Source organism: Onychomys torridus, chromosome 6 (genome assembly GCF_903995425.1).
Source record: "Onychomys torridus chromosome 6, mOncTor1.1, whole genome shotgun sequence".
Taxonomy (NCBI): Eukaryota; Metazoa; Chordata; class Mammalia; order Rodentia; family Cricetidae; genus Onychomys; species Onychomys torridus.
Window position 1 is genome coordinate 69360998 of NC_050448.1, and position 70490 is coordinate 69431487.

General features: G+C 47.1%; 3 protein-coding genes across 11 annotated transcripts in view; 1 reads left to right on the top strand and 2 right to left on the bottom strand.

The window, feature by feature from the left end:
• Positions 1-2140: 2140 nt before the first annotated feature.
• On the bottom strand, positions 2141-14379 carry Riiad1 (regulatory subunit of type II PKA R-subunit domain containing 1). Its single transcript, XM_036191002.1, has 5 exons — positions 14274-14379; positions 13633-13709; positions 4784-4830; positions 3524-3650; positions 2141-3051 (listed from the first exon to the last, which is right to left on the bottom strand). The coding sequence occupies exons 1-4, from the start codon at positions 14355-14357 to the stop codon at positions 3580-3582; spliced, it is 279 nt and encodes a 92-aa protein (XP_036046895.1). The 5' UTR covers positions 14358-14379; the 3' UTR covers positions 2141-3051; positions 3524-3579.
• Positions 14380-20425: 6046 nt separating this feature from the next.
• Celf3 (CUGBP Elav-like family member 3) lies at positions 20426-35240 on the top strand. Of its 8 annotated transcripts, none has more exons than XM_036189668.1 (14): positions 20426-20499; positions 21267-21372; positions 22385-22467; positions 28092-28140; positions 28525-28653; positions 28744-28823; positions 29711-29854; positions 29967-30108; positions 30317-30466; positions 30986-31051; positions 31354-31485; positions 31728-31871; positions 32614-32750; positions 34213-35240. In XM_036189668.1, exons 4-13 carry the CDS (start codon positions 28092-28094, stop codon positions 32739-32741), a joined length of 1164 nt encoding a protein of 387 aa, XP_036045561.1. In that variant the 5' UTR covers positions 20426-20499; positions 21267-21372; positions 22385-22467; the 3' UTR covers positions 32742-32750; positions 34213-35240. The 8 variants fall into 8 exon arrangements, 6 of the variants coding, with proteins under 6 accessions (XP_036045561.1, XP_036045562.1, XP_036045558.1 ...); XM_036189669.1 differs by having other exon boundaries at positions 28528-28653; XM_036189665.1 differs by having other exon boundaries at positions 20447-20499; positions 21056-21372; positions 34213-35235.
• A 9491-nt stretch (positions 35241-44731) lies between these two features.
• The window catches only part of Snx27 (sorting nexin 27), an 80986-nt gene continuing 55227 nt past the window's right edge, over positions 44732-70490 (bottom strand). Inside the window, exons 6-12 of one of the 2 annotated variants that reach the window (XM_036190793.1) lie at positions 69697-69775; positions 68529-68692; positions 56161-56250; positions 48081-48230; positions 47535-47663; positions 46846-46905; positions 44732-46012 (exon numbers count right to left, since the gene is read on the bottom strand). In XM_036190793.1, coding sequence (XP_036046686.1) covers positions 45965-46012; positions 46846-46905; positions 47535-47663; positions 48081-48230; positions 56161-56250; positions 68529-68692; positions 69697-69775 — 720 coding nt within the window. In that variant the 3' untranslated portion in view covers positions 44732-45964. Of the gene's footprint in view, positions 46758-46845; positions 46906-47534; positions 47664-48080; positions 48231-56160; positions 56251-68528; positions 68693-69696; positions 69776-70490 lie in introns of both variants that reach the window. The other variant, XM_036190794.1, reaches the window with a different exon arrangement.

The following is a 70490-nucleotide window of genomic DNA, read 5'->3' on the forward strand; positions in this document are numbered from 1 at the left end:
CCTGTTCTTTCTCAGGCACTGCTGACAGCCAGGCCTGCTTCCCACCCTGCTGGAGTGTTCAAGCTGAAAAATGAGATGTTCAGCCAGACAGTAATGGTGCACACCCCAGTACTCTGGAGGCAGAGGCCAGTAGATCTCTGAGTTCGAGGCCAGCCTGGGCTACAGATCAAGTTCCAGGACAACCAGGGCTACAGAAAGAAACCCTGTCTCAAAAAACAAACGAAAAAGCTGTTCAGGTAAAGTTGTGGGGGAAAGAATATCATCTCCTGGGCTACAAGCAACCTTAGAGCAGGAGAGCCTCTTGTCCCAGGGACCTAGCGCAGTATCTCACACAGAGTTAACCACCAAGTGTTAAACTGTGCTTTTCTTGGGAAGGCTTTGAAATGTCTTTTAAGTGTATACATTCGCAGAGGTATGCAGGGAAAGGGCGCTGGAGGGCAACAGGAAGCAGGACAAAATACAGCGACGTACCGTGGTGGCTCTTCTTGGGTATCAGCTTGACTATACCTGGGATCAACTAAAACCAAACCCCTGTGAGGGGTTGTCCTTGGTTGGACTGTTTGAGGTGGGAAGACCCACCCTAAATCTGGGCACACCTTCTGCTGGTACCCACACCAAAGGACACAGGAGAAGGCAGTTTTGCTCTGTGCCTGCTTGTTCTCACTCTCCCTGTTGAGTTCATTCCCCCTGCTGCTGAGGCACACCTTTGGTAGTGTTGGAGCCGTCTCCAGGGTTGCAAAGGAGACAACAGCCATTGCTGCACTACCAGACCCACGTCCTGTACGTCACTGTAGTAAGTCTCCTTTGAATGTATACAGATGAGCTCCCCTCTCAGTTCTGTTCCTTTAGAGAACCCTGACTAACACATACATGTGTACAGATATCACAGTGAAACCTATTTCTTTACATGCCAACGTATCAATTCCCAGTATTCATATGGCAGCTCACAGTGATTGTAACTCCAGTTCCAGGGTATCTAACCCCTTCTTCTGGCCTACTTGAGCACCGGGCACACATGTGATACACAGACATACACACAGGCAAAACACTCATACACATAAAAATAAGTAAAACTTTAAAAATGTATTAAGTAAAAAAACAAAGGAAACATCTATTCATTTCTATCAGGGGCCCCCCCAAGAATGGGCCATTATATACTCCATCAGCATTATAGCAGGCATTCAAGCACCTCGAAAATCACCATGCTCCCCCATCTTTGCATATTCTTCTCACTGGAATGGGCCCAGGAGCATCTAATATGTATGTTTTCTGATCAAAGCTTGCTTTGTTTTTAAGATTTGCTATTATTATTTTAATTATGTGTTATGGGGAGGGGAGTATGTGCACATCAACGTAAGTGCCCACAGAGATTGTAGGTGTCAGATCCCCCTGGAGCTGGGGTTATAAGCAATTGTAAGCCACCTCAAATGGGTGCTGGGAATCAGACTCAGGTCCTCAGGAAGAGCAGTATGTGCTCTTAACCACTGAACCATCTCTCCAGCTTTGTTTGTTTGTTTGAAACAGGACCACATGCTATAGTCCGAGTTGGCCTGGAATTCATAGTAATTATCATGCCTCAGCTTTCTGAATGCTGGGGTTATAGCTGTGAGCCACCACACCAGACTTTATTCCTGTGTGTTTGTGTGTGTGCGCACCAACACACATGGAGGCCAGAGGACAGCCTCAGTGTTGTTCTTGAGGAACTGTCCATTTTTATTGATTTCACTTGCCTTCTGTTTTGAAACAGGGTCTTCCTTTGGCCTGGAACTCACCTACTAGGCCAGGCTCGCCCACCAGCAAGCCCCGGGAGTCCACCAGTCTCTGCTTCCCCAGTTCTGGGATTACAAGTACACATCACCACACCTGGGTTTTTTTAAATGTGGGTTCTGGGGCTTGAACTCAGGTCCTCCAGTTTACAAAGCAAGCATTTCACTATGCCCCCAGCCCCCTAAGCAAGGACAGCTCATTGTCCATGCCAGAGATGCTGAAGAAGAACACTGAAAGCACAGGACAAAACCCAGAGCCAGGTGCAGCAGCAAGCGGCAAACGCCCACAACTCCAGCACCTTCAAAGCCATGGCTGAGGCAGGAGGATCATGGCGAGTTCCAGGTCAGCCTGGGCTACAGAGTGAGACTCCATCTTAAAACAAAAAAACAAATCAACTTCCTGAGGGTTCCAGTTCATAACTTGCATGGTTTCTGAGTCTTCCTGCTCTGTTGTCCTTCTTACCACTACAAGTGAGGACAGCTAGGGGCAAGGGAGTACAAATGACACTCAGCCTGTTTCTGTTGCCATGGTGATGTTGACACGTGAACCACAGGAGAGGGTTCCTTTATACAGCGTAGCCAGGGGACTGCAGAGGCCAAAGACTGAGGCCACAAACCTGAAAAGTGTAACACACACACACACACACAGACAGAGAGAGAGAGAGAGAGAGAGAGAGAGAGAGAGAGAGAGAGACTCCTAAATGTGCAAAGGACATTTCATGCCGCTGCCTGAACCATCTTGCTGCCTCTTAGCCAGACATCAAATAGATGAGCAGCTTGCTCCTCAAGTCCTCAGGAACCAAGTCCTCCACCTCCCCAGGTGCCTGTCAGGTGTATATTTCACAATATCCAGGCCCCTCTTGAGATTTCGCTGTCTGTCCATCTCTCCTGATGTCCTTCCAGCCCAATTTCTCTGGCTATTGCTTCTATGGAAAGCAAAGGAAATCATCCCCTTGCACGTAGGCTGGTCATGGGACGTAAGATGTTGAAGTGTGGACTCACTTGTTCTTAACCCGCCACAGCTAACTGTGGCGGGATCCCCACCCTGTTCACAGTTTGATAAGTAGCTGGAGTGGGAACGATCCCTGCCTCTCCAAACCCCAGACCACCTCAAGGAGAAAAAGGCCCCCATGCACGGTGCCCTCCTCTGTCCAAATGAAAAGAAGAGAGGGCAGGCAGGGCTGGATTTAATGAGGATCTCTGAAAGCCTCTGTGAGAGGAAGAAGCCCACACAGCTTGGAAACCCGCAGTGATGGTAACAGGGCTCTCAGGCCTCCAGCTGACCCTGCAAAACACAAGTGTTTTCACTAGGTTAAGAGTGTGGCCTTCCCCACGTCGCATTAAGAAAAAGCAAATTACTAAAAAAACAAAACCAAACGAAAAACCCATTCAGCCTTCAAACTGGTCTCAGGAATCCTCCTGCGTGTGAGGCCTCCAGGGCACATCATGAGGTATTAGGCAATTGAAAGACAAAGGAGGGAGGCTGCTCCCTATCTGAGCGCTCCTCACCTCAAAGGCTGACTCCGCCCCCCCCCCCCATCCCCCTGACACCTCCCACACCCATCCTCTCCATCCTTACTAGGTCCTGTCACTGACAACAAGACACTCTAGGCCTCAGGTCCCAGCCTCTAATCCTGCATTGTCAGGAAGACGGCACACTTGTACCACATTGCTCTGTTGTTTCCTGGCTTACATTCTTTCACAGCCTGGACCCAAAAACCCGTGTTGCTTTTCACAAGAGTGAGGCTAACACCCACCCGAGGCTGGATTCCTTCTGGCTTCTCCGAGGAGCTGAGCGTTGTGGCTTTGCTAATTAGATTCCTTTCTTGTCTTTAATTAGCTGCATGTGAATCTTGTTGGGAAGTCTTGGATCCGTGAAATAGTCTGGGATGAAAATCAGAAGGAGATCATCTCTCCTGAAGGGAAAGCCTGAGCCACGACAGCTCACTCTACTAAAAAGTCGATGCTTTGCCCTGGGTGGTCCCCACTTGACAGTACAACCTCAGCGCTCACAGCGAGTCCCTGGCAGCTGCCCTCCTGAATGCCAGGAACCCATCCCAGGCAAGGCTCAAGCAGGATGCCCAGTTTGGGCTCTTGGTTCACTCGGGGCTCGGGGAGTCTGCGTGCTCTGATGCACGAACATCTTAGGACCCAAATAAACACCAGGTATTGTTCTGATCTCCACTCAGCTTGCCAGCTCCTGTCTCTGAAATGCAGACCTTTTCTGAGAACACCCTCTCCCGAGGAGAGCCAGGCTCACGGCATGGCGACAGGGAGGGTTTTTACACCAGGAAGAAAGTAAGCCACAGTCAGCATCTGCTGTGGCAGCGAAGGCCTGCTTGGAACGCTAAGGGCTCCCAGGGTTAACCGCACCCAAGACACCCGCCCAGCTCCCACTCACCACTGAAGACCCGAAGCCAAAGCCACCTCGGCAGCCCAGCCGAGTCCATTAAAAACCACCTGGGAGCCTTCAAAACCGTGGCTGCTGGCCCCGCCCCAGACTAATTAAATAAAAATCTCTAGAGGTAGGGCCTGAGCATTAGTATTTTTTAAACGCTCCCCCGGTGGTTCTAAAGTGCAGCCTGGGTCAGACACCACTTTAAGATCCCCAGCGGACTAGGGCTGCCCGGCTCTCCTTTGAAATCTCAAAGTCTTTTTTTTTTTCTTTCCTTTTATTTTGGTTTTTCGAGACAGGGTTTCTCTGTGAAACAGTCCTGGCTGTCCTAGAACTCACTGTGTAGACCAGGCTGACCTCAAACTCACAGAGATCTGCCTGCCTCTACCTCCCGATCAAAAATTCTTAATCCTCACCAAGGGAAATCCTGCCTCAGTTGCCACTCTGGCCTCATTTTGAGGAAAAGTCAGGGGAATGAAAAAAGCCTTCAAAAAACGCTCCTGTGGGGGACATCAAGCGAAGAAGAACCCAGGCCCACACGGTCCTCGGCTTGCCCAGCTCTCCATCCCCAACCCTGTTTCTTGCACAGGCACCTGAGACACCCCGCCACCACTGTACTCACGCGCAGCAAATTCCAGGATGTTCTCTGGTCTTTTCAGAAACATTTCTCTGGAAAACATTAAAAGATGTAAGGAAGGAGATAACCAGGGGCTCCAGGTCCTCAAGGGGCTCATGCCAAATGGGCAGAAATGTGACCCTGGAATGGTCTGAGGAAGTTTACCCATGATTTCCCAAGGGCAGGGGGACAATAAACAAAGTTAAAAGAAAATATTATTTAAGAACTTCAGATGGGCCATTATCTCCACTACACAGCAGACAGACAAGAAGATGATGCCACCAGGATGCTAGAAATGTCTGACATCTCAGAAAGTTCTAGGCTTCATAACCATTTACTAATACTATTTTGCTTTATAACGTCCCTGTGAAATGGCAATTACATCTCATTTTACATATAAAGAAAATAAACCTAAAAAAGGTTAATCATGTTCCCAAGTTCACACGGACAATAAATAAAAGGAGGAGACAGCCCAGCCTTTGCCCAAGGCTCTCTACGGTGTTTGCTTGGCCTCCGGCTGGGGTGGCCTGCTGACCACCTCCAGTTCCAGGTGCTCTTTTAGCCAAAGTCTCCCCTGCTGAGGAAGCCCAAGCTTCCATAATTTTGTTTCCCTCCTCCTTCAGTTCAATGAGACAATTATTGAGTATAAATTACATGTGAGTAACTACAGGATATAAGAATGATTTCAAAATAAGGGGGGGGGAAAGATAGGGGCTAGGGAGATGGACTAAACCTCTGAAACTGTAAGAACACTCACTGCCCAAGCATAAGGACCTGAATCCAGGTCCCCAGCATCCTTATCAAAAGCTGGGCCTTGACCCTAGCATTGAGGGGAGTGGAGGTCGGGATCACTGGGGCTCGCCAGTCACCAGCCTCTCTCCAGATTCAGTAAGACCCTGTGAATGAGGCATAGAGCATTCTAGCCTTCACATGCTTGTGCATGGGTACACACACACACACACACACACACACACACACACACACACAAGCAAAAAATATAGCCCTACCTCAAAGAACTTACAGACAAAAGGAAACAGGTAAGTTTCCCAAAGGGCCAAGGAACCTCAAGTCGCTGCTAAAGAAGACTGTTAAATAGTACTTTAGGAGAGAATAATAGTGTGCTGGTTTGAATAAAAATGGCCCCCATAGGCCCATAGGGAGTGGCACTATTAGGAGGTGTGGCCTGGTTGGAGTAGGTGTTGTCTTATTGGAGGAAATGTGTCACTGAGGTCTCAGAAGCTCAAGCCAGGCCTAGTGTGTCTCAGTCTCTTCTTGCTGCCTGCAGATCCAGATGTAGACCTCTCAGCTTCTTCTCTAGCACCATGTCTGCCTGCATGCCACCATGCTTCCCACCAAGATAATGGACTGAACCTCTGAAACTGTAAACCAGCCCCAATTAAATGTTTTCCTTTATAAGAGTTTCCATGGTCATGGTGTCTCTTCATAGCAATAGAAACCTTAAGATAAATGGTTACTGAAAGTGGGACCCCAAAACCCTTCACGAGTAATTGGATTGGAAGGGATCCTTGTGGTACAAATGGGATTTAATTAGGAAGAATGAAGGAGGAGAGACAAGAACATCCCTGGTCCAGGGAAACAGCAAGAACCAAGGCCCAGAAATGGAGACAGTCTGGTGTCCTGTGTGTGACTGCCTTGAGGTTAGCAGCTGGGTTGAGTCTACAATTGTATCCCCGAGAGCTCTACTGAGGTGTCTGCCTGGGCTTAGGGAATAACTAGAGAGCTTGGTCTGGTCAGCATACAGACGTGTGTAGTGAGGGAGATATGAAAGACTCGTATGGGGGTGGGCATGTGCTTAGCACGAGGCAGTGGGTAGCCTGGCACTATGAAAAAGAAAAAAGCCAGGCAGCAGTGGTGCATGCCTTTAATCCCAGCACTCGGGAGGCAGAGCCAGGCGGATCTCTGTGAGTTCAAGGCCAGCCTAGTCTATAGAGAGAGATCCAGGACAAGCACCAAAACTACACAGAGAAACCACGTCTTGAGAAAGGAAGAAAGGAAGGAAGGAAGGAAGGAAGGAAGGAAGGAAGGAAGGAAGAGAGAGAGAAAGGGACTGGCATGGCAATATGTGCTGGGTCACACAATGACAGAGTGGAGATAGGACTGAGTAGAAGGAGGCATGGCGGAGAGGCAGGGACTCAAGAGTGCCATGTATGTAGACACAAAAGGGCAATGGGTTTGTGCTGTTAGAAGTCCTTTGCATAATTCACACCACCACCTGGGAGACTGAGGCCAGCCTGGCATGTATCGTGAGACTTTGTGTGAAATGATAATAATAATGATGATGATAAGAAATGGGGTCGCTTGGGCTCTGAGGTGCTGGTAAAGCTCACTTTCTCCATCCAGAGTGTCAGATGCACAGGAAGGTTGATCCAATTTAAGATTTGTCACTTATCTGTATATTTCAACAGGTTGTTTAAAAACAAACAAAAAAGGCAATGTTGGAAGCCACTGAAGATTTTTCCAGACAGGGAATAACAGACCAGCATTGTGTGATATTTTGATTATGTTCTGACAAATAAAGCTTGCCTGGAGTCAGAGGGCAGAGCTAGCCACTAGCTGACCACAGAGGTTTGGAGGACTGTAGAGAGAGGAGACAGGAAGTGGTAAGGTGGGGCTGAGAGAGGATCTCATCCCTTTTGGTCAGAGGAACTGGAAGAAAGAGGTAGGAAGTGGCTATGGCTGCTCCCTGCTTCTCTGAACTTTCAGCTATCTGTCTCCACAGTAACTTTCCATTCACCTGCCCCACCCCCACTTCTCCTGTCTCGCCTTCTTTCTAATCTGATCTTGGCATTTATGGAGATGCTAAACAGATCACGCCTTGTGAACCTGGGGGATCCCATGGATGGGCCCACTGATCTCATTACTCTATGTCTCCTCAGCAGATCTGCCGCCCTGCTGCTCATTCAGGCTTGGGCCTAATCATATTAATTGAAATATTAAACATCCACAAGAACAAATTTCAATGAACCCCTCTGATTTTTTTATTGATAAAGATTAATTAGAGTAATGCTTCATCTGGCACCCAAGTCCTTAAAAAAGGAATAGAGTAATAAGAAAATATAATAAGCCATGTAAAGATGGGAAATACAGGGCTGGAGAGATGGCTCAGCAGTTAAGAGCACTGTCTGCTCTTCCAAAGAACCCAAGTTCAATTCCCAGCACCCACATGGCAGCTCACAGTACTCTGTAACTCCTGTTCCAGGGGATCCAATGCCCTCATACAGACATATATGCAGGCAAAACACTGATATACATAAAATAAAAATAAATATTTTTTTAAAAAAGATGGACAATACACAGAGAGTTGACACTGTATGTTGTTGTGTCTCTACATTTTTGACTACTAATGAACAAATGATAATTGCTAAAAGACATTGATTATGAAAGCTGCTAGATTAACCAACCTATATATTTAAAAACTATCTTGACTTCAAAATTGAAGTCAAAAGATAGGCTACTTTGGGAAAGAGGAAATGAGAGGCTCTGGATTCATTCTGGGTTAAGAAAAATCAGGATTGATTGAGGAAGACCCCCCTGAAAAATCTCTGATGGGAACAGATGGCTCAGATGATCCAACATTTCAAAATGCCTCTGTTGCAGTTTTCTCTGAGTTCTGCATCCAGAACATCTTCAAGGCTACTGGCTGAGATGATCCAGACTCACAGAATACTCCAATCAGAACTTAACCATAATCCTAAATTTTCTCAGCGTCACCCAAATGATATAGAAATGTATTATATAGATATATGATAAAAAGGTAGCATCTACTCTGAAAAAATATAGAAATGATAGGATAAAAGGATAGATTCTACTCTGAAAAGAAAAAAAGGGAGATATGGATATGATAAGGTAAAAAGGTAGATTATTGAATCTACTTTTTAAAAGCAACTACTAGTTTTAAATATCTTACATTTGATTGGATTTTTGTATATTGTATACAAATTATATATATTGATACAAATTTGAGGTTGATTTTGTTAGAAAATACTGTACATATGTTTCTAATCTTATTCAAAGTGTTGTACCTATACAGCTCATTTAACAATGTAATGCAAATTGCTAGTCCATGAAAGTTATTACCAACTAATTAAGATATAAAGAAATGCAAGTTAGTATTTAGTCACCTATTACAATTGAACTTGTAGTGATATTAGTTATGTTTTCAAGGTCAAACATATATTTTAGATAGACAGGTCATCTTCAAACACTTCAGAGATCTGCAGAATGTGGCATTTAAGATGTTTTAATAATATAGATTCCTTTTGTTTGTTTCTTTGTTTGTTTTTTGAGACAGGATTTCTCTGTAGCTTTGGAGCCTGTCCTGGACTAGCTCTGTAGACCAGGCTGGTCTTGAACTCGCAGAGATCCACCTGCCTCTGCCTCCCTTAGTGCTGGGATTACAGGTGTGCACCACCACTGCCTGGTAAGATTCTTTTTTTATTACTATGAGGTACTCTGCTCCTGGCAGCACCAATCTACTTCAGAGAAAATGATGGGTATTAAAGAAAACTCCAGCCAGGCAGTAGTGGCACACACCTTTAATCCCAGCACTCAGGAGGCAGAGGCAGGCAGATCTCTGTGAGTTCGAGGCCAGCCTGGTCTACAGAGCGAGTTCCAGGACAGGCACCAAAACTGCACAGAAACCCTGTCTTGAAAAAACTAAAACAACAACAACAAAAAACCAAACAAAAAACAAAAACAAAAACAAACCCTCCATATTGATTTTAATTTCTTTGTGACAAAAGTTAGCCACTGAGCAAGAAAGTGCCCTTGCCTCAACAGCTGACAGTATGCTGTCCAAAATGGACAAACAGGACACAAAAGAAAGGATTGCTGCACCTTGCCAAGACAAGGTAGGAAGGCCCTTCAGAAAATCCTTCTTCACAGAAAAGTCTGTCAGGTATGCTAAGCCTATAGACTGAAGATGGATGCTCCAATGTTGCAGAAGAACCTTGGGTGACTATGCAGGCAGCCAACTGTTTCTGTCATTTGTAATCTTTTTTGGAAGTCACTTGTTTGTGCTTCCTGCTTATTTAGGTCATGTTAACTCCTTCTCGGGCCTCTGAGGGAGGTGAAGACTAGATAATTATATAGTTTTCCTTGTTAACAAATTTAGAAAAGAAACCCACTACAGAGGTGTGAAGTGTATAAGATTGAAAGACATCAGAAGATAGTTTTGGATTGGAAATACAAGTTAGGATAGAAAGTGAATTAGGTATAACATTTTGAACTCACCAAAATAGGATAAATAATGAAGTATTTTCTCTGATCTGTCAAATGCTAGTGGTCTGGATATTGTTAATGTAATTCTTGACTGTATATATTATATATACTTATTGTACTTATTGTATATAGTTTTTCTTATATTAGTTACAACCTTTTATTATTTTAGACAAAAATGGGGAAATGTGGTGATATATTGTATTGTGTACCCTAATAAAATTTACCTGAAGATCAGAGAACAGAACAAGCCACTAGATTAACATAGAGGCTGGGCAGTGGTGGCACACACCTTTAATCCTAGCACTCGGGAGGCAGAGATCCATCTGGATCTCTGTGAGTTCAAAGCCACCCTGGACTACATGAGATTGACTCAGTCTAGGGGAGAAACAGAGCCAGTTAGTGGTGGCACACACCTGTAATCCCAGTACTGTGAAGCACACATGCCTTTAATCCTAGGAAGTGATGGCTGTGTGGAGAAAGGTATATAAGGCATGAGGAGACAGGAAGGAAAGACTTTTCGGCAGAAGCGTCCCCTTCAGCTAGAGGCTTTTTCGGCTGAAGCCTTTTCGGCCGAGGAAGCTTATGCGGCTAGAGGCCTATCGGCCAAGGCCTTTTCAGGCTGAGGAGTTAGTGAGGTAAGACATGGCAGTGACTTTTTCCTTTCTCTCTCTGATCTTTCAGCATTTACCCCAAATATCTGGCTCTGGGTTTTTTATTAAAAGACCTTTAGAAATTCATATAACACCCAAAGATTACCAGCACTCCCAATCAACAGGAAGTGCTCTAGAGAACTATGCTCGCATTCCCAAAAATAAATTATGAATGTTTGTCATCATTTAGGGGGGTTGGTTACAAGTTGTTATGGATTATGGATAATGGTCAGGGAAAAGGCTAAACAGAGGAGATCAGTCCTTCAGAAATCTCTGCTTCACAGGAAAGTCTGTCAGATATGCTAGGCCTGTAGGCCAGAGTTGGATGTCTCAACATTACAGAGGAACTTTGGGTGACTGTTCAGGCAGTGAGATGTCCCTGTCATTAGGTAACATTTCACTCTTCTGAAGTCTTTGATGGAGTTGAAGACTAAATAGTTACAATTATAGTTTTCCTTAGTTATGATAGAAAGTAAATTAGATACAAAACTTTAGACTCACCAAGATTAGATCATTATTTTCTCTAATTCTGCCAAATGCAAATAGAGTGGATAGTTACTGTAATTCTTACTTCATAGCTGTTTTTGTTGTAAATAGTTCTACTATGTGAAGGTTAAAAACCTTAATTTTAATGAGACAAAAAAAGGGGAAATGCTGTGGAACAATCCTTTTCTACACTATGACTGTGTATTACTCTCATTGGTTAATAAAAATCTGGCAGGCCAGTAGCTGGGGAAGAAGTTAGGCAGGAAAGACAAACTGAGAATGATGGGAAGAAGGAGGGCAGAGTCAGGAGAGAGGCTAGCAGTCACCCAGGAAGCAAGACACACTAGAGGACAAGTAAAGCCATGAGCCACATGGCAATAGGTAGATTAATAGACATGGGTTAATTTAAGTTATAAGAGCTAGTTTGTAACAAGCCTGAGCTATTGGCCAATCATTTATAATTAATATAGGCCTCTGTGGAAAGTGGCTGCTGGGTATTTGGGAACAGGTGGTCAGGACAGGTCCTTTTACAGACCAGAGCTGTAGTTTAGGAAGACTCCTCTGCCTATGTATGTGTGGACACTGCATCTCCAGTCCTAAGTCTGAAGTTTCTGGGTACCTAACCTAACTTTGGTCTCTATACTTCTAACTTCTCAGGTCCAGACTGAAGGTATTAAGAGTTCTGTGCACTGTATTTATGAGGCACGGGGGCTAAATGGCCACAAATCATGGAATCCAGAAAGACCAAGCAAAGGATAATCTTCCCAATGGAAGCAGTTCACAGCTTAGTAGGGCTTGGATACCAGGAGCAGAGACCCCAGGGGCAGAACCGGACAGGCAAGCTGTCTTCATCTAGTTCTTCCTCCTCCCTGCTTGTCACACAGGACTGGGTAAAGCTTCTAGAACAAAGCTCACTCTGGTACTGCTCAAGGAAATTAAGAGCAAGCAAACAAAAACTAGCCCTCATACTTCAAATGCTACCCCAGAGAGAAGCCTGACAGGAGCCAGGTGGAGTCTTCCCAGTTGACCTGCAGAGCATCAAAGGGTTGGCTGGGCTGTTCGGCCTTGGGAAGAAGAAAGGAAGATGAAGGCCTTCGGGGCTACAGGGTGTCACTATGTAGCCCTGGTTGGAACTCTCTATGTAGCCCAGGCTGGCCTCAGACTCACAGAGACCGACTTAACTCTGCCTCCCGTGTGCTGTAATTAAAGGTGTGTGCCATATCCATTGTCTTAAGTCCAACGCCTTCACCACTTGGCCATTCCGGGTTCTGAGATTTTGCTATGCCCATGGAGCGCACTGAAGAAACATGCCCTAGGACACACCAGAAAGTGGGAGTTTTATTTGTTTCTCTATTAATTTTTGGCTTTTTGAGAGAGGGCTTTACTCTACCATCAGATTGGCCTTGAATTCCTAAATCCTCCTGCCTCCGCCTCCCAAATGGTGGGACCATGAGATTACCATCAAATTTGGAAAACAGTATTCTTTTTTTTTTTTTTTTAAGATTTATTTATTTATTATGCCCAGAAGAGGGCACCAGATCTCATTACAGATGGTTGTGAGCTACCACGTGGGTGCTGGGAATTGAACTCAGGACCTCTGGAAGAGCAGTCAGTACTCCTAACCTCTGAGCCATCTCTCCAGCCCAGAAAACAGTATTCTTTTGCCTCAATATTTTTTTCTTTTTTCTTTCTTTCTGTTTTAGAAATAGGGTCTCTCCAATGCAGTCCAGGCTGGTCTTGAACTTGTGATCCTCTTGCCTCAGTCCCCAAAACCTCCTATGCCTTGGCTCCCTGTCATTTTTCTACAGTGTTCTCAGGTAGGCAAGGGCCAAGTGTCTCCACAATTGGAAAACTCTCTTCCTCTGAGTGGGAACAGTGTTCTACACTGAAGACTTCCTGCCATTTCCCAATGCCACATTCCCTCTCCCAGTGTCATGAGGTAAATATCCACATTTATCTTTACAGTTGAAGTGAATGAACATTAGTATTTTAAAGAACGTAAATAACTGAAGAAAATCCACAAGTGTCAGAGTTACAAAAGGTTGACTCTTAGGAATTTTCTAACTTTTTAGGGTCCAAACCAAGTTGAGCTGGTACATCTGTGTAGTTCCAACACCTGGGAAGGTGCAGGCAGGAGGACCGTCACAAGTTCAAGGCTAGTCTATGCTATATAACGAGCTTGAGTTCGAGACCACTCCTGGCTATATGAGACTCTGTCTTAAAAAGGGGGGTAGGGGGTGGGAACAGTTTTGCTGGGGTTTTTGTTGTTGTTGTTTTTTGTTTTTTGTTTTGTTTTGTTTTGTTTTTTTGAGTCTGAGTTTCACTGTGTAACTCAGGCTGGCCTCAAACTGAAGATTCCCCCTGAGTGCAGCTATTAGAGTGTCTAAAGAAAGAAGAGAGCACACACGAACCCGTTCACCTATTCCTGGCGAGATCTGGTAAAATTCTTACCTAAGGCCAGCCTGTCACACCACCTACCTGAAGAAGCCGCTAATGAGCAGCGACACCTCTTTGTGGGTCCTCAAGTACTTTTCATTTGCGATCCGAGTCTGGATCTGAGGAGCAACAACCAAGAGTCAAAGACCTGGGGGGACAGATCCATGGTTCAACCCTGGAAGGAGGTGTGAAGGGGGAGGGAGACAAGGCAGGTCTTTTCCTGGAGTGTTTGAAAGCTGAAGCGCAGTTTTCAGGTTTTCCTTTGAGGCAGCCCCATTTTTTATTTTATTTTTTCCCTCTAAAGGCAGAGTTTCATAGTGCCTGGGCTGTCCTGGAATTTGGTGAAGCTGGCCTTGAACTCCTGATCCTCTGGCCTCTACCTCGCAGTGCTGGTTTGTGCGGTGGGGGAGGTGGTGGTAGAGAGGATTGGAATCCAGCAGTCGGGGCATGCTAGGCCAGCGAGCTAGCTCCGCCAAGGGAACTACACCCCCTGTCATTTCTCTGGCCAGACCCCTACTTGATTCGCCTCGCACTTTCAAATGCCTGGCGGATTGGGCTCAGAGACCCTCCACCCAGCTCTCTAGCACTCGTCTCGGGGAACAGGCCCTCCCCTCTCCCGGGGTCCTCCTCCCTGTCCAAGGGACCTTTTCCCTGAGGAGCTTCACTTTGATCGACTCACGCACCTTGAAATCTCGCAACTGCTCCAGTAGCTCGGGGCTCAGGGCTCCCGGATCTGGCCCCACTATTCCTCCGGGTAACTGCTCCATCTCGCTGCAGTCGGTTGTCTAGGCGACGGGCCGCGGAGAAATGAAGCCCCGCCTCACCGTCAGCCCCGCCCTGGCCCCGCCCCCTCTATAAGTCCGATCCTTTCCTGGCAGGAAAGGCAGAATCCTACTGACTGAAGCAAGGTGGAGGCCTCTCTTCAGCTGAATGAACTTGGATTTGGGGGTCTCCAGGGAATCAGTTTTCCCAGACTTAACGACTGGCTTCTGAGCTGAATTGTGTATGAAATGAGACAGACTTTCTTCTTGACCCCACTCAACCTCAAATAGTGCATTTACTTAGCTAGAACAAATCACAAAAGAGATTCCTAGCCTACGATCTTTCAGAATCCAGCTCCCAGCTTGGGCAGACTCTGTGCTTGTGTAGAAAAATCTAGGCTTCTTCCCTTCCCATTGGCCCAGAAGCCAAGGATCTCGTCTGTTCTGTAGATAGACACTAGGTATTGGAGGCCCAGGGTCTTAAAATATGAAAGTACCCCCCAGAGCGTGGTGGGAGACAATCTCTGCAAAGAAAGAACATCCTCAAACTCAGAATGCTGGACCTGGCTAGCACTCTGGCAGAACTTCCCTCTTTGGAATGACTTTCTCAGGTAGATCAATTTTCTCTTCACCCTGGGCTCCTCATAAATTGTAAATTATTTCTCTCTCAACTGAATACTGAAAGAGAAAGGGAATGAACTGGCTGCAAGAGTTGTTCTTCTGCTGGGCAGTGGTGGCACACGCCTTTAATCCCAGCACTCGGGAGGCAAAGGCAGGCAGATCTCTGTGAGTTCGGGGCCAGCCTGGGCTACAGAGCGAGATCTAGGAAAGGTGCAAAGCTACATAGAGAAACCCTGTCTCAAAAACCAAAACCAAAAAACAAACAAACAAACAAAAGAGTTGTTCTTCTAGTATCTAATTAAGAAGGGTAAGTGAAATATAAAACCATAGTTCTCAAAATAGCTGCCTGGAAAGGGCAGAAGCCTGTGTCAACACACACACACACACACACACACACACACACGCACGCACGCACGCACGCACGCACGCACATGCACCACATGTGCACATCCTTGCTCACAGAGATGGTGCCCAATAGGGACCTTCTGAGAGGCAGGAGACAGAATCCCAAAAGAGTCTGGTACTTGTGAACAACTGCCCCCAGAGCAAAGACAGCGTGGGAAACAGGCTAAATGTTAGGCCACAGAGGGATGTCTCTGCGATCTGCAGGTCTCTACATTTCCGAGACAGAACAGCAGATGCCTGTGAGTCAGTTAGTGGCTATAAGCCTCTTCCCAGGAGTCCATCTGGGTTAGCAATCCTTTGGGTTGTTTATCTGTTTTTAAGAGAGAGAGTTAATGGTGATCGAGAGATAAGCTGCCATCTGTCAGAGTGGTGTTTTCCCAGCAAGAGCAGAGGTTACTGAATCGGTGAGAGCCTCTCTCAGCTAAGGCTGACTTCCTCTTACCCCAGCAGAGGGAGAGGCTACCACGCAGACTTGTAGGTAGTGTGGCTGCCACAGCCTTTCAGTTCTTCAATATTTGAGATGTGGCTGTGTCAGATATGTCAGAAATTTGAAATACACTCTGGATCTTGAAGACTTCATGGAAGAAAATAATGTAAACTATCTCAATAACTTTATGTGCACTGCATGTTGAAATAGTATTTTGAATAAGGTAGATTAAATGTCTTCGTGTATGTGTCTGTGCTGTGCACATATGTGTGAAAACAGGTCAATGTCCATTGTTAGTCACTGGGCTTAGAGCTCACTGACTGGCCAGGCCAACAAGGGAGGCCCAGAGATGCAGGAATCCACAGTCCCTGGCTGCCCAGTGAGGGGACTGCGGACTCAACACTGCACCCAACATCTTACGTGGATGCTAAGGACTTGGACTCAGGTCCCCATGCTTGAGTATCGAGCACCTCACCTCTGAGCCATCTCCCCAGCCCCATAAATGATTAAAACAACCCAGGGTCTCAATGTAGCCCCAGCTATCCTGGAACCAGGCTAGTCATAAACTCAGAGATTTGACTATGCTGTTTCCCAAGTCCTGGGATTAAAGGCATAAACCACCATTCCTGGCTCTATTGTTTGTTTGTTTGTGTTGGTTTTGCTTTATCAAGACAGGGTTTCTCTGTGTAGCCCCAGCTATCCTGAAACTCATCGTGTAGACCAGACTGGCCTCGAACTCAGAAATCTGAGGCCTCTGCCTCTTGAGTGCTGGGATTAAAGGTGTGCTCCACCGTGCCTAACTCATAAAATTATTTTTTAAAAGTAATTTCATAAACTGGACATAATGGTTCATACCTATAATATCAAGTGCTTGGGAAGTTCACTCTAGGCTACACAGTGAGGTTCAGGCCAGCTTGGGATACAGAAGACCCTGTCTCAAATAAATAAACAAATAGATAATTCTTAAAAAGTCAGGAAACAAACTAGACATGGTAGTGCACACCTTTAATCTTAGCACTCCAGAGGCACGGGCAAGAGGGTCTCTGTGAGTTTGAGGTCAGTTGGTCTTTGTAGAGAGTTACAGGACAGCCAGGGCTACACAGAGAAAATCTGTCTCAAATACATACATACATACATACATACATACATACATACATACATACATACATACACAAGCCAGCAAGATGATCAGTGGGTAAAACATTTGCCGTATAAACGTAAAGAACTGCATTTGATTCCCCAGAACTCACATAAAGGTTGAAGAGAGTAGAGAATCACTCTGAACAAGTTGTTCTTTGACCTTCACACATGCACTGTAGCATGTCTTCATGTGTGCACGCACACACACATGCAAATATAAATTAATAAATGTAATTTTTAAAATTTTAGAGGAGAATGACACCACAAAGTTGTCTTCTGACCTCTACATGCAAGCCATGACACACTCACCCTGCAATAGTAAAATAATACTTCATATAATAAATAATAAAAGAGGAAGAAGAAGAGATTTTTAAAATTAGCAGCTTTCTTGGGAGTTGTTGTTGAGACGGGATCTCTCTATGTAGCTCTGGCTGTTGTGGAGCTTGCTACGTAGAACAGACTGGTCTGGAACTCACAGAGACCCGCCTGCCTCTGCCTCCAGTGCTGGGATTATAGGGGTGCACCACCACTTTTGCCCCCATTAAAAAAAGATTTATTTATTTTTATTTTTTATGTATATAGGTGTTTTACCTGCATGTATGTTTGGGTACCATGTGCATGTATTTGCTGCAGAGGCCAGAAGAGAGCATCAGATGGCCTGGACCTGGAGTTACAGAGGACGGTTAGTCATGAGACAGGTACTGGGAATTGAACCTGGGTCCTCTGAAAGAGCAGCCAGTGGCTATCTCTCCAGCACCTTACAGTCAGTCATCTTTTAAGACATGGCAGTTTGGCTTTTAGTGCAGAGGAACAAGAAAGAGCAAGCTTGCCAGGCAGTTGTGGCACACGCCTTTAATCCCAGCACTCAGGAGGCAGAGGCAGGTGGATCTCTGTGACTAGCCTGGTCTACAGATTGAGATCCAGGACAGGCACCAAAACTTCACAGAGAAACCCTGTCTCAAAAAACAAAACAAACAAAAAAGAAAGAAAGAAAGAAAGAAAGAAAGAAAGAAAGAAAAGAAAAGAAAGGAAGGAAGGAAGGAAGGAAGAAAGAAAGAAAGGAAGAAAGAGCAAGCCTGTGGATGGTGGGCAGAGAAATTCTTTTGGGGAAACTAAGGCCCAAAGCCTCATTTCCTCAAAGAGAAGCTCCTAGGGATGGACTCCTGAGTCATGCATGGGGTTCCCCCTAGTCTTTACCTCATAGAGCTCCCATCCCCTAAGACTGAAAGAACTTCAGAGATGTGCCCATAGCCACTGGGCTCGGGGAGTCTCCCCTCTCTCAGACTCTACCAATCTGGACCGGAAGCTGAGCAAAGAATTTAGCTCCTCCACTGTTTGCAGCCATCTCCTGGTAACTGCCTGGGAGGAGGAGCCAGAGGGGTTCATTGAAATTCGTTCCTGTGGATGTTTAATATTTCAATTAATATGATTAGGCCCAAGCCTGAATGAGCAGCAGGGCGGCAGATCTGCTGAGGAGACATAGAGTAATGAGATCAGTGGGCCCATCCATGGGATCCCCCAGGTTCACAAGGCGTGATCTGTTTAGCATCTCCATAAATGCCAAGATCAGATTAGAAAGAAGGCGAGACAGGAGAAGTGGGGGTGGGGCAGGCGAATGGAAAGTTACTGTGGAGACAGATAGCTTTCCGCTTCCTGGTCCCCTGGCACTCCTGGCCACTCATCACGGAGTCCCCTGTTACCTCACCCTTGTTCCATTTTAGGGCACCCTATTGGGAGGACCTGGGCATCTGTATGATGAAGTGTAATCAAGTCTCCACACAGACATTCACTCAAATATACACATCTACCAGAATGTAGCTTCAGGCCACAGAAACCCAAGTTAAAGAAGGTGGAAGTGGTCCCCAGGGAATGGGGCAGTAGAGGATGCACTGACTCTTACACAGTGCTTCGCTGTGCACAGAGGGAAAGAAAAGCCAGGTTCACATCACTGCATCCCCACAGGTGAGAGTTCACCACCTGGACTCAGGACTCACCCTCCCAGGCTGGAATCTCAGCTGGCCGTGTTTCTAGCTGTGTGACCTTGGCCAAGCTGTTTAACCACTCTGTGTCTTGGTTTCTTCATCCATATCCTATAGGGTGGTGTGCTTAACAAGTTAGAAACTCTCACACATTTGGAACAATGCCATGAAATGACATGGTTCTGTCATTTCAGTTCCAGAAGAGGAACCTGCTTGTTGTGATAACTCAGGAATGGAGGCCTCCAGGATGCATCTGGGAGTCCCAGAGACACCCACATCACTCTGGAGACATCAGCTCCACCCTGGGTGGAAGCGTGGAATAATGGGGAAGCAGGGCACTCTTCAGAAGCTGCCAGTGAAGTGTGGATGGTGAGCTGGGAACTGCTACGGCTGAGAGCTGATGCCGACAGATCCACCCAGCACTGAGCACGTGTCGTGCTTGAGCAGAGAGGGCCAACTTTCCTCTGGGTCACGGACCGGACCACATGATCAGGTTTAGAAGCAGAATTGTTTGGGGGAGGGGGGAAATGATCCCTAAACGTGGTTTTTTTTTGTTTTTTTTTGTTTTTTTTTGGCTGCTCTCATCTGACTCTGGGCAAAGGAAGGAGTAACTGGGTACTCTGCCCCCAAGGGGAGCCCAGCAGCTGGTCTTGTTCCCACAGAAGGAATCGGGGATCTCCACGTGTCACAGGTTCTTGACAGGAAGTTGTTTGTTAAGCAACTACTATGTATAAGGAAGACACCACAGGAGACTCTGTGAACAGTAGGAAGCCGAATTAAGTGGAATCTTGGTCTTCAAGGGTCTTCTTACAAGTGAGAGTTACGCCAGCTGCCGCCTCCCTGCCCATGCATTTATACACACAAACCCCCCAGAGAGAAGGCAGGGGGTGTCTGCAAATGCCAGACTGTTCTAGCTCCCCTTGCTTCCTTTTCTGGAAAATATGCAGTCCTCTTTCTGCACTCCCTTCCGCTGTGTCTCTTTCCCCACACCCTTTGCATTTTTCCTCTTGGCCTCACTTTGCGCTTTTCCCCCAGACCCTGTGACCGCTTCCTTTCTCATCTACACCTCCCTTCCTGCCCCTCAACCTGCCTGCTCTCTCCCGTTTCTCTTCCTTGTTTCCTTCCTTGGGACCTCATTCTCAGGCTCCCCAAATGCCAGACTCCCCTCTACTCCCCACCCCCAGCTTCCATCCCCTGGGTCTTCGCTTCCTCTTCCAGCACCGGGGACAGCTCCAGCCCCCGGAACAATGGACCCCACCTTAGGGCTCCTCTATAAATTCTCCATCGTAGAGTATTGCCCAACTCCTGATTGGGTAGTAAGATGGGGGAAGGGTTGTTATCAACACCAGCTGCTCTTGTAGGGAGGAAAGGGCGTCAGGGAGGATAGAGAGAGAAAGAGGGAGTGGCGCTTGCACGGGTTGTGCGTCTCTCTCCAGAGCAGAGAATTTGTATTCCACCCCTGAGACTGACATCACTGATGTCAGGGGAAGGGAGGTGGGAGTGTGGAGGGGGGTGTGGAGGGGGGAGGTTTTTGTTGAGGAGAGCGCCGGCCGGAGAGCAGAGCTCCGGGACCCAGGTGACCGGGAAAGCAGGCAGCCCTAGTGTCGGGAGTAGCCGGCAGCAGCCCAGGCCGGGGTACCATCCAGGGTGGGGGTGGGAGGGGGGGTCGAGGGAGAACCTGAAGGGGGCAGGGCAGAAGGGACCCCCGGAGCCCTGCCGCCATCAGAGATCAAGCATTTGGCATCAGGGATCTTCGGACCCAGCAGAAGGATCAGCCACAAGGGAGGTGTCCTCCCTAGGAAGCCAACAAGAGAGTCACCTGCCCCACATCAGGAGCAGGGACCCCCCATGACGCTGCTGGAAACCCTATCAGGCCCCTAGCCCCTCAGCCTCCTTCCGGTCGCCCTCCTCGGACTCTTTGCCCATCTCCTTTGGCATTTGTGCCTTTCTTCCCGCTCTCTGAGCTCCAGCGCTCCTGCTACCACCCAAACGCCCCAGGGCTTAGCTGCCCTGACCCCCATCCTGGGATATTTGCCAGATCTCTGGGAGGGAGATTGTTTGTTTGGGCCATGCCCCCTGGTGGCCTGACAGTGTCTGCCTAGACCCCTGACCCCTAGCCCTCAACTCCCCAGGCCTCCTTTGTGTGAAGAGCTCTCCTCTGATCAGCACTGTGGTTGGGGGCCAAAGGGAAAGCCGGCCCTGCTGGGCCCCTGGGCCCCACCACCTGCCTCCTGGTTGGGCAGCTTCCCTTGTCTTTGGGCTTCTCCCTGCTTCCCCCCTGGCCCCTCCTCCTGGGCCGCCCCAATGAAGGAGCCGGATGCCATCAAGCTGTTTGTGGGGCAGATCCCGAGGCATCTGGAGGAAAAGGACCTGAAGCCCATCTTTGAGCAGTTCGGTCGGATCTTCGAGCTGACTGTCATCAAGGACAAGTACACCGGGCTGCACAAGGGTGAGGGGTCAGGCCAGGCTGGAGAGGAGGCAGGAAGGATGGAGGAAGCTGGAGGGATGGAGTGGTTGGAAAGGAATGATATGGAACCAGAGTTCAGGGGCTGGGGACGGGATGGAGGAGCGAATGAGAACTCAGTTTCGTGACAGGGACTGCCGGGTGCAAAACTAAGGCAACTCTGCACTAGAGATGGAGGAGGGTGTTGACGGCATGGGACAAGCTCCAGAAGGGTCAGAAGGACAAGTTTTAGGAGAGAGGATCAAGATCAACAATGTGAGCAGCCCCAGATAATGCTGGGATGGCTGGCCAGGTGTTCAACCTAGATAGAGTGGGATATAGCCAAACCAGGGCAGCCCAAGACTAAAGCAAGGAGCAGAGGAGAGGGCCGTGGAGAAGGGAGACTGGGCAATGTTTGTGGGACTTAGAAAGTTGTTAGGACAATGCTCCTCAGCTCTCTCCAAGAGCTGTGCTGCGAAGCAGGGCTGGCCCGGGATCAGCACTTGGAGAGCTCCAGATGCTGGGAACCCAGGGCCACACCACCTCACTGGATCTCCCGGCTCTGGAAAAAGCACTTCCGGCTGCTGCTTTTCCTCTCCCTTCTCTGGTACTCTCCACACCTGCCTCCAGTGGAGTCGGGGAGACATGAGAAGTGGGGAAAATGGAAGGGAAGAGGGTGGAGAGGGAGAGACGGAGAGACGGAGAGAGACAGAGAGAGAGAGGAGAGAGAGAGAGAGAGAGAGAGAGGGAACCACATTGCCCTACCTGCCTGGAAATCAGTTCTTGCTGTCCCAGGCCCATCTCTCAACACATTGAATGCTCTCCTCCCTCACCTCCAGGTCTCTGCCCCAGAGAAAAGGTATAATTTTTATCCCTTTGGGATGCCTCCCCAACCCAGCAGGCAGAGATGGCAAGAAGGAGAAATGCCTCCCCCATCCTCAGTCTCCCGGGGAAGCCCCTTAGGAAGGGGAAACTGGAGACTCACCCCAACCCTGGCTGTCCGCCTATGTCTCCTCAGGATGTGCCTTCCTGACATACTGTGCCCGCGATTCAGCCCTGAAGGCCCAGAGCGCCCTGCACGAACAGAAGACTCTCCCAGGGGTGAGTCCTGCACTTTGCAGGGTCGGGGGGGGGGGGGCTGAGAGGAGCCTTGGGAGTGGCAGGGGGCCGACCCACAGCCCTCCCAGGACACTGAGTTACTTCCCACCTCTCGTCAACACCAGCAAGTCCTTCTAGCATCCCTTTCCTTCTGTAGACGTGGGGAGACAAGAACAGTGGAGTAAAATGTGACCTTTTCTGAGGAGTGCATGCAGCTCCTCGCCCTTGTCCCCAGTCCGACCCCAGGCCATGCAAGAGGGAGGATTTAGCTGTATGGGAGGCCCACACAGTAGACCCAACACCTGTGTCAGAGGGAGCAAGAGGCACCCGGCACTCTTTCATGGTTCTGGATAAGGCAGGCCTGGGTGCCTGTGAGATGGGGGAGGGTGAGAACTGGCAGCTGGGCCTGCTGGACTGTTCTGTGCTGATTTCTGAGATCACACAGGCTCCCTGCCTGTCTCCCAGGAAGCACTCCCAAACAGAGCCACAGGGCACCAAAGTGGAGCAGGGTCTGAGGTGGCTATGAGTTTGGGGCAGCGGGCAAGCAGAGCTGACAAGATGGTGAAAGCTCAGGATTGACCCCACCAAGTGTGCCCAGGGAGGTCAGGGAAGCAGAGGTGGCCCTCAGGTGGCTTCCCTCCTGCAAGGTCACATTTCTTTGTTTCTGGAGCCGGCCTCCTACCTGGACTGGTAACTGAGAGCAGGCATCTAGAAGCCCCCTGGCCCCTTTGGCCAGTCTATCTGCTTCTGTTTTCTCTGAGTCTTAGGGAGCCCTTCCTGAAACCTCACTGCCACAGCGAACCTTTGCTCCACACTGTCTGGGGGCTGGAGACATCTGTCCTAGCCTCCACTCTTGCACCTCATGGGACAGAGACCATCCATCCTCCTGAGAGGAAACAGACCAAACAGATGGGGTGGAGAATACAGAAAATAGAACTGCTTATAGCGCCCCCAGCCCCCAACCTCCGACTCTCTGGAGGTCCCCTCTAGCCCTCCCCACCATCTCATCCCAACCAACAGGAACCACCATTGCCCAGAGCGTAGGACCAGGACATGCGAGTGAGCTGGCCTAAGGGTCTAGGGTGAGCATGTGCTCATGCACACATGCATGTGAGCACCTTACAGGCCAGGAGTACATGCAAGCTGCTGCATCCCTCCTTTCCCTCTCTGGAGGGGCTTCACAAATCAGATTTTCACCTTCACTGCTGTGCATTTCCTCGTCCTCATTTCAGAGCTCCTGCAGGAACTGGAGGGTCAGTAGGAGCAGACCAAGAAAGGCCAGAAAAGGGACATGGAAGAATGACAATGTGTGTGTGTGTGTGTGTGTGTGTGTGTGTGTGTGTGTGTGTGTGCCCCAAAGGCAGAGTACCAGCTAGGGATAACTCCCCTGCATCTGTCTTCTCCAGCTGCCCGTGAAGCTCAGGCAAAACTCTGTCTTGGATGACACTGCCTGCCCCTGGGCTGGGTGATGATTGGGGGAAGGTCCCTGCTGAGAATGCTTCTCTCCCGCTCTCCAGACCACCCAGGTGACCCAGGTGACGGGAAGTTCCCAGGGTGGCCTTTGCCACAGTTGGCAGAATCCAGAGGGACTGATAGAGTTTCTAATAGGAAGTGAAAGGTTCCATTCTTCCAGGAAGGACCCCATGCTAAGGGGTTCTGAAAGCTGACAGGGCAGTCAAGGGAGCAGACACCTGTAACCAACTCTTGTCTTTGTACCCTACCAAGTGTTTTATCCTGCCATTTGCCATTTGTGTGTGTGTGTGTGTGAGAGAGAGAGAGAGAGAGAGTATGTGTGTGTGTGTGTGTGTGTCTGTGTATGTCTATGTGTGTGCATGTGTGTCTGTGTGTGCATGTGTATGTCTGTGTGTGTTCATGTGTATGTGTGCATGTGTGTCTGTGTGTGCATGTGTGTATCTGTGTGTGCACGTGTGTGTCTGTGTATGAGTCTGTGTGTATGTGTGTGAGTCTGTGTATGTGTATATGTGAGTCTGTGTCAGTCTGTGTGTGTCACTCATGTGTGTGTGTCTGTGTGTCACTGTGTGTGTGTGTGTGTCTCACTCATGTGTGTCTATCAGTCTGTGTGTCTGTGTGTCACTAGTGTGTCTGTGTCACTCATGTGTGTGTGTCTGTGTATGTGAGTCTGTGTGTGTGTGAGTCTGTGTGTGTGTGTCAGTCTGTATGTGTGTGTCTGTGTGTGTGAGTCTGTGTGTGTGAGTCTGTGTGTGAGTCTGTGTGTGTGAGTCTGTGTGTGTGTGTCTGTGTGTGTGAGTCTGTGTGTGTGTGAGTCTGTGTGTGTGAGTCTGTGTGTGTGTCTGTGTGTGTGAGTCTGTGTGTGTGAGTCTGTGTGTGAGTCTGTGTGTGTGTGTCTGTGTGTGAGTCTGTGTGTGTGTGTGAGTCTGTGTGTGTGTGTCTGTGTGTGTGTCTGTGTGTGAGTCTGTGTGTGTGTGTGAGTCTGTGTGTGTGTGAGTCTGTGTGTGTGAGTCTGTGTGTGTGAGTCTGTGTGTGTATGAGTCTGTGTGTGTGAGTCTGTGTGTGTGTCTGTGTGTGTGAGTCTGTGTGTGTGAGTCTGTGTGTGTGAGTCTGTGTGTGTGTGAGTCTGTGTGTGTGAGTCTGTGTGTGTGTCTGTGTGTGTGTGTCTGTGTGTGAGTCTGTGTCTGTGTGTGAGTCTGTGTCTGTGTGTGAGTCTGTGTGTGTGAGTCTGTGTGTGTGTCTGTGTGTGTGTGAGTCTGTGTGTGTGTGAGTCTGTGTGTGTGCAGGTGTCAGCCAATGCACTGTTCTGTAAGTTTGGGCTTGTCTCCAAGCCCCCTCCGAGGTCTGTTTTCACAAGTGCATCTTAGCCTGCTTCGCACCCCTTTTCATCACCCAGAATCTAGAAGGTGCTACCATAGTGAGATGATGTTTCAGGCTGGCCTGTGGCTGTTGAGCCCCATGTCCTCTTCTCTGCCAGGGAGGCTCTGTCCCGAGCCCTGGATCCATTCTTAGCAGGGTGTGGCCTCTTGGAAGTAGTTGTGAGGGATGCCTCTGCCTGGCTTATTCTTCCCCATCTGTTCTGAATGAAACTCCCACTCCAGAGGTGTGGGCATTCCCATCAGCTCGAGGCAGGGAGGGTGGGTTCTGAGGCACCAGAAACTGTGACACCAGGAGTGGCAGGTCTCCTGACCTGTGCCCTCAAGAGAATTAGATTTTGAGGATGAGTAAGATCTTTTTGGATGTGGGATCTTGACTGTTAATGAGAGGGGTGGACCTGAACAGTGGTCCTGTTAGGGAAAGCAGACCGGAGCTCCCTGGCTGGAGTGTAAATAGCCTCTTCTTCTTTGGGAGGCTCTTGGGAGGGCTTATCACCTGGTGGGTGGTAGCTAGGGAAGAGGCACCTGCCAGGTTGCCAGGTAAACACAGCACAGCTGGACTCAGGGGAAGGGGCAGGTGTGCCCAGGCAAGCTAACAAAGCTGAGTTTCCCACAGGAAGTGCCACGCCAGGAGGGGGGGGGCTGGAAATGGGCATTGGGAGTACTGAGGAGTCCTCTGTGAGGGTATTGTGGGCGGTTCTGTCCATACTGTGGTCTGTGCTTTGTCTCCGTGAGAGTGCATGCACATCAGCTGTGGGTATTTATTGATATGCTATTTTTGTGCTTGAAGCCTGTGCAGGGCCGGCACGACATCATTTCTCTCCCAGGTCCTCAGTTTCTGAGAGAACAGCAACTTTCTCAGAGACTTGTTGGGAAGGGCATAGTGTCAATCATAAGAATGCCCCATGCTGTCCCTAGTTCTGTCCCATTTTGAGGGGTGGATGTGGCTAGCTGCTGTGGTGCCTGGGAAAGAATTTCCTGTTTGGGCTACAGTATAGAAGAGGAGGTGAATGACCATAACTCTCTAGCCCACAGACCTCCCCTACACACACACACACACACACACACACACACACACACACACACCCTTAGGAGATTGAGTCTCAGATGGGATAATCCCAGATTGGTAGAAGGTAAATCTGGGGGCAGATTGGCAGGGGGATTTATGTGACTGTGACCCTCCCACCACCCACCAGCTGCTCACAGACTCAGACCTTTGAGGGAGGGAAGGAGGAGGGTGCAGGAATATCATTGGAGATGGGTCTTGGGTTTGATCTGAGGCTGTGAACACCTGGCTGGCAGAGTCCAGCCAGGAGCGGTAGTTTTGTATTCTCCATGTTAATTTAAGTCACTCAAGGTCTCCAAATGCTCAAGTACCAGAGGTGAGGAGCACCTGAACACAGGATTCCTGGTCTGTCCCCTTACAGAGGAGGAGGTTGAAGCCTAGAGGAAGAAAGCCAGGGCACACAGCTAGTGAGAGGCAGGGCTCCTCTCAGTTAAATGACTCATTGAAGTACTTTCAGCCTCACTATAGGATGTAAATGAATGCCTCATCTTAGGCTTTTGGTCTCTGGAACTAAGATGGTCCCACCATCACATGAGGGAGGGGACTGGGTGTGACCCTAGCAGCCAAAGTCCTCAATAGCAAGAGAAGTTCAGAGCTGAATCCTGAAGGCTTCTTCCGCTTTCCGGTCACTACTATGCTCGCCGGCCATCTTGGTTAAGGAAGTCAACCTGTGGAGTGTTTCTCAAGTTCACCCACCAAACAAGACATGGAGACTAGAACTAGGAATTTTTCTACCCACACTGAAGACTGAACAAAGGGTGATACTCTGGGTGTCAGGGAGAGGGTGGAGCTCTGGGGAACTTTTGAGCCAGGGAGGATTGCGAAGGAGCAGGGATAGCCTCCATTCCTTCAGCGCTTTCTCAGCTCTTCAGACACCAAGGATTGGCTCTGGAGGAGGAAGGCAGGAGAACAGACAGTATGGCCCCTGCAGGGCTCATGCCACTTATGTCCCTCCAGGACCAGGAAGCTTCCTGGGGCCCCTCCCCCACCTCCCAGTCCCCACCCAATCCTCCACCCCCAGCATACTCTATTCCCACCCACCCCCAGTCCTTCTCTGGGTGTGTGTGGAGAAGCAGAAGTGATGACATCACCACGGTCGCCAGGGCGACGGGGACGGGATAAATCAGGCTGAGTGGGCGGTTGCCATGGTGCGCATTCTCCCGTTGCCACGGAGACTGGGCATCTGCTCCCTTTGTGCTGCCCGAGTGCTTTCCCCCTGGGGTCAAGGGGTGTAGGGGAGCAGAAAGAGAGGCTGACACACCTCCAGTGGTCAGAAGGAATTCTGGGCCTCTGTGGGGTCTCCCTCATTCTTCCCTGGGGGTTCTCCATGGGATAGCCTCTGCTTGCTTCTCCTTTGCAGAACGGAGGCAGCTCTGGTTGATCAGTCCCTTGGTTGAGCTCTGACTTAAGACCCATGTCCTATGGGCAGGCATTTCTCACCTAAGAGAGCAACACCTATCGGTGGCCCAAGCATTCTGAGGTCAACCTGAGCCCAGAGCTGCACCCCATGAACATCTTTCAACACATCCCCTCTCCCCATACCTTTAATCCTTTCAGCTCTGAATTCTAGACAAGATTGGTCCTACCCTTTCCTTCCCATCAACTTCGAGGGCTGGGGCAACCTTGCTCCCTTCAATCTCTGGCCGTCTCAGTTGGGGAGGGCTCTCGGATGTTCCGTGGGGGTCCTGGCAGCTTCCTCCTTTTCTCTCCTCTAGATGAACAGGCCGATCCAGGTCAAGCCAGCCGACAGCGAGAGTCGAGGAGGTAGGTTCTACAACTTTGGATTTAGCCCCTTTCCTCCCATCCCCAGGCCCTGGGCTCGAAAGGGATGAAGGAAGGAAGTCTGATGGTATTGAAGAATTACCTAAGGTTGGGATTAAGGAATAGGTGAGTGTGTGGCGGCAGGAGACGAGATCTGGACCATTCGTAGAGATGACAAAAACAGAGTTCAAGTCCTTCTTGAACTGAGATGAGAGTACTGCACATTACTGAACCCCACTTCCCGCCTATCACTCCTTCATACCTAGAGCTGTTGTTCCCGAGGATGGGGAATAGTGTCAGGAGCAACAGGTACAGGTGGAAGATGCAGGGCTGGGAGAGTGGTTAGCAGGCCCTGGACATTACCCCTCCTATGCCCCATCCCCCCAGAAGACCGGAAGCTCTTTGTGGGGATGCTAGGAAAGCAGCAGACAGATGAGGATGTACGGAAGATGTTTGAACCATTTGGGACCATAGACGAGTGCACTGTGCTCCGGGGGCCAGACGGCACCAGCAAAGGTAGTCCTCCCCTTGCCCAGAGAACCCCAGAGGGTGCCCGCACAGGAGGCACTCACCCCTCTTCTCCTCCGCCCCAACCACCCACTCTAGGCTGTGCCTTTGTGAAGTTCCAGACTCACGCCGAGGCCCAGGCTGCCATCAACACCCTCCACAGCAGCCGGACCCTGCCGGTGAGCTCCACTCCCCTCCTTCCTTGTCTTCCCAATGGCACACCCGCCAGGCCCTAGCATAGAGCAAGATTCATTCAGGATAGGACTTCTATTTTTTTTTTATTTATTTAAGTTTTTGCAAAAGAGCCACTAAATCAAGTATTACACCCTCTCCTCTCCGACTTCCTCCACCCCTCAGCCTTCTCTTCTCTACCCTCCCATATGCCTCACCTCATTTCCTAGGATGTCAGGACCCTTGCTTAAAGGCCCCACCTGCCCAGCATGTGTTGATACTGCTGCCTCTGAACGTTACTGTTGGGTCAGTTGAATGTGAGCTGAAGTTCCCAGCTGGAACCTGACTAGCTGCTGCCAAAAGATGTGGGCCTTCCCACAACTCAAGGGTCTCTAGCAGAGGCAGGGCAGGCATCAAATAAGACGAGGACTCAACATCAGACAGAGAACTGAACCCTGGCCCTTCAGCTCTGAGAGTCTAGGACTCTATGACTATCCTTGTGGATGTTGCGATCTGAATTTGATTTGGCTCAAGCTAGCGGCATCCACTGAGCATACTCCATGAGACCTGAGGTGTGGGGTCAGAATCATGGCAGAGCTGAAACAGCTGTGAGATTAGCATTCCCCACAGCTAATCCACCGTGGGTTGCCAGCACAGATGTCTCTCAGCGCTGTCCTTTCCATCCCCATAGTCCTGTCCAATTTTGAGCCTTTACCATTCCTTAATTCTGTCTAGCCTTTTACACATCCCAGTGCAGGGACATGGTGGGTTTAGGATCTCCCCATTTGGATTGGGCACTGGGATGGCTGTACTCCCAAAGAGGCCTGAGACCAGGCGCTGAGGCCCCCAGGGAGCAGATGTCAACTCTTCCTGTGACATGTGGGCCCATGCCCAGGGTGCCTCATCCAGCCTGGTGGTAAAGTTTGCTGACACAGAGAAGGAGCGAGGTCTCCGCCGAATGCAACAGGTGGCTACCCAGCTGGGCATGTTCAGCCCTATCGCCCTCCAGTTTGGAGCCTACAGCGCCTACACTCAGGCCGTAAGCATGCCCCCCATCCCCAGTGCTAGCTAGCTAGCTCATCTCCACATCCTTCACGGCCCACCCTCCAAACACCAAAGCCGGGCCCTACTCTCCTCTCCCCACCCCACAGCTGATGCAGCAACAGGCAGCCCTGGTAGCAGCTCACAGTGCCTACCTCAGCCCTATGGCCACCATGGCTGCCGTGCAGATGCAGCACATGGCTGCCATCAATGCCAATGGCCTCATCGCCACCCCCATCACTCCATCCTCAGGTAAGGCCTATGTTAGGCAGGTGGGGCTAGGGACACACAGCTGGGCAGGTAAGAACAGCACCGTGGCAGTGAGTAGGGGAGCCACGGGGTCCAAAAGGTGCTCAGGGTCAGAGAGTGGCCTGCTTGCTCTGTCCCCAGACTTGCCGGCTGGTTCTCTGCATCTGTGTGCCTGCCCCTCTGCTCTGTTGCTGTCATTTTCTCCTCCTAGGAACCAGCACCCCCCCTGCCATTGCTGCCACGCCCGTCTCTGCCATCCCTGCTGCCTTGGGCGTCAACGGCTACAGCCCGGTGCCCCCCCAGCCCACGGGGCAGCCTGCCCCTGATGCTCTGTATCCCAACGGGGTTCACCCTTACCCAGGTGGGGGTCTCTGCCTGCCCACCTTGCTCCATCAGCCATCCAGGCCACCACTCCCATTGCTGGCAGCCATGACACACCTTCCCTCTCCAACCTCAGGGCTTAAGGTGCTTTTTCTTGCTCTCCTCCTGGGCAGAAATGCTCCTCGGGTTCCTTTCTTTTCTTTTAGTGTTTTTGAGACAGGGTGTCTCTGTGTGGCCCAGGTTGTCCCAGAACTATGTAGACTAGGCTGGCCTTGAACTCACAAAGATCTGCCTGCCTCTGCCTCCTGAGTACTGGGTGTAAAGGCGTGCGCTACTCCACCTGGCTTTTTTGGGGTTCTTGGCTAGGGCAGCTGAGGCTTAGACAGCAAGTCGGCCATAGTGGCAAGTCAATCACAGACCTGTCTGTCAGACACTGGGCTCTTCCCCTTTTCATCTCACCCTTCCCCCCACGCCCCCTGAGGCTCTGTCTGCAGAGAGAGGTGCTGGTGGGTTCCCATTGTGTCCCAGACTCACTCATGGATTGTGATGCTCTCCGCAGCCCAGAGCCCCGCTGCCCCTGTGGATCCCCTCCAGCAGGCCTATGCAGGAATGCAGCACTACACAGGTGAGGCCCTGGCCAGGTGGAAAGCATGGCATGAGGAAAAGAGATCTAGAAACTATAGTCTAAGCGTCTACGCTCTCTGCTAGCCACACCCTCTGCCAGCCACACCCCCAGGCCTTCCTGACAAGCTGTGCCTGAGAGAACTGATGCCTGAGGGCAGCACCCCCAGGATTCGGTCTGAGGAAGCCCCTTCCCTGACACTCTCAGCTCTGTGGACTCCATCGGCTAGGGCTGGGGAGGGAGACAAGGCTGGCTGTGAGGGGTCAGAGGACCCCCATTTACTTTTTCTGTTTTCATCACCCCAGCAGCCTATCCTGCAGCCTACAGCCTGGTTGCACCTGCGTTCCCCCAGCCTCCAGCCCTGGTTGCCCAGCAGCCCCCACCACCACCTCAGCAGCAGCAGCAGCAGCAGCAACAGCAACAGCAACAACGGGAAGGTACCAGCCTGGGGCAGGGTCCTGACAGCTGTGAACCTGCAGGGATAGGAACACCCATGTTGTGGGCCCGGGTACTCCTGATGGCCCTGTGCCAAACTCAGCTCTGGCCCTATGTGTGAGGATGAAGGGGTGGGGAGGCCTGCCCACATTGCTGGGGGCCAGGATCGGCGGCCGCTCTCTGCCGTTCCAGTCTGCGTTTCTCAGTCTCTGAGCTATTCTCTTCTGTCTCCGCTGCCACCCAGGCCCTGACGGCTGCAACATCTTCATCTACCACCTGCCCCAGGAGTTCACGGACTCAGAGATCCTCCAGATGTTTGTCCCTTTTGGTCATGTCATCTCTGCCAAAGTCTTTGTTGATCGGGCCACCAATCAGAGCAAATGTTTTGGTAAGACTGTGATGATCCAAAAGACAGAGTATGGATGTTTTTGTTTGAACTCTAACTTAGAATGAAGTTTGTCACATTTGGAGGCATTTAGGGTCTCAATGAACTTAGCCTTTGAAAGCCTGAGTACACAAGGCCAAAAGAGAACCATTTCTGACACACCCACCATCCCATACAGTTTCCACCCAATCCCATCTCTTGTAAAAAGGTCACAGCTTCATCTTCTTCCTCAAGAACCAACTTCGGTGCTAGAGATATAGCTCAGAAATTTGAGCACATGTAGTGGCATGAGATCCTATGTTCTATCATATCACACACACACACACACACACACACACACACACACACACACACACGAGCCAACTCCATTTCACGTAGTCTGGGGATACTAGATTTCAAAAGGATGTAGGTTTCAGTTGGAAGCCTGGTTCAGACCCTTGCTTCCAAAGCCACTTACAGGGTTTTCAAAAGGCAGGTTTCAGAGAGCTCTCAGGCTAAGGGCCACCTTTGAAAGAACACAGAAAGCATATGCTAGTTTGTGAATGGCTGGAGCAGATTCATTCATTAAATCTATCATCAACAAATTCTCTCTGAATGCCTACCTACTGTGTGCCAGGCAGGTTTCTAGGGATTAGAGATGCTTGGAAGAGGTAGGGTGGCACAGGGGAAGCAAACAAGCAGCCCTGGCCTCGTGGCAGGACAACAATGTGGGGCCGGGCCGGGCCTTATGCCCTTCTCACCTCAGGCTTTGTGAGTTTCGACAATCCAGCCAGTGCCCAGGCTGCCATCCAGGCAATGAATGGTTTCCAGATTGGCATGAAGCGCCTCAAAGTCCAGCTAAAGCGGCCTAAGGATGCAAACAAGCCCTACTAAGGGCTTCAGGTGGGTGCTGCTCTGTCCTGTGACCTCATCTCCAGACTCCACATACTGTGACCATTCTTCCACTACCAATCCACCCTGATGCTGGGCATAAGGAACTCAGGTCTGGGCCACTCCCTCAGCTATTGTTCAGTCAGTTGTGTCTCCAGCAGCGTGTACACACACACACACACACACACACCACCCCAGAGAGAGCCAAATCTACACCTGTGTCTACTACCAGTTTTCCACAGTATCTGGTCTTGTCTGGTCAGTGTCCATCCATGTGTCTGTGTCTTTCTCTTTCTTGTTTTCCTTTGGGTTGGATGAAATTAGCAGAGTAGGTTTTGGGGGCCAGGAGGCTGCTTTAGAGAACTCGAGGGTCATAGAGCCTCTTGGTTTTGAACCCTTGTCTCCTGAGAAGTGGAGACACTCAGGTCCTGTTGCCTGTTGCCCTCAACTCCAGGGCAGCGACTCTGGGGCAGAACGCGATGGGAGTGGGCGTGGCTTGGCTTAGTGGAGGAAGTGGACTAGCACCTACCTGGGAAGTATACTGGGCCCCTCCAGCCCAGTGAGGCCGCAATCCAGACTTGGGGCACAGACCTGTGAACCCTGGCTACTTTTGTTTAATCTCCTTTGGACCAAACCTTGAAAAAGTCACAACCCAAGAACAATACCCACATTTCTGTTTCTCCCCTTTCCCCCCAATCCTGGCTGCTTAACCCCCCCCACCCTGGGGGCCCCCAGCCCAGGGTCCGTGTCCATTGTCGGCTGAAGCCCCCATCCCGGACCCCTGCTCCGGGCCCCTGTAAGTTGCATGGAACGAGCGTGTTGTCTTTGGAGCCAATTGTTTGTTATCTGGGGAGGGGCTGTGGAGGGAAGCGCCCCCCCCCCAGCCCAGGCTCAGGGCCGGGGGCAGCTCGCGGGATGTGCTTGGTCAACAGTGGTTGGTGACTGTGGTCTGTGGTCTGTGCATTTCTCTTGCTTCCTTTGTTCCTTTCCAAAACGGAATGGGAACACCACCTAAGGGCTGGGAGTGGTGTCACCCTGGGAGACTCCATCCCTGAGCCCTTCCCGGGTCACCCCAGCCTCTGTGGGTGCTCCCCTCTCCAGGTGTCTGTCTTGTCCATGCACCCCTTCTTCCTCCTAGTTCTCTGCCTGCCTGTCGGTCTTTTCTTTGCCCCTCTCCCCATCTAGCTCTATCTTCCGGTCCGTTTCTGATGTGTTTCTTTCTAATAGCTTCAGTTTCTGTACTGTCTTGCCTTCCTTCCCCATTTCTCTCTACCCCTGCTCTATGCCGCCCTCACAGCCGGAGGGATGGGGGAGGCGAGTGGATGGTTCTAGTGGGACAAGGCCTTTCTGATGGCCTGCCTTTCTCAAGTAGCCCCATCGTAGGTGCCATCACTCCCTGACCCCCCCTTCCCGGAACCCGTGACCAGTCTTCACCATCTCCTCTGCGCTTCACCCATATTTCCTTCCTTCACAGGTCTCGAGATACCAGAGGAAGGGGCACTTGATCCTCTCTTCCCATCACTGGCCCCGGCCTTCTCTGCACATCTGCCCTGGGCCTTGATTGGAATCTGGGGCAAAAGCTGCTTCATAGCCCTAAGGGCCCAGGACCTGGCTCACTCCACCACCTTGCCTCTCTGAAGGGCCATGGCTTTGCTTCCCTGGCTCCAAGAGCCTATTTCCTCCCCAGTGCCCTTTTGGCCTTTGTGAGGAAGCAGGGAATAGGCTCGAAGGCTCAGGGCTATCTGCCTTCTGCTAAGGCTCCCGAGTTGGGCCTCGGCACCCCTGCTCGCACTTGCTCCCCTCAGTGGGCCTGGAGAAGCTGTGCAGGCCCACGAGGGCAGCCACGAGGGCAGCCAGGCGTCCTCCCTCCCAAGCGTCCTCACCCCAGCTCTTCCCCAGCAGGGGTTTCTCAGAAGCTGGTTCTCACATTTCCCTCCACCCTCAGCTAGAGGTAGGGTATCTCCAAATCCCAGGCTCCCAGCCCTAAAGCTCACTGCCTCCCCCAAGGGCCCCCTCAAAGGAGGGTGTGGGGGAGCCCTAAGGGCTGCCTCTCTGCCAGTCAGTCACAGAGACCCTCCTTTCACGAGGAAAAGACCTTCCCCTGAATCCCTAAAAATGTTTACAGTCTCTGCTGGCCCCTCCATGTATATCCCATGACCACCAGGGCATCACCAGCCCAACCAGCCAGACGCTGCCATCCCTCTTTCTGGGAATTTAGACAATGTTGCCCTTGGATTTTTTTCCCTCTCTCTTATTTCTCCCTTTGCTTTGGGGGTAATTGGGTATTTGGGAGGAAGGGTGTGGGGAGGGCTAAAGGGGTTTATTACCTGATCATTTTCTTTAGGAGGAGGTTTTAGGGAAAAGACCATGGGTGGGGGTGGGATGGTAAAGGGCGAGAAGGGGGGTCAACTTCTGACAGTTCTCTACGCTTTACTTATTTATTGAGTTTTACTTTTGAAGAGTTGGTCTTTTCTGTCTAAATAAAGAAAAAGTTTAAAAGCACCAAATATGAGTCTTGGAAGGTTGAGAGTAGGGTGTTCACACTGGGGAGGGGAAGGGAGGGAGGGAGGGAGGGAAAGAGATTATGGTTATGGAGACAAAACTTTCAGGAAGGTCAAGCCCTTGCTGTGTTCAAACCTTGCTCATAACTTCATGGTCCTATTCCACTCACCTTTGGGGCTTGACTCTAGAATGTTCTTCAGAGTCAAGCACAGGGGAAAAAATCTGCAGCTGAGCACAGGGCAAGCACTGGTCAGCAGGCCTCTCCCTGGAACCAGCCATGCCTCTCTGAAGGCTGAGGTCTTGTGTTTCAGGGGGCACTAGGCTGTAACACTACCACTGCTGCTCATGGCGCTGGGCTGACCGACCCTTAACGTCCATTCCTCATTCTCCAACAGCCCTATGGGCAGAAGATAATTAACAGACGTTTGGAAGGTTCCCTCCTTTCCCCAGAGTCAATGCCAGAAAGGAGGAAGCTAAGGAAGCTGCACATCTGTGCAAGTGCTGTCCTCCCCCCTGCTGTCACCTGAGGTGACGATCCCCAGCAGTGCAGACAGGCTGCTGGAGTGCTCCATCCACAGAAGGTCTAAAGTCAGTTCTTACGACCCACAGGGAGCACGTGGTACAGTCTCAGCTGCATTTCTTCCCAGGCTGTTCTTACAAACTTGACCCCATCCAGTTAGGACCTGACCTCAGGCCAGAGGTGTCCAGTCAGTGTGACTGCAGGCTGGGGATGTAGCTCAATGGTAAAGCGCGTGCCAAGGATGCTCAGGCCCCCTCTACTCCAATACAGAGAAAATGAGAAAGCAAGCAAGGGAGTAAGAAGAGGAAGTGGGGGGGGGGGGGGGGGCGGCGGCGAAGAACCAAGGCAAAAGAGAAACTACAGCCATGTAGATCCTCACAGCCAACCCCTCCTCTCCCCATTCCTCCCTTCTTAGCAGCGTCCAATAGTTGAAAAGAAGGCAGAGCACGGCTGTAATTCCAGCACTTGGGAGACTGAGGCAGAGGACTCGGGAGTTTGAGGCTACCCTCGGACGAACGGACGGAGGGACACACACACACACACACACACACACACACAGGAAGCACTATTGGAGATACATCTGGGTGTGGATTCAGGGAAAGCAGGTCTTAGCAGAGATCAAGAATGGCCTCTGTAGCAGTAACTCAAGGGAGAGGCTTACATGTGCACCGCTCAGGAGAGTAGTCCATGTTGGTGAGAAAGGCAGTCCACCATGGCGGCAGTGGGAGGCGGCTTGCTTACGGCTCTATCGCAAACAATCTGCGGCCCCATGGGGTGGTCCCACCCAAACGCAGGCAGTGGCCCTTTCTCAGTTCATCTTCTCGGGACATGCTCTCCTAGGTTGGTTTTAAATCTAGTTAAGCTGACAACAAAGATTGACCACTACAAGGCCTTAGAATGAAGCTTCAGGCAGGACACTCAGCTAATTAACAAAGTCCCTGAAACCTAAGCAACAGGCTGTGTGCGCACATGCACATGAGAGCAAGAATGGGAAGCAAGTATAAGGCCAATAGGCATTGGCGGTATCTGAATTTGCAGAGCTACGTCAGCTTTAGAACTGTTTGTAGGTCAGAACCAAGATGAAAGGTGAAACCCAAGACACCACCTGTGTGGCCTGGACAGGTGTTTCCATGATGGGTAACGTGACCTGCTGACGTCTCATGCAACCTAAATCAGAAGCTCATTTTTTAGTAAAAGGGGGGGACCCTGGGCCCCATTTTGGGTAACTGTTGCCTTGCTTGCTAACCTTGACCTTGATATCTTCCCTATGCCAATTCCCTGCGAGATTCCACCCTCCTGAATGCTTAAGGGAAGCTCCTTGTCTGTGTATCCAGCATATTGGGCGTTAACAGCTTAGATGCAAGATTATAAAACATCAGAATCGGGGTTGGGGATTTAGCTCAGTGGTAGAGTGCTTGCCTAGCAAGCGCAAGGCCTGGGGTTCAATCCTCATCTCAAAAAAACAAAACAAAACAAAACAAAAAATCAGAAGCGAACTTCTGCCCTCCAGGGTTCTCCTATTGTGCTGTAAGCCTGTATTTAAGACTTCCTCCCTCCTTCAATAAACGGCATTCAGCATTAAAAAAAAAAAAAAAAAAGAAGAAGAAGGAGGAGGAGGAGGAGGAGGAGGAGGAGGAGGAGGAGGAGGAGGTGGGTTAAGATCATGATGGGGAAACCTACAGAGACAACTGACCAGTGCTAGCTGGAGCTCACTGACTCTGGACTGACAGCCCAGGAACCCGCATGGGACTGAACTAGACCCGCTGAATGTGGGTGACAGTTGTGTGGCTTGATGTTTGTGGGGTCCCTGGCAGCAGGACCAGGACTTATCCCAGGTGCATGAACGGGCTTTTGGGAGCCCATTCTCTGCAGTGGGATACCTTGATCAGCCTTGATACAATGGGGAGGGGCTAGGCTCTCCTTCAACTTGTTTTTCTTTCTTTCTTTTTTTCTTTCTTTCTTTTTTTTTTTTTTTTGTTTGTTTGTTTGTTTGTTTTTTCGAGACAGAGTTTCCCTGTGTAGCTTTGCACCTTTCCTGGAACTCACTCTGTAGCTCAGGCTGGCCTTGAACTCACAAAGATCCGCAAGTCTCTGCCTCCCAAGTGCTGGGATTAAAGGCGTGCGCCACCACCGCCTGGCTCTCCTTCAACTTGGTATGCCAGACTTTGTTGACTACCATGGGAGGCCTTACCCACTCTGAGGAATGGATGGGGGTAGAGTGGGAGGGAGGTGAGGAGGCGGGAGAAGGGGAGGGAGGGAGAACTGGGGTTGGTATGTAAAATGAAAAAATTTTTAGTAAATAAATTATATATATATATATATATAATTCATATATATATATATATATATATGAAAGGTGCGTTTCAGACCAAGAGAATCTCCCCGTGACTGTCCCTCCTTCCGGGCACCTGCCTGCTCTTTAGGGACTGCCTCCATTGTGTGCTTTAGTAACTTGCTGAGGCACCAGAGTGTAGGTGGCACATTCACAGATGAGATAGAGATCCTTTAAATTGTAGAACCAAAACCAACACTAAGGAAAACATCCCAGTAGGAGACTAAGGCTGATAAAGACACAGAACTGGGAAAGCCCTGGAAGAGTTCAAACTCTTTTCTTCCTACGATTTGAAGGCTGGGAAATATGCACATGCATGTGACATGCCCCCACATGACACTGGTCCTTGCTGACTCAGCATGGCCTTTTTGAGGCAGCCTTTCACTTCTTTGGTTTCAAGTATTTGTGACCCAAGAATTTCCTTTATGGCCAAGCTTCAGTATCTTCTCTAAACATGAGAATTTGAAAAGGTCTGACCTCTTGGTTCTTAGAAAACCTTTGTTTTCTCACTTTTCAGCCTATTTTTAAAAATTATTTATTCAGGCTTTTCAAGACAGGGTTTCTCTGTGTAGCCTTGGCTGTCCTGGAGCTCACTTAACTCAGAGATCCACCTGCCTCTGCCTCCTGAGTGCTGGGATTAATGGCGTGCACCACCACTGCCGGGCTCAGCCTCTAGTTTTAAGCATTTATTATTCAATGTGCACACACATGCATGCATGTGGACAAGCATGTGCCAAAGCATGTAGTAGGTAGAGGGCAGTTTTGGGGACAGGTTTATTCTCTTTTCACCATACGGGTCATGGGGGGTTGAATTAGGTCATCAGGCTTGGTAGCAAGCAACTGAACCACTGCATCACCTTGGTGGCCCGCTGAGTCACGAGTAACTGAGAATGGTCTCCAAATCATTTTGTAGTCAAGGATGAACTTGAACTCCTGTTCCTCTTACCTCTCCCTCCCAAGTTCTGGGATCACAGGTGTTTACTAGCACATGGGGCTCACAGTCTATTTCTCCAAGAGTCAACTTTCTCTTGCCAGAGGCAAGATTTCCATCCAATGGACTCCATGGATCCTCTCACCAGCTCAATAAAGACCTCCTGCCGCTGGCCTTTAATCCCAGCACTCGGGAGGCAGAGGCAGGCAGATCTCTGTGAGTTCGAGGCCAGCCTGATCTATAGAACAAGATCCAGGAAAGGCACAAAGCTACACAGAGAAACCCTGTCTCGAAAAACCAACAAACAAACAAGGCCTCCTGCCACAGTGCCCCTCACTTCCTCCTGAACTCACATGGTACTACGACCTTTTCCTTTCATTTTCCTGTTTGTAAACATCACCACATATACCCACTCATGTCCAAACCTGGATTTCAACCTTTCCATTTCTCCCCCTCTGTTTTTGGGAGGGGTGGTTGAGACAGGGTCAAGTGCTGAGATGACTGGCATGGGCTACCACACTCAGCTTCTCCCACATCTTCCAGTCAGTCCAACAATAAGGCCCCAACTGAGTTACTCAAGTCTAGATGGCTTCCCTACTAGATTACTGTCTAAAGCCACTGCCCCACTAAAGAAGTCTGCAGTATGCTTTTCTGCCTCCACAATCCTCCACCTGCTCATCTACATATAACCTGTTCTGCACGGGCAGAGTCAACTCTTCCTCAGTTCACTGAGTTGCTGAGTGACTTTCACATGTCATCCTCACTGCTCCAGCCCTACTGCCCTAAACAGGTGCCCTCAACACCAGAAGCTGTTAGTAAACAATGAAGAAATGACCACTGGGGTTGGATAGATGGCTTGGTGATTAAAAGTGCTTCCTGTTCTTGCAGAGGACCCACTTCTGGGTCCCAGCACCCACAGAATAACCCACAACTGCCTGTAACTCCAGGACCAGGTAATCCCAACTCACACATACACACACATACACACACAAAACACCTCTAAAGAAACGACTCCTAGACATCTATACTGGATTTCCCCCTTCTGCCTAAATCTGAATAGTCCAATACTAAAACACTTTCCTTTCAAAGTCTTGGGGCTTTTTGTTGTTCTTATTAAAGATTGATGGATTGATTGATTGGTTTTTCAAGACAGGGTTTGTCTATGTAGCCCTCGCTGGCCTAGAACTCGCTCTGTAGACCAGGCTGGCTTCAAACTCAGGGAATTGACCTTTCTCTGCTTCCCTGCATTAGAGGGATTAGAGGCACATGCCACCATGCCTGGCTTTCTTTTATGTGAGTGCCCACACATTTATCTGTGCACCACATTTGCCTGGTGCCCAAAGAAACTGAAGAGGGGATTGGATCCCTGGAACTGGAGTTAAGGTAGTTGTGAGCCTCCATGTGGGTTCTAGAAACTGAACCTGGGTCCTCTGGAAGAGCAGCCAAGTGCTCTTAACTCATGAGGCATCCCTCTAGGCCACTTTATCTTCTGAGGTAGGATTTCATGAAGTCCAGGATGGTCTCGAACTTGCTATATAGCCAAAGATGCTCTTGAATCCCCAACCCTTCACTTCCCAAGTGCTGGTACTGCAGGTGTACCCTCCTGGCCTGGCTCAGCTCTCCACTCTCTAGTCACGGAGTGTGGGAGCCTTTTCCTCTCCTCTCATGGACAATCAGTGTTATTACATCATGAAAGATTTCATTTCCACAACTTGTCATTCTATCTATCTCCCTCCTTTCAGTCATCATTGTGTCTGCCTCTTAGTGGAATAATTATATCAGTCTTCTAATTGACCCCACCTTTCATATGGTAGAAGAATCAACTGCCACAACTGTCTCTGACCTCCCACATGTGTACTGTGCCTCGCACACGTGAATACACACACACACACACACACACACACACACACACACACACACACGTAAAAATGAAATGGGGGCTGTGGAAACCCTTACCTTCTACTTCATTCTAATACATGCCCTATATTCCGCTGTGCTCTGGACAAGTCTGGTCTTTCTTACCCCAGGTTTCTTCATTCCCCATTGCTTCAATGTCTTGTACATAACAGCCCCATACTGTTTGAGACCTGCTTGATGAAAAGGATCCTACTCACGTTAAATAATTCCCATTAAATATCACTTTAAGATTCCCTTTATGCCTTCATCTGTAAGTCTTAATTTTTTTATATTTATTGTCTATGTGCATTCAATATAACTCGTGTGTGTGCAGAGGATAACTTGTGGAAATCAGTTTTCTCTTTCCACCGTGTGGGACACAGGGATCTAACTCAAGGTTGCCAGGCTTGGTAGTAAGCATCTTTACTGAGCTATCTTGGCCCTTCCCTCAATTTTGAGACAGGGTCTTATGTGGCTCAGGCTGGCTGTGAACTTGCTGTGAAGCTGAAGCTGGTCTTTTACTCTTCATCCTCAGATCCTGAGGTTATAGACATACACCATGTCTGAGCCTTTTATTAGCGTCCTCATAGCACTGACACCTTCCACTGTGTATCGTGAGGCTGTCCTGTCTCCTCTGTAAGGCTATGAGCATGCCTGTATCTACTGCAGTTTCTTACACAATGTCCCATACAGATGGTATTTCTTAATGGGGTTGACTTTGACCTCTGTAATTCTAGATCTATAATTCTACCATTCTATGGATCTTTCCTTATTAAAGAGAAAGAATATATTTTTAATGTCTAGTGGTCAGTGGCATAGTATTTGTCCAATTCCAGATACTGGTGGTGAGGTGAACGACTGTGAATATCATCTCTCCCCAGATCCAAATATCGAACTTGGTGGTCTTTGCTCTTAGGGTCAACAAAGGAACAAAAGCATGTGGTAAAGGGCTATGAAAACACCAAGAAATGTCTGGCCCACTACAAATGCTGATCTTTTGGGGGAGCAGGTTCTCGTCTGAGTAGGAGGTGGCCTGGTACCTGGGCTCTCTCTGTAAGAGCAAGGACAGCAGGACCACCCTTATTCCCAGGCACATGATCAGAGGATTGAATGCAACCCCCAGACCTGGTATTGCCTAGGCATTCACTAGGGGTGATAGAAAAATGTCTCCTTATTATTTAGAAATGAGATATAAACACGCTGGGGGTCTAACACCATGTCCTAGAGGTTCTGCTGGGTTTTATTTGTGCTTGGTTAGTGAAGGGGTCTGTGAACAGTCACAGGATTCTGTGCAAGAGGGCTCAACAAACTCTGAGCTGAGGTGGCAGATGGAATTTCTGAGGGAGCCAATGGGAAAAGACCTGCTCCTTCCTGCCTCCATTCCCTGCCTCACTGGTTCCCTGGGAAAACCAGTTAGATGTTCCCTCTCATTTCAAACTAGCCATTCCGTCTGAACTCTCAAAGGCCCCTGTTTAGTTCTTCCCACATAACCCAAAGGATTTGTAGTCTAGGAAACCAAGAAATTGTTTCATCAATAAATCAATTTATTTAAAAGAATATGTTACAATTAATTACACTAAGTGACATTACCAAACAATCTTAGAGTGGTTAGCTCTAGAGCAGGGGCTGGAGAAACACTGGAGCCAGTGTGGTCTCTGCACTTCCTCTTCACATTTCATAAATCACAAATAAAGTACAAGATACTGCAGTGAGAATACAATGAGAGTTTCTCTCAAATAAATTAAAAGTATGCATGGCCTGGGAAAAACTGAAACCCAGCTCACTGGCTTAAAAGGGGCATGGTGTCAAGTTGGCACCCATGTTTAGCAGCTGGCCAAGGCTCCTGCCAGTGTCAGGCCCTCTTCAGAGCCCAGTCTCCATACACCCTCAGGTACTGCTGAGGAAGCTGCTGCTGTCTAGGTGAAGGAGGCCTGGTAGATGCGATCGGGGTTAGATTAAGAGGAACCCAAGGTGGAGGGCTAAAAGGCATTCTCCTACTAGCCTCCCACTAGCTCTGAGTATTTAGACACGCTCCCTCCTCCAAAAGAAGTCAGAGAAACTGATAAACCTGGTGAAGGAGCAGCAGAGTGCTGAGGGAGGCCACTCCCTGCCCCAGACAGCATAATGACAGGAGACCCTCCTATCCTGGAGACTTGAGGTCAACTCATATGCATTCAGGTCCCTTTAAGAAAACTGCTTTCTAGGAGCTGGCCCTTAAGCTGGAAATTCTGAGATGAAAGAGGTGTCCCCTCTTATCAGGCCCTACTCTGCTGCTCCAGACATTGGGTTTGGAGCTATAAAAGGGGATAACTCAAAGCTACTGGCCCAGGGAACTAAAGGGCATAACTAAACGGGCAGGCAAGAGGATGCTGGAATACTGATCTCGTTCCTCCCTGAGAGCTCTGTCCAGGCCTCGGAGCTGCCCTGAGCACTAATATATCTGTAGCTGTGCTGAGCTTAGCCTCAGCATGGGGAGGGCAGAAAAATGGAGGCCAGGAAAAAAGTACAAAGAGCAGCAAGCTCAAAGCACTACCCAAGCAAAACTTCCTACAGGGCCAAGTCTCTCAGGGTCCATAAAAATCTCGTGAATTTTTATTTCAGAGAATAGAAACTCAACATGGAGGAAACAATGGGAGACCAGGAAGATCCTGCTGGGGTGAAGCTGGGGAGGGGGTTCCCTTTCTCACAGACAAGCTGCAAAGGAAGACTGGGTAGATGCCACTCTGGGCAGAAGCCAGGACTAGGAAACACAGTAGGGATTGGAGGAAGGAAGTGCAGGGGAAATGGGGGTGGAGATGGGGTGGAGTAGAGTTACATGTAACACAGCTTCATGCAAAGGGGCTTGATCCTGTGGGCCTCCATGACAGGAGCCCCAATGTGAGCCTTATGGGTCTCCTCCTTTCCATCTCTTGGCTGCAGCTGTGAAACTACACAGATTCTGTTAACAGGCCAACACCTTTGGGGCTCATTCTTCAGGACCTTGAGAAAACCCTGTCTCTACTCTGAAGGCTATCGTTAGACTCTTTCATGCCTCTCCCACTGAGGGAACAGGGGCACACTGTTGCTATTTTTATAGTTTGAACAAAAATGGTCTCCAAAGCATCTTGGAGTAGAAATCAATCCATCTACTTTTAAGGTACTCAGACATTATTAAAGCCAGAAAGAGTTGACCCTGGATTAAAGCCTTCAAAATAAGTATTATCTTCTTCAACTTTAAACACTCCCCATTCTTATATTTTATACTTTGTGGTCCCACAGAGAATGAAGGAATAGGCTGTCCTAAAAGGGTCACACCTTCCTGAGACAAGTGGCTACCAGAATTATAGAGACAGAAAAGTGGCCTCATCGTAATCTGCAAAACCAGTATGAAAGAGATTTTAAACCAAACCTAACACTGCCAACTACACCCAATTCTGGCTGCCTTCCAGCTACATAAAGCCAAGAATGCCAGCCTCTAGAGGCTTCTATTTGGAAGGTAAAACAGGGAGGCAGGAACTCCAGGTCTATGAATATTACCCTAGTGACAGCCCTGGCCTGTGCCCCAAATGTCTTTCTTAGGTCCTAGGAAGTCTAAATGCAAGGGCAGATAAGGCCCTCTTCTACTTCTGAGACAGAGTCTCGTGGAACCCAGGATAGCCTTGAGCTCACTTTTTAGCAGAGGATGGGCTTGAACTTCTGACCTTGCTGTTCTCCCTTCCTAAATGCTGAGATTACAGGCGTTCACTGCCACACCCAGGTTTATGTGGTGCTGGGAATGGAACCTAGGGCTTTATGCAGACTAGGCAAGCACTCTACCAAGTGAGGCCCAGCCCCAGCCCCAGCCCCAGCTGAAGAACTCTTTGGGATTTCTCTCCAGTCCCCTTTGAAGTAAAAAGTGGAATCAACCAACATCAAGCGTATTTCCACTTCTTCCTGGGCCCTTAGCTGGCATGGGGAGGGCTATGGTTTGGTTGGCAGAGACTCAGACTCTCAGTTTACCCAAGCCACCCGTTCCCCAGACAACTGTTTAGGGAAGTCTTGGAGGATGTAAACAGGTGGTTATGGGACAGGAACAGAGGAGGTAAAACCCTTATAGATATGAGGCACTGCCTCCTTCCTTCGCTCCACACGTCTAACCTTTGTGCCTCGATGTCAAGCTTCACTCCCAGAAGAAGAGCTGCCTATGGAAGCTCCTCAGACTACCCTCAACTCTGCTCTGGGCCCTAAAGAAACAGGAAGGAGATGCAGAACAGACTAGTGAGTCACAGTGGGAGCGACGGACCAGGAAGCTGACTTGGAACTGAGACCATGGGTCTTTAGATTCCCTGCAGACGTGCAGTCTCACTGCTCTTGAGAAACAGCCTTTCTCCTCCTCAGCACCCTCTTGAAGATAAAGACACTACACTCCTTGCTCCTCAGACTCTATGGCAAACCAATAGCCAGAAACTGTACTCGATACAAAAAAGGGGGAAAACCCAAGCAGGTTGTAAACTTTTCGAGTCCTTCATGAGGAGAGGTATTTTCCCTGTAATTTTTTTTTCCTTTTTAAAGTTTGTTTCAAAATAAAGAGAGCAAGAGAGAGATCATGAATCAGTGAAGGTGTGTAAAAACACAAGCTAAAAAAGGTGCTGCCATCAATATGAAATTTAAAAAGAAATATATATGTATATACGTGCAGCTAATTTGTGTATATATAATTTTTTACATACATACATATATATGCTTGAACAGTGCAAATGGATGGAGTTCATAGTTCCAGTTTTAAAAATATAGTACAAGGAGAGTCTGTTGGTATGAGGCCCGGAAAAAACGACAAAGATACCTTTGGCGAGTTGGTTGGGCTTATTTCTGTCTGATCTCAGTGGACTTCTGGCACTATCAACCTGCTCTTCTCTACCAGCTCAGTTCCAGAGACGTGAAATTCATGGGGAAGTATTAATAACATTTAGCTTAGGACTTTGGGATATATGACTTTTTTCTTCGTTTGTGTTAATGGTTACTGTCTGGCATGGGAGACAAAAGGCTAAGAGGATGAGGACAAGGAGAAGGGGAAGGATGAGGCAAGGCTAGGTGGCCACATCCCTCTGCTGTGACCTCGTCATCTGGAAAATGTTCTGAAAGGAAAAGAAAAGAAGAATTACTGAGGAGCAGTGTGGTCTCCAGTCTGGAGACAGCCCGCGCACACAGCGGGAGCAGCAAGCCTGGCTGACAACTGGATCCAACTCCCCTCAGAACCACAGCCTCGGAGCACAGAGGACTCTCAATAGTACGGCCTGGCTCAGTCTTCCTGTTACAGGAGACAATTCAGATCTAAGGAGGTTGCTTTGCCCAAATCACAGATAAAAGAAACAGGAGAAATCCCAGATGACTTCCAGAGCCCAGTGTTCTTTCAACTATAGTAAGAACATCAACTTCCACGTGACTGACTGGATCTACTCATTTCCTGATTTTCTTTGAGAATAAGTAGCTAAGTCTTTCGACAGAGTCTTCTCAATTCTGTTCCTGCACTGATGCCTATAAACAACAGTCACAACAAATGCCCTATACATGCTGGCGGTTAGTGAAGAAAGGCCCTACTGTGACTCATCCGGTGAGATGACTAAGCTCAGGGCAGGAGCTCTCTTGGGTCAGCAACAACATGGAGGGTTATTTGATTAAAACAACAACAACAAAATCAAACAAACAAGCAGAAGAGGGTCCATGAAGTCATGAGAGATGGGAAAGCCTGCAGCCAGTGTCCACCCTCTACACAAGGGAAGAAGCCGGGCTTTTTTGCAGAGCCCATTCACCATCCAGAGGCCAGCCTCGCTGGGAGAATGTCCTGGCTCACATGGGACAATCAGTCTCTAACTAATATTCCTAGAAAGACAGAAATGGAGGTGAGGGTCCCAGTATTTGGTTTTAAACAAGAAGATGAAGAGACGCATCAGGAACTCTTTAGCATTACCTCTTTTCTCCACTTGAGCTCGCAGAACACCCTCTCAAAGCATTCATGCATGTAATTGAACTGGAAAAAAAAGGTAGCAATACTCACTGACTTCCCAAGACCAGGCACAAGAACATGCCTTTGAACTTTAGCTCTATCATCCCACCTTCCAAACCCACCCAGGATAGAAAAAAAAACCCTGCTGTGAACCATAGACGCAGACAGACCTGACAATCTATTGTTCTCTAGCTCCTTCTGGTGGTGACTATGACGTACAGGATGCAAATTTCACAATCCCAACAGGACAATAGTCAAACTGGTCCTTTTGATTTTATGGTTATCATCAAAGGAATAAAAGCATGTATTCAGGGGCTATAGAAATACTACAGAGAAACCAAGGGTGTGGTGGCATGCATCTTTAATCGCAGCACTCAGAAGGCAGAAACAGGTGGATCTCTTTGAGTTCAAAGCCAGCCTGGTCTACATTAATTAGCAAGTTCCAGGCCAACCATGGCTACACAGTGAGAGCTTGTCGTAAACAAACAAACAAACGACAGCAACAAACACCAACTATGGCAAGACAATGGAGAGAAAGAGTTCTCTGGGATTGTGACTTCGTTGCTTCCTGGAGCCCCAGATTCATGCTATTTTCCCTTTAGGGACTTCAAAAGTCCACTCTAGTTCCCCCATGCCTCCCATCTCCCACTCACATATGGTGTGAAGATTTTAACCCATCGAGGCTTCTTCTCTCCTCGTGCATATTCAAAACAGAAGGCCATTCCTTCTTCATCTGTGTCCCATCGCTGCATCTCATCCCATTCAAATGCTATTACCTGGTTCTAGACAGCCAAGAACATCAGAGTAAGGTCTACAGTTTAGGCCGAGGCAAAGGGATTCGGATGGAGAAATGCTCAGTGTTTCAGGGAAAGGTTATGATAAGAGAAACAGACTGGTGAGGTGACTCAGTGGGTAAATGCTTACTGGGCAAGCTGACCTGAGTTTGAGCCCCAGAACCCACACAAAGGTGGAAGAAGAAAATGACTCCACAAAGTTGTCCTATAACCTCCACACATGTACCATGTCATGCAGGCGTGTACGCACACACAGCATACACACGATAATCAAAGTGAGTAATTTGGTATAAGGAACCAGTGAAATAAGGATCACTATGGAATCTCTGATTGTCAGGAACTAAAACACTGAAATAACAAGGTGCCCAATGACAGACAGAGGCCCGGGCCCAGGTGATCTCTCACCTCCAGCTGTCCTTCTTCAGTACAGGCATGAAGTTTGAAGTGTGTGATGCTGATGGCTGTGATAACATGCCCCTTCCTCCTGGAGTCACAGGCACAGTGTGGGAAGATGATTTCATTGTAGCCCTCACAAGTCCTCAGCATGTTGAGGTACTAAAAAAATAAAAGTGAAAACCACGTCACAAAGACATTGAAGCACAGTGCAGTTGCCGGATGGACAAGAGTATTTCACCTAACTACCCACAGACCTGGCTTCTGACTTCACATTTGTCCCTGCCACGGGTCAGGCCTCTGTGGCAAAGCCTTTATCCCATTCTCAGCTTTTACCTTCATCCTTCTAACACCCAGTTCTTCACGTAAAAATGATACAGGAATGAAGTGACAGGAGAAGACACTGTAGTCCAGACACTAGCATTAGAAAGGAGTTAGTTGCCATGGCAGCCAGTGTGGTCCTCTTTTCCACTGTACTTAAGGGATGGGAATCTAATCTATCTTTGCTAATCAAGTTGCACTGATCTTAACGAAGACTACACAGCTCACACTCATAACATGTTAAAACTAAAATAAACAAAAGCCCCAATTAGTCAATTGTCATTTCAAAGAACCCAGATAGGAGGTGAACCTATCTTGAGGTTATTCGTCAGAAACAACAATTAGAACTAGATCCCTACACTTACCTTTCTTCACATCAGCTAATTCCTAAGTGCGCAGTTGTCCTGAGTCTCGTGTGTGTGTGTGTGTGTGTGTGTGTGTGTGTGTGTGTGTGTAACTGTCAACTCAACACACTCTAAAGTCAACTGAGAAAGGAGGTTCAATGAGGAACTGTCTAGACTGGGTTGCCTGTGGGCATGTCTGTGGGGAGTTATCTGATTAAACTGATATGGGAAACAGCCAAAACATGGGTGTCATAACTCCCTGGCTTTGGGTATTAGACTGTCAGAAGAGAAAAAGGTGAGCTGAACATAGGTATGCATGCATGTATTGTGTGCAAGTGCTGTGAAACGTGGAACAGTCTGGAACTGCAAACTAAAATAAACTTTAGGCTGCTTGTCAGGGTATTTCACCACAGCAGCATGGATGGAACAAAGACAACGTGACTCCTCATAAAGCATCTGGACCCACACAAGTGAATACCCGACCCTCACAAGATTAATCCAGAGAGGGCTGTGGACTCTGAAGGTCGCTCAGCCTTGTTCCCACTACTGTTTCAGCTGGTCTTGAACTCATTCACACTCCAAGTTGAGCAAGAAAGAAGAAGACATACGGATGGATTGTAAAAGAGATGAGAGGAGATGAGGAGGAAGTAAAGGTTCATGGTCCCTGAGCCAGTGTCCTTTCAAGGACTGCCTGGGAAACAAGCATACAGGATTGAGCCTCCACACCCTCAAATGAAAGTCACGAAGACCAGCCACTGTTGGTATGGGCAGAGGCACACTACCTTAGGTGACTTCAGCTTATGGGCAGGAATTCCAAACTGAGAGCCAGACAGTTCTTCTCTCTTATAAGAAACGACACAAGCACAGAGACACTAGGCAACCTGTGGCTCTGCTACTGGGGACTGACGCTCCTGCTGTTGGGGCTTAGGTGTCGGGGAGGGGCCACACGCTACCTACTTTATACTTCTTCAGTACAATAACTTAGAAGATGGGAAATTACAACGAACAAGGACAGAGGCCAGTGAGTTCAGAAGAGCCAGAAGGCTTCAAGCCTGTTGCCCCCCCCCCCCCCACCGCTCCATCCGTCTGTCTGTCTCTTCCCTTTCTATTGTCCTTCCTCCACCACTGTTTACTGCTCCAGCTGCGACACACAGGTAAATATGACAAGGTAGGTGCACGGAACCTTCTCAGACAGACCCAGCACCAGGCCTGGGACAGACAGCAGCACACGGAGGGGTGACGGACGGGTCACCGGGCTGGGCTCAGGTTACCTCGCGCTGGAGTCCAAATGCATTATTTCCTAGCTATAGACCTTTAGGCAAGTTACTCAATCCTGGACGCTTAATTTCTTACTCTATAAAGTGGGAGATAATGACAGCACCTAAGTCATATTATTATTTGTTAGCATCAAATATAAAATACTTAGCACAGAATTTGATGCTTAATTAGATAGTTAATAAATGATAATTTTTAAAAAATCTGCTTTTGTTTTCTTGTTCAAGACAAAATTTATCTGTGTAGCCCTGGCTGGAACCAGGTTGGCCTCGAACTCAAAGATCTGCCTGCCTCTGCCTCCGGAGTGTTGGGATTAAAGGTGTGTTGCCACCACTAGCCAGCAGTTAAAGTCTTTTTCAAAGCTCCATTATCGTTATCCAAAGGGCTCAACCATTTCCCCTCTCAATCGCTTGAGAGCTAGAGGAGTGAGGGACACCCACTTGGTGTACAAAAAGTATGGTTATGAAATGACAGATCTGGAAATTACTTTTAAAAACTCCAGAGCAGAGGGCTGGAGAGATAGCTCAGCATTTAAGAACACTAGCTGTGCCTGCAGAGGATCAAAGTCTGGTTCCCAGCACCCACACTGGGGCTCACAACTATCTATAACCCTAGCTCTAGAAGATGACACCCTCTTCTGGATGCTTTGGGCACTACATGCATGTGGTACACATATAGACAAGCAGACAAAAACACACACAACACATTAAAAACAAAAACAATTTCCAGGGTAGGGACTGGTAGTGTTAACTCAGTGATACAATACTTGCCAAACATGTGTGAAGCCCTGGGTTCAACCTGCGGCACCACAGAGACCAAGCAAATAAAAAAACCAAAAACTCCAGTACAAGACAGAGCCAACCAAAGCATGCAGGTTAGAAAGGTAAAGACTGCCAGCTAGCATAGCAGGTGGTAAATGGGGCCTTCTGTACCTTCTGTACCATCCTTTCAGATTCTCTGCAAGTTAAAAAATTTACAATAAGCTGGGCAGTGATGGTGCACATCTTTAATCCCAGCACTCGGGAGGCAGAGCTAGGTGGATCTCTGTGAGTTCAAGGCCAGCCAGATCTATAGAGAGAGATCTAGGACAGGCACAAAGCTATACAGAGAAACCCTGTCTTGAAAAACCAAACACACACACACACACACACACACACACACACACACACACACACACACACAGAGAGAGAGAGAGAGAGAGAGAGACAGAGACAGAGACAGAGAGAGAGAGAGAGAGAGAGAGAGAGACCAAAACCCAAAAAACCTTACAATAAAATAGTAAAGGGGAAAGAAGCGCCCTGAACCCAGGCCTCCAACATTCCATCCAAGCCATACTCCTAACATAATCATTAGAAACACTGGTAGGCTCAATACACAGCTATTCTACTCAATGGCACTTACAAAGCTGTAATGCAGGTGGGTGTCACAGAACTTGAAGATTAGTTCTGCTCATGTTCTTTAACAAAAAAACAGCCGGCATAAGAGAAATTCATTGACAATTGTCTTCTTTGGGACACACATCTGCTGTTCTGACAAACATATCTGCCATATTCCTAGTAGGGCATTTGACTGTACAGATTTTTTGTGGGGGAGAGGTAGGGTCTTATGATGGAGCCTGGTAAGCTGGCCTGGAACAGGTTAAGTACACCAGGCTACCCTTAAACATGTGCTTCTGTCTCTGCCTCATGAGTGCTGGAATCACGTGTTTATACCACCATACCAAGCCCTCTGTAAAAAATTTTTTGTTTAAAGCAAGTGTAGATAAAGACAAAGATCAGAAAAAGCGACCAGAAGAGATATGGATCTCTGTGTATCCTGAATGCTCTGTGGTACTAAGAAAGTATTATTCCTGGGGCCTTCCCACTGGGAAAAAAAGGCCACCTAGAAGTAAAGGACACCCTCTTTCCCTTGATTCCGGGAAACATGCACTGGAGTTCTAATCCCACTGCAAATCCTAGCTCTACTCTGACTAGTCAGTCACATGATCCTAGACACTGTGGTTTGAACATGAAATGCCTCAGATAGGCTCATGTGTTTGAACACTTGGTCCCTAGCTGGCTGGCACTGTTTCTGGAAGGCTGTGGAACCTTCAGGAGGGGAGCCTTACTGGAAGAAGTAGGTGACCAGAGGCAGGCCCTGACCAGCTGTTCCCGACTCCTGTCACCAGGACGGACTGTATCCCTCTAACTGTAAGCCAGGGTAAATTCTTCCTCCCTTAAGTTGCTTTCTGTCCGGTATTTGGTCACAAGAAGCAGGAAAAGAACAAGACATTGGGGAAGGCTTGCACTCTGAGTGTACTTTGTAAAATGAGGCGAACACTTCATAACTAGTCTAGAACAGGACTAGCACAGACCGAATCTCCTCTTCCTGTCCTTGGAGTCAATGATGTCACATTGAAAGCAAAAGACCTTCAAGAGAGTTTTTACTGGCCTAAAAATAATCTGAATGGAAACTAAGGCACTCATGTCCTTGATGAGAAGCCAGATATAGTCTTACTGGGACCAAGGTCTTTGGAGACTCTCAGGTTGGCACGATTTCTCAGGTTTAAGTAGACAATCCCTACACTGTTGAATTTGTAGCAAACTTGAAAAGAACATTGAAAATTTACATAGATTCAAAATTAGAAAGGTAAATTTTTATTTCTAACATATTTACAACATGTATCTAAAAAACAATATTTTAAAGCTAGGCATGGTGGCATATACCTAGACAGCAAGTACAACCCTAGCCTGGGCATAAGACAGCCACATAGAATTATTCTGTCCATTCTCAATTTTAAATAGTTAACTATGATTTTGAATCATTACATATGACTTAGATAAGTGAACCACTTGGGTGGAAGAGGAAAGATATAGTGAAGGACATTTTATAAATAAATGTTTAGTAGTTACTAAGAGAGAGGTGTGGTGCCTAACAGAGCAGTATACCAGGTGAATGGGCTAACGATCCAGTCTAAAGAGTCCTGTTCTCCCAGCTGACCTGCCAACGGACAGACCAGGTCTAATGAAGATAAGGGCCTGAGAAGAACCTGGGGGGCCAAAAGTCTCCCCAAACTTGAACTGAGATTCTGAAGCTCTTCAGGTTTCACAATCTCAAGGATGCTTTTTTGTTTTGTTTTGTTTTGAGACAGAGTTTCTCTGTGTAACACCTCTGGCTGTCCTGGAACTCGCTCTGTAGACCAGGATAGCCTTGAACTCACTGAGATCCACCTGCCTATGTCTCCCGAGTAATGGAATTAAAGGTATGTGCCACAACTGCCCAGCTCAAGTATGCTTTTTAAAATGTTTTACTTTTATTGTATTATATGCATGTTTGTCTGCATGTATGTTTATACACCACATATATACCTGGTGCTGTGGAGGCCAGAAGGCATCAGATCCCTCGGAACTGCTCTTAGACATTGTGAGCTGCTGATGTGGGTGCTGGGAACTGAACCTCGGTCCTCTCCTAGAGCAGCCAGTGCAGTTAACCACGGGGCCATCTCTCCATCCCACAAGACCTCACTAAGTAGCCCTGGCTGGCCTGAAGCTCACTCTGCAGGCTGGCCTCACTCACAGTGATCTGCTCATATGTGCCATCACACCTGGTCCCAGGGCTACTGTCTTAAAGAACAGCTTCACTCACAGTGATCTTTCCTTAGCCAAAATTCTGCCAATATTTAATTATACTTTAAAGATTTTTTTATTTTCTATTTTAGCTTGTGTTGGTAAGATGGTTCCCTGATTTCTGGTGATTTTCTATGGAAAAGAGATCCCCCCGCCCCTGGAACTCACTCTGTAGCCCAGGCTGGCCTTGAACTGACAGAGATCCACCTTGCTCTGCCTCCCGAGTGCTGGGATTAAAGGCATGCGACACCGCCGCCTGGCAGAAAAGAGATTATTATTTTTTTTTTTTATCATGTAAGTGATAAAATATCCTTTCTAGATGTAGGTTATAGGCTATTTACCTTTTAACTTAATGGTTTTCTGTGTATGTATATGAGGTGATGAATGATGTCAAGACATGGTCTCACTATGTGTCCAGGCTGATTTCAAACTCAAACTCATTAGACAGACAAGTCTGGTCTTAAATAATGATCCTCTTGCTTTAGCTTCCTGAGGTCTGAGATTATAGCTTTATACCACCACACCTGGCCCAATTAAAGCAATAAATTAACTTAAATGGATAATAAGTACACAGAAGGTAAAAAAATAATTCAAGTAGTGTATGAGGATCATTAGCAATGCATCTGCTGCTGTGTGATACACATGGAACACTGCAAAATTTCAGCTGTCAGTGATATGCCAAGAGAGAAATTTATATTTATAATTTATAATATACTACATTATGCTATAAATTATATTATATTGTAAATATTTATAATTACAAATTTGTAAATGACTGAACATTTTATAAGTATTCTTTACCAGTTTTATTTTTACTATTTTTTTTTTACAATGTCCACCACTGTATTTATGGCAGATACAAATTAAAAACTAATTTAAAAACATTTAAAGAACATGCTAGGCAGAACTGTCTAACAGAACTTCCTGTGATGCTGAAAATGTTCTAGACCTATATTGTCCAACATGGCAGTCACTGGCCACACAGGACTACATTTAGCATTTAAAATGTGGCCAGTATAACCAAAGGAGGGAATTTTAAATAATTTCAAATTTAGGGGCTAAAGAGATGGCTCAGCAGTTAAGAGCACTGGCTGCTCTTCCAGAGGACCTGAGTTCAATTCCCAGCAACCACATGGCAGCTCACAGCTGTCTGTAATTCCTTCCAGGGGATCTGACACCTTCACACTAATGCACATAAGATAAATTTAAATACATTTTTTAAAAATCAAATTTAGATTTAAAAAGCCACACACGAAGCCAGTAGTGGATAAATCAAATACAATTCTAGGAAATCATACATTTGAAAAAAAGCACTACTGAGCATAACTGTCTAAACAAATGGAGAAAAATAAGTTGTAAAAGTAATCGCTGTGCTAACCACAACTAAACTAAGTGTTAATATAAAGACTTAACTGAATGTGGTGCCTTGTTCTTGTAGTCTCACCATCTGGGAAGCTGAAATAGGAAGTTCAAGGGTAGCCTGGTCTGTACTGACAGTTTGAGGCCAATCTGGGCTACATACCAAGCTCCAGGCTAATTGGGGCTAAGACATGCTCTGGAATTGATAAATACTAAAAAGTCCTTTAAAAAAAAATCTAAATACTAGGTTTTTACAGAATATTTAAATTATAATGTTAGGGAGGTTTTTTAGATTTATTTATTTTATGTGTATGAATGTTTTGCCTACATGTATATAAGAATACCATGTGTGTGCCTAGTGCCCATAGAGGTCAGAAGATCCCCTACAACTGGAATTACAGACAGTTGTGAGTAGCCATGCAGGTGTTAGGAATCGAATTCAGGCGCTTTGCAAGATCAACAAGTGTTCTTAACCACTGAGCCAACTCTCCAACCAGTGTTGTGTTTGTTTGTTTTTTTCCGTCCGTCCGTCCCCCCCCCCCCCCAGCTGAGGATCGAACCCAGGGCCCTACCACTGAGCTAAATCCCCAACCCCAGTGTTGTTTTAAACATCACTCTGCTGCTGTTCTGAGACAGGACGCATGTAACCCAGGCTGGCCTTGAACTCACTAGACATTTAAGGACAACCTTTTCTTCCTGTCTCCACTTCCAGAGTGGTAGGATTACAGAAGTGGATCACTATTCCCAGCTTTGTCTTATCACATCTTCATGCAAAAGAATATTGTTTAGTTATTATTAACAAAATTATGTACCTATGTGTAATAATCTAAGTTTTTGATGTAATAAGTAAGGAAACACAATGGGATTCTACATCAAAGTCTGTATGTACCCCCTCTTAATTAAGTAAACCTCTCACCAGGTTGTAGTACCTTTCAAAATTGACTAGGACAAGAAGTTTAAGAGGTAATCAGGGCATTTTATACAAGAATTCGGGCCGGGTGGTGGTGGTGCACGCCTTTGATCCCAGCACTCGGGAGGCAGAGCCAGGTGGATCTCTGTGAGTTCGAGGCCAGCCTGGGTTATAGAGTGGGTTCCAGGAAAGGCGCAAAGCTACACAGAGAAACCCTGTCTCGGAAAACAAAACAAAAACAAACAAACAAACAAACAGGATTTGAAGACATAACTTACCATGACCATTTTCCTTTGTTCATACAGCTTCTGTAACTGGTAAGACTTCTCCTCGGCTTTGATGTAACCTTTCTTTACATCATCCACAGCCTATCACAAAGCAAAGGCATAGAAAGAGAATTTATTCAGATGCATTGTCAGGAAACCTTGTATTCACCTAGACCACCACCACCATCATCATCATCGCCATAGTGAACTGTCACCACACAGGTGTATTTACTAGAATAACTAGTACTAAAGGAGAGTGGCAGATGAGAAATCTCTTGTCAAGAGTCAATTTAAACACATGAAAACATTGAAGAGAGGAAGGAGAGAGTACACACTATCTATTAAAGGTAACAATGATACAACAAAGTGTATGGCGGAGAGTGTGCAGTGTGTACTCAGAACAGGAGCAGCAGTAATCAGTGACTGGAGAAGCCAAAGGCAGATCTCCCTGGGCAGGCTGAGTGAGAAAGACTCTCAGATGAAGTCAGGGAACATGAATAGGTGTGGCCGAAATTCATTTAGGAAACACATCTGCTGGACTTAAATAAAGGCTATTTTGACCTAAGGCAATGAACTTAAGTATGGAGCTAAAATAAGCATGTTCATTTTCTCTCTTTCTTTCTCTTTCTCTCTCTCTCTCCACACACACACACACACACACACACACACACACACACACACACACACACACACACACCAGGATGAGGAAGGACTGGAATAAAGGAGAACACAGATGTTGTAACACTAAGCTACAAATCACCTCCCATAGTTTTGTTTCTTTTTTTCCTAAGTCAGTTTCTCACTCAGGCCTGTTTGGAGTTCACCATGTACACTAGACTGGTCTTTAACTCATGGTTCTCTTGGCTCAGACTTGAGTTCTGAGAATACAGATGTGTGTCATCATACCTGGTTGCCCAAAGTCTCAGAAAAGAAAATAGTTCAAGATTGAAGTCCAGAGACTGCATCAACTCCTGGCTCTATGCCCTGCCATTGTGGAACATTACTGTAACTATGTAAAGGTGTGTTGTTGCGTTTGTTTATGCTGAGTTTTGTTTATGTTGCATTTGTTCAACTATGTAAAGAAGTGTTGCTGTTTCACCTTGCCTACCTAAGGCACCTGACTGGGCTAATAAAAAGCTGATCAGCCAATAGCTAGGCAGGAGAGGAATAGGTGGGGCTGGCGGGCAGAGAGAACTCTAGGCTGGAGGAGAGAGAAGAGAGAATGAAGGAGAAGGGAGAAGGCACCTGAGGCCGGCCGGCCAGACACCAAAGAAACAGTGAAAGAAAGGTAAACCCCACGGCAAACTGTAGATGAAAAGAAACAGGTTAAGTTATAAGAGCTAGTGAGAAAAGCGTAAGATAAGGCCAAGCATTCAGAACTAATAATAAGTTTCCGTGTCTTTATTTGGGAGCTGGGTGGTGGCCCAAAAGAAAGCCTGCCACACCCTGCCAATGTTCACTTCAGAGTCATCCAAACCCACAGCTCCACAGACAATCACACGATCAGATAACAGCAAAGGATGACAACACTGCTGGGCAGAGGTGGCACACTTTAACTCCAGCACCTAGGAGGCAGAGGCCGGAGGATCTCTAAGTTCAAGGCCAGCCTGGGCTACAGAGCGAGTTCCAGGGCAGCCAGGGCTTAAACAGAGAAACCCTGTCTCAAAAAAAAAAAAAAAAAAAAAAGACAGAACTTAACAATCTTTTGAAGTGATAACAATTTTATGAAAATATCTCTTGCGTTCAAAGGGACAAAGCATTTGCTGGATGTCACAGCCAACTTAATAATACAACTTGAGCTCACGAAAGACAAAGCCTACTATCCTACTGTGTGCTCAGACTGTTTGGGTTTAACCCAACTTTAAGAGAACACACACAACAACCAACCTTAATACGCCTTGATTTCCCATTTATAACCTAAGCTAATGCATTAAGTTATATTCTCTTCCAGTCTCTAAATTCAGAGGAGTGTGTTGCGGGTGTGTGTGTGTGTGTGTGTGTGTGTGTGTGTGTGTGTGTGTGTGTTAATCATTTGCTGAAAGCAGCCAATAGGTTGGAAGCAACCTTATAAAATAAATATCAGCCATAAGTATTGGAAACAGCATATGAATATAGCTTAATAACATTTGTTTACAGTACATTTGTTTTTCTGAGTGCTCTGGAGTTAGCTGGAGCCAGGAAAGTTTCATCCCATGTAAAATTCTATTAAAGATTTCTATAAAGTACCCCTTATCCCTTCCCCATGCTTTATCTTCTGTGTTAGTCAATAAATAGAGAGCAAAGCCCTCTGTTAGGGATAGTCCACAGCAGAAAACTGTTCAGGCAGACAAAGACACACACAACAGACAGACCAGTAACCAAACTACAGACAGAGGGATGAACGGAGAGAAATAGAAAATTTAAATTTAAGCTTGCTCTTTTCACTGATGACCAAATAAAAGAACTTGATTTTTGTTTGGTTCTAATTCCCAATACATGCAGTGGTATTTGTCACAACATAAATCCTACCTAAGCATTTGAGGAATACTTCCTAGGGCAGAGGGTAACCTACTCTAGTAATTCTGAGAGAACTTTCTACATGTGTTAGTGAGATGTTTTCTTTTTACACACACACACACACACACACACACACACACACACACACACACACCCCTCACACACACTGTAGCTCAGACTGGTGTCAAATACACAGCAATCCTTCTTCCTCAGCCTCACGAGAGCTGGAATTACAGGTGTGTAGCCTCACTTTGTAGACCAGGCTGTCCTCAAACTCAGAGATCCGCCTGCCTCTGCCTCCCTAGTGCTGGGATCAAAGGCGTGCACCACCACCGCCCGGCTCAACAACCTCAATTCTAAGAATATTGAAAAAGGGGGATTTTCAAATGGACATCTGCACATATATGTTCATAGCAGCACTACTCAGCCAAGCGGTAGTAGCAACTCAAATGTCCATCCCCAAAATGAATGGAAAGACAAAATAGAATGTAATGCTGGTGAGCCTTTGAAAGCGAGAAAACCTTGTCATGAATGCATTTTAAGAACATTCTGCTAAATGGAATAATCACTGGATAAAACAATCACTGTTTAGAATTCCATTTACATGAGGCGAGTTAAAGGAACAGAATGGTGGTTGCACAGGGATGGCAGGGAGACAGAAATGAGGCACTGCTGTTTAATGTGCATGGAGTTTCAGCATCCAAAGAGTTCTGGAGATCTGTTGCACAACAAAATGAATGTGCTTAACACTCCTGAACTACCCACTTTTTAAAAATCAGAATGCGGTGATGCACACCCGTAATCATAGCACTTGAGAAGCAACAGCAGGAGAATCAGAACTTCAAGGTCATCCTCAACTACATAGAGAGTTCAAGACCAGCCTGTTCTACATGAGGGGGTGAGGGGGACAGATAGACAGATGTGGTGGAATAATCTTCTTGTACACTGTAAAGACTTGCCATTTAAATTGGTTTAATAAAACACTGATTGGCCAGTAGCTGGGCAGGAAGTAAGGCAGGAAAGCCAAACTGAGAATGCTGGGAAGGAGAAGGGTGGAGTCAGGAGTCGCCAGCCAGATGAAGAGGAAGCAAGATGAGAATGCTGTACTGAGAAAAGGTACCAAGCCAAGTGACTAAACATAGATAAGAATTATTGGTTAATTTAAGTGTAAGAGCTAATTAGTAATAAGCCTGAGCTACTGGCAGAGCATTTATAAGTAATATTAAGCCTCCAAGTCAATTATTTGGGAAGCAGCTGCTGGGTATTTGGGAGTTGTTGGAGGGACATAGAAACTTCCACCTACAGACAGACAGACAGACAGACAGACAGACAGACACACACACACACACACACACACACAGAGAGAGAGAGAGAGAGAGAGAGAGAGAGAGAGAATGAGCACAAGCAATCGAACATGAAGGACAGACTATTAATCACTTTAATCATTCAAACAATTTTCCAGATCAGAAAAGACAAAATTTCCACACAGAGCTCAACATAATAAATGAAAATAAATCCACAGCAAGGTACCCAATTCTGAGCAAGGCAAGGTGGCACATGCCTGTAAATCCCCACATTGAAGATATAACACAAGTAGACACAGAGGTCAATGCCAGGGCTACATGCTGAGTTCTAGACCAGTGTGATGGCTGATACTGGTTATCAACTTGACTCTATCTGGAATCAACTAAAACCCAAGCAGCTGGGTACTCCTGTGAGGGATTTTCCTTGATTGGATCACTTGAGGTGGGAAGATCCACCCCAAATCTGCACAGAATCTTCTGGTGATAGCACACCTAAAAGGACATGGAAGAAGGAAGGTTTGCTTTTTGCTGTTGCCCTTACTTTCACTAGTGAGGCATCCCTCACTGCTACTAGAACCTACTTCTTTGGGATTCCAACATAGACTGAAGACTAGCTGAGAACTTTCTGTCAGGTGACAACCATTGTTGGACTAGTGGAGCCACAGCCTGTAAGGTAGTCTAATAAGTCCACACATGTGTACACACACACTTCTTTGGTGCTGTACCTCTAAGAAACCTAACTAATACAGATTGTTGTACCAGGTGTGGTTCTAGAGAAACAGAATTATAAGGATGAATTTTTGGTTTGGGTTTTTGCTGTTGTTGTTTTGTTATATTTTTGTTTGTTTTTTTGAGACAGGGTTTGTGTAGCTCTGGCTGTCCTGGAACTAGCTTTGTAGATCAGACTAGCCTCAAACTCAGGGATCCACCTGCCTCTGCCTCTGGAATGCTGGGATTAAAGGTGTGCACCAGCACCGCCTGACATATGGATGCATTTTTGAAGTATCTGGAATAGGCTTTGCAATTCACTGACACCTACAGTTACTGGAACCTTCCCTGGTAGCATGAAGAACACTGAAAGCCCATGGCTAGAAACATTTGATGAGAACAGGAATTTACTTTAGACACCTTATGGATAGGTAAGGAAAATAACAATGCTGGCTGGTTTCTCCTGGAAGCTCTGGATAAACTGGCAATGGGAAAGCATGAGCTCAATGAAAAACATCAGCCAGCTCCAGGTTCACACACACAGTCTAGGTTTCTAAATGTGCCCTGGTAGAGTCTTCTCTCCAGAAGCCACAGAGCTCAAGTTGCAGAAAATCCAAGCCAAGCCCTCACTGTAAGCTGGCTGACCTACAATAGTTCATTCCAGTCCCAGCCCCGGGGAGGATCAGTGTCTAAGGACACCGACAAGCAATAGGATCCTGTAACTTGAGGTAAAGATGTGTGAAAGGACCCCAAGGCTGAGAACTTCGAACCCTTAGATTCTCAAAGGGTTATCTCACATGAGGAAATAGTCTCCCCACCCTTAGCAAAGGATACATCACCAACCCCAGAAGTATTGCCCTCTTCATCTTTGCCTGGAGGAGTTAGTTAATCCTTCATTGTCTGCTGAAGCAGCAGTGACCTTATCTGAAGGACATGCCAGGCAAGGCAATACTGATGTCCCTCAGGGACCACCAACAGTTGTCTCTAGACTCAAAACTAGACTTAAGACTAAGCATGCTCAGGGGCTGGGGAGATGGCTTAGAGGTTAAGAGCACTTGACTGCTCTTCCAGAGGACCAGGATTCAATTCCCACAGCATCCACATGGCAGCTCACAGCTGTCTGTAACTCCAGTTCCAGGGGACCCAACACCCATGGCAAAACATCAATGCACATAAAATAATAATAATAATAATAATAATAATAATAATAATAATAATAATAATAAAGACTAAGCATGCTCCTACAGTGGAAAGCAAAGGTGTGGTCATGAAGGGGTGTGTTGTATTACTAAAGGCCTTAATAAGTTTGCTAATTCATTCAAAGAGTCTGGAGAATATGCATGAAAATGGATTTTAAGGGTGTGAAATAAGGTAGAAGGAACATAAAACTGAATTAGGCTGAGTTTATGAATATGGACACGCTGAGTGGAAACTCTAGGTTTCATACGGAAGCACACACAGTTTAAAAAGGTGTCAAAAGTTGGACCAGTTGGCTAAAGCATTTCTTAAAAGATGACCCAATGAAAAGAAGCTGAAGATCCCTGATATCCCTTGGCTCAATGTTGAAGGGATTTGAAGGCTCAGGGAAACTGCAATGCTAGAGTGGGTATGTTATGTAAAATCTAATCCTCCACAGTGGGAAAGACTTTGCCCTTGCCCTTGTCCTTGTGTCAGACTTTAGAGTTGGAGATGCAGTTGCTCAGTTGGACAAATAAAGCACTCCTGGGCCCTGGATTGGTGGGACCAAGAGGAAGCACTAATCACCAAAGGCAGAGTGGTGGTAGTTACCGTAACAGGCAGCCTAGGCAGAGAAAGGCCCATAACGGTCAGCATAGGCAAAATGACTTTGAGGGTGGCGAGGCTTGGATGGACCTTTGGTACTAATTAATACATCATGGTGTTTCCAACCTTGAAGTAGATAAGAAGCCTACTGCATTTTGCTTAATCTGTATAAGCAGAAAAATTCTCAAACAAATGTAAAAAAGGGTACACTGGATAGTGGCAAGAGGAAATCTCAGCCTGTGACCCAAATACCAGACTTGATCCAGTTTGCAGACCCAGAACTCCTTGAATCAAGGGGAGGCCTGGTTCCTTTGGGGAAGGGATTCTGATAAAATACTTTAAAGTTTTACTATTAACCATTCTCCAGTCTTTCCCCGGATGAACATGAACACAAGGGCAACTGTACACGGGGGGAAAGGAAACAATCAGACTTTCCAGGGTCTATTAGATACTACTCTGAATTAACACTGATTCCAGGAGATCCCAAGAACTGGCCCTCCAGTTAAAGTAGGGGCTTATGGAAATCAAGTGATTAATGGAGTTTTAGCTAAAAGTCTAACTCACAGTGGGTCTCATAACTCAGTCTGTGGTTATTTCCCAAGTCCATATTATATAATTGGGACAGATATACTTAGAAGTTGGTGGAATTCCCACACTGGTTCCCTGACCTGTGGAGAGAGGGCTACTATAGTTGGAAAGGCCAAATGGAAGCCTTTAGAATTGCCTACCAGGGAAAACAGTGAACAAAAAAACTGTATAGAGTCCCAGGAAAAATTGTAGAAATTAGTGCCACCATCAAGGACTTGAAATTGTGTGGAAGGTGATTCCCACATCTCACTGTAACTCTCTTGTCTGGCCTACTCAAAAGGCAGATGGGTGACGGACAGTGACAGTTGACTACTGCAAATTTAATCAAGTAGTGACTCTAACTGCAACTGCTGTACCAAATGCAGTGTCTTTACCTGAACAGATTATAACACATCTCTTGGTACATGGTCTGCAGCTATTGATCTAGCAAATGCCTTTACCTCGGTACCTGTCCATAAGGGCTACCAGAAGTACTTAGTTTTCAGCAGGCAAGGCCAGCAGTATACTTTATAGTTTCATCTCAAAAGTATTTTAACTCTCCTGCCCTGTGTCATAACTTAGTTTGAAGAGACCTTGATCGTCTGTCTCTTCCACAAAGTATAACATTGGTGCACTGTATTGATACATTATGCTGATAACACCAAGTGAGCAGGAGGAGACAGCGACTTTGAACTTGTGGGTAATGCACAAGTGCATCAGAAGATGGGAAATTAATCCAGTCAAAATTCAAGGGCCCTCTACCTCAGAGAGATCTCTAGGGGTTCAGAGGTGTAGGGCATGTAGAGATATTATTTCTAAGGTGAAGGGTAAGTTACTATACCTGGCCCCTTCCACCACCAAAAAAGAAGTACAATACTAGGGTTGGAAAGATGGCTCAGTGGTAAAGAGCACTTGTTTTTCTTGCAGAGGACCCAGGTTCAATTCCACCAACATGGCTCCTCACAATTGTCCATAACTCTAGCTCCTAGGGACCCAATGCCCTCTTCTGATCTCAGCAGGTACTATGTATGCACATGACACACAAACACACATTCAAGCAAAACATTCATATGCATAAAAATGAACTCAATCTTGAAGAAGCTGCCACCACCACCACCAGCAGCAGAACACTTACTGGGTCTATTTAGATTCTGGAGAGTGTACATTCCTTACTCGGGTGTTACTCCAGCCCATATACCAAGTGACTCAGAAAGCTGTTAGCTTTGAGTGGGGCCTGGAATGGGAGCAGTCTCTTCAACAAGTCCAGACTGCTGTGCAGGCTGCTCTACCACTTGGACTATATGATCCAGCAGAACCTAGAATCTGAGGTATCGGTGGAAGATAGGGATGCTATCTGGAGCCTTGGGCAGGCCCCCTATAGGTGAGTCACTGAGGAGACCTTTGGGATTTTGGAGCAAGGTTCTATCATCTATGCAGATCTATCATCATCTGCAGATAACTATTTCTTACTTTGAAAGACAGCTCTTGACCTGCTACTTGGTCTTAGTGGAAACTGAAGGTTTGACAATGGGTCACCAAGTTACCATGTGACCTGAGATACCCATCATCAGCTGGGAATTATGTGACCCACCAAGAGACCCAAAATCTGTTGCTTTGAATTCTCTAATGCACCCCTAAAAACCAGAGATAATGCTTTAAAATTTGGAAAAAAATAATTTTCAACCTAGAATTCTATTCCCAACCCTAACATCAATCAAATGTGAGGGCATCTTCAGTTAGTCAAGATTTTAAATGTGATATCCTATGTACCCTCCCCTTCTTGACTCTGAGTATGTATTCTATTCTACCAAAGTTAAGGATCAAAGGGGATGGAAAGGCGTATGTATATTCAAGCAGTAGAAATAGAGATCCATTCAGGAGATCATGAGAGTAAACATCAGAATGAAGATATGCAGAGTATATGGGGCATTAATTCAGACCCACTAGACCAAAAGCTCCACATAAGAGTCCTTTTGAAAACAAAAACTATTTAAATAAATACTTGGAGCTCTGTCTTTAGAAGGTTTGTGTGTGTGTGTGTGTGTATGTGTGCGTGCGTGCGCACGCATGTGCACTGACACTCATGAATATGCACACAAGGCAAGATAGGACAGGACATTGGGTGTCTCCTCTTTCGCTCTCCACCTGTTGCCTTGAGAAAGCTCTGAAGATCTGCCTGTTTCCACCTCATAGTGCTGGAATTATAGGCACTTGGGTCATGCTCGGGCCATGCTCAACGATTTTGTTTGTTCTTTAATATTTATTTATTTTTTTCTTTTCTTTTTTTTTTTGGTTTTTGGTTTTTGGAGACAGGGTTTCTCTGTGTAGTTTTGTGCCTTTCCTGGAACTCACTTGGTAGCCCAGGCTAGCCTTGAACTCACAGAGATCTGACCTGGCTCTGCCTCCCAAGTGCTGGGATTAAAGGCGTGCGCCACCACCGCCCGGCTAATATTTATTTATTTACCTTTTTAAAATCATGTGTCTCGGGGAGATATGCACATGAGTGCAGATGTTTAAAGAGGCCAGTGGGTCAGATTCTCTGAAGCTAGAGTTACAGGTGGATGTGAATCACCTGACATGGGTGCTGGGAATCAAACTCATATTCTCTAAAAGAACAGTACATGCTCTTAACCACTGAGCCATCTCTCCAGTCCCCATTTGGTTGGCTTTTTTTTTTGAGACAGGATTTCATTATGTATCCTTGGCTGGCCTGGAACGCACATGTAGACCAGGCTGTCCTGGAATTCAGAGGCCTGCTTCTGCCTCCAGAGTGCTAGGATTAAAGTTGTATGCCACTATGCCCAGCCATGCTCAGCTTTTTCTTTTACTTTTATTAAAAATAGATTTTTTTCCTCAAATAGTATATCCTGATTACAGTTCCCTCTCCCTCTCTACTCCTCCCAGTTCCTCCCCACCTTCCCTCCCATCTGGATCCATTCCCTTTCTATCTCTCATTAGAAAATAAATACGGTTCTAAGGGATAATAATAAAATATATAAGAAAAACATTGGAAATACATTGGAATTGGTAAAACAAACAGAAGGAAAAGAGCCCCAAAAATCCAGCTGTTTGCACAGTCCGGGATCCCATAAAAACACAAAACTGGAAGCCATAATATATCCACAGAGGACCTGGTGCAGACCCGTGCAGGCCCTATACATGCTACCTCAGTCTCTGAGTTCATACGCATGTTCAATGTTTGTTTGTTTTTGTTTTGTTTTGTTTCGTTTTTTGAGACAGGGTTTCTCTGTGTAGCTTTGCACCTTTCCTGGATCTCGCTCTGTAGACCAGGCTGGCCTGGAACTCACAGAGATCCACCTGCCTCTGCCTCCCGAGTGCTGGGATTACAGGCGTGCGCCACCACCGCCCGGCTGCATGCTCGCCTTTTTAATGTGAGTGTCAAGGATTAGAGCTCAGGTCTTTATGACTGCAGAGCCAGTGCTCTTACCCACTGAGCCATGTTCCCAGGCCCTAAATGTCCTTACAGGGGCGATGCTAATTTTCCCTTGTCTTTCTATCTTTGAGTTGGCTATAAAAAGGGACCCTCTGAAGATGCTGGGGAGAGAGCTCAGTTGGTAAACGGCTTGCTGTGTGACTTGCTGTGTGAGCACCGAAGCTAAGTTCAATCCCTAGCTCTCATACAAATAGCTTCACACAGGGCTGGCTCATTGTTTAAGAGCACTTACTGCTCTTACAGAGGAACCAGATTTGGTTCCCAGCACCTACATGGTACTTACAACTATCTGTAACATCCAGAGACTCTGATGTCCTCTTTTTGATTCCTTGGGTACCAAGCATGCATATGGTAAACATACATAATGCAGGTAGACCACTCATAAACACTACCCTCCCCCCAAAGAAGGCCAGATGTGGTAGCACATGCTGTTATCCCAATGCTGGGAAGGCAGTGACAGTAGGGTCCCTGGGGCTTGCTGGCCAGTCAGTCTAAGCCTAAACATCTTGTTCCAAACCAAGTGAGAGACCCTGTCTCAAAACTAAAGTGGGTAATTCCTGAGAAACACCACCCAAAGTTGACTTCTGGCCTCTACACACACAGGCTCATATATTTACCCACATTACCACTCTCTCTACACATGAATACATACCCAAATGAAACAAAACTTTCTCCTGAGAAGACCCCTATTTATGAAGGGCATCCTGGTCCCAATGAAAATGGAATGCTGTACAGAGAGGCCAAGTTGGGTATCACTATTCAGTCTAACAGCATTAAACCGAACCTGGTATATCCAATCACATTTTAATATGGTTGCTTATATTTCAGTCATGCTCATGTATTAAGACTCTCTCTCTCTCTCTACACACACACACACACACACACACACACACACACACACGCTCATGAAGGAAGATGGCTCAGTGGTTAAGTGCTTGCTCTACAAGATTGAGGGCCTAGTTTGAATCCCCAGCACCCATGTTAAAAAAAAAAAAAAGCTGGGCTATTCATGCCTATAATCCAAGCATCATTGGGAGGAGCCAGCGGATCCAGAGAAATCACTGACAAGTTAGCCTAGCTAGCCTAACTGGTGGGCTAGTTCAGTGAGAGACCCTATCTCTAGACAATAACACAGAAAATGACAGAGGAAGGCACTTGATGTGCTGCTCTGGCCTCAGCATATTCGTGCATGGGCATGCACACTGCCACATTTGAGTGCACGTTATACACACACCCTGAAACCCCAAAGATTAAGCCCCTGGACTACTTAACATGACCAGTTTGCAGGACAGTGAACATGAGAACTCACCCACCTTCCAGGAGGGCAGTGTACTCCCAACTCTCCCAAGATGGAAGCTCCTATGCTTTAGACCTTTTTAAGCTCACTATACATCACTGTATTTCTTGCTTATTCATGTCCTTTAAAATATCCTCTGTAATAAAGTGGCAAATATTCAGTCTTTTGAGCTCTGTGAGCAATTTAAGCAAATTACTCAAAGCAGAAGCGGTGTGGTGGGGAGGGGTTGTGGGAACTTCAGCTGCAGCCAGCTGTTTAGCAGTTTCAGAGGACTTGTCAATACGCCTAAAATGGAGGCAGTGTGAGGAATTTAGCTCTTGATCTGTGAGATTGATATTTCCAGGTAGATGGTGTCAGAACTGAATTACACTTAATGATGCCTGGGGTGGTATCCACTGAAGAATCACACACTTGCTGGTAGGGAGAAACCTCTCTGCCCTTGACATCACAGAAGTCTTTTGTGTTGACTATGATACAAGAACATAGTAAAACAACAACAACAACAAAGAACAGATATTTTGCTTTTCTCAGACATACAGCATATATAATACTGCTTTAAAGACACTGAACACACATAATCACAAGACTCATCTTGTTGACTAGAAAAACTGAACTTTAAAAACTCTCACATAGCTCTAGCATTTGCCTCTTATGAAATGGGATACACTGTATTGTGTTACTCAGAGCCAAGGAATCACACTAAATTGTCAAATACCAGCTATCTACAAACAGAAAAGAAATGGGCTTTTAGAAGGCAGACTTGTTTACCTACCTGATGAAAGAAGTACGTAACAGCAAGGTCATTGTCGTTTAAGAGGATTTCTTCTTCTGTTGTAAAGAGCCACTTGCGAATGGTCAGGCAGGTGCCTGGTACAGCAGACGTATAATTCTGGACGTAGAGTTTATGAGGAAATTCGTTAGGTGCCAGCTTACGTACTGAAGAAGACAAAATAAAGAAAGCTCAAGTGGAGAGATATATAGGAGTTTCCCAAGTAGACACTGTACAAAGCAGACCAATATAGTAGTTGTCATTAATTACAGCATCAGCTCAAATTCATCAAGAAACTCTAGCTCAAGAACACGTAACTGTAGATCCAGCCAAATCTGCCCTTTCTAACTAAGGCTCTGGTCAGTAAGGCAAATGACTAAAATCTACTGCTTGAATGACAGGTCTTCAGCTAACATGACTGCAAAGAGTACCAACTCCCAGCTCAGTTAAAATGCTTGACCTGCTAAGTTACAAACACTAAAGTCCACCAAATGTCTTCAGAGCAGCCTCTCCTTTTACCCAGCTATGGGACATCTGGAGTCTCTCCTACGGCCACTTAATGTACTGCATTTATTTGTGCAGAACTGAAAGGTACTTCTTTCCCACCCACTCCCCAAACCCTAAGGCATTTGCCACAGTCCAGGCATCTTCTGAGCGGCTTCCAAACAGCCTGGCTTCACTGGGCTGGGATTATAGGTGTGTGACCCCACACCCAGTTTACGATTTCTAATCCCCATACTGGCTCCCAAGGCCTTTCCTGATGCTTAATTGGCTTCCTAACACTGCAAAAGACAGACTCAATATTTCTCCTTTATAGAGAGTGAGACTAAAGCTTAGAAAGGGTAAGATTAAATCCAAGCATTGTGGCATCCTACCAATTCTTGATAACACAATTCTATCTGTGCATCAGGCCACTGAGAACTGGGAAGAAAAATACTAGGAAGATGGTTGCTCCTGAGGAATTCAAGTTGCTGTAGACTGACAAAAGACAACAATGGATGGACAGTGATGAGAAACTCTACAAGATCTTCCCAGTCTGCTTGCTGAAGGCAGTAACAGTAAGTGGACTCTGTTCTCATCCTTAAGCTCTTCTTTGGCAAAGCAGTTTCTGTCCGAGAGTATTAGAATAAAACACCCCAAACAAAATAGAGTAACAGACATTAGCACTTACCAAAGGAATGATTGATCACTTCAAATAAGGCAAAGTAATTCACTGTTGTACTGTCCATGCCAACCTTTGCTGCAATAGCCTGAAGTTTAAACATGATAGAATTGTTTCAGGAAAAGTAAGTTCAGACAGTGCTATGGGGACAGGTAGATGTATGAGAAGGGGAAAAGGGAGACACTCTGCATCCTGGCTTCATAAAAGCCACCATGGCCCACAACTATCCTTAAGGTACACATATGAATGAATCCAAATACAGCTGCCCTCTGTGAGCATCTCTCTTCCAATACAAGCTGACAATAGTTTCCTCCTTGGTATCAAAGTTCCTTTTTAAAATATGAATTAATTCCACAAAGGTATTTTTTTAATTTATTTTACCAATGTGTGTATGTGTGTGTCTGTGTGAATGAATGCCACATATATTTGGATGTCCACAGAAACTAGAAAAAGAAAATGGATCGCTTAGAATTGAGTTCTCTCTCCAGCCCCACGAAGGTGTTTTATATCATTTAAAGAAATATATTTGAGGGGTTGAGGATTTAGCTCAGTGGTAGAGCGCTTGCCTAGCAAGCACAAGGCCCTGGGCTTGATCCTCAGCTCTGGCAAAAAAAAAAAAAAAGAAAGAAAGAAAGAAATATGCTTGAAGCCAGGCGGTGGTGGCGCACGCCTTTAATCCCAGCACTCAGGAGGCAGAGGCAGGTGGATCTCTGTGAGTTCGAGGCCAGCCTGGGCTACAGAGTGAGATCCAGGACAGGCTCCAAAGCTACACAGAGAAACCCTGTCTCGGAAAAACAAAAACA

Coding starts and splice junctions, on each gene's coding strand:
- Riiad1 (XM_036191002.1), bottom strand. CDS start 14,357: ATGGAGCAGTTACCCGGAGGAATAGTGGGGCCAGATCCGGGAGCCCTG. Junction 13,710..14,273: donor AGCAGTTGCGAGATTTCAAG/GTGCGTGAGTCG, acceptor GTTGCTCCTCAG/ATCCAGACTCGGATCGCAAA. Junction 3,651..4,783: donor CATCCTGGAATTTGCTGCGC/GTGAGTACAGTG, acceptor TTTTCATCCCAG/ACTATTTCACGGATCCAAGA.
- Celf3 (XM_036189665.1), top strand. CDS start 21,228: ATGAAGGAGCCGGATGCCATCAAGCTGTTTGTGGGGCAGATCCCGAGG. Junction 21,373..22,384: donor GTACACCGGGCTGCACAAGG/GTGAGGGGTCAG, acceptor ATGTCTCCTCAG/GATGTGCCTTCCTGACATAC. Junction 31,052..31,353: donor AGGAATGCAGCACTACACAG/GTGAGGCCCTGG, acceptor TCATCACCCCAG/CAGCCTATCCTGCAGCCTAC.